Consider the following 72,089-nt stretch of genomic DNA (forward strand, 5'->3'; position numbering starts at 1 on the left):
TAAAGGTCATGGACCAGATTCAAATCCATAATGCTCCAGGACGGCCAGGTGCCGGTTAGAGCAAGACAGAACGTGTTCAGGTCGCTGGGCGCCACCTACGCCTCTTGTAACCAGCCGCCGGTTGGCAGATAGGTCATCTTTAGGTTGTCAGGTGACCTACGCTGCTGAAGTTGCATCTAATGAAAGTTATGTATATGCATCTTGCTCACTTGTGCTTAGCTCATATTCTCACAGATGGTTTATTAACTCTGATGATGAAATTCTCAGGTTGTACGGGGCAGTGTGCAACAAAGATGTTAAAAATACAGTTCAATAAATAGCTTTTCTATACAGTTAAATGGTTTGTGTGCATTTACAAACTGTACTTAGTCACATGTATGACAATGAGAAGGTATTATGGATGTGCTGTTGCAAATAATCTATAGTTAAAAAAACTGTGTGTGCGTGAAATGAATGAGTGATACAGGTTGGTGCATTGTAAAACCCTTTAATATGTTCTTGACTGTGATATGAAATTTGATGTATAACACATGTATATACATTTGTATATATTATTTCACAAATCTGTGGATAAATCGCTGATCAAATTAACTTAACTGCCATTTTCCAAACATTTTTAGATTCCAATTTGTCAGTAAAAGTTTTAATTCATCATTCAAAGAACAATTCGACGAACTTAAACCTTGATAGTCACAGTAACCCATCAGAACTCTTCCTGTTGTTTGTGTAATCTCTACTGTTTGAGACAGAGGCACTGTGTATTCATGTGGTATCAGGTCATTAAATCAATTCAAGACTTAACAGTAAGCAAAGTGTGTTGTGTGCAACTTTCTATAACTCCATAACTACATTGCTATACAGGGTTGGGCTATGATAACTTTCACATACTCATTAAATAACAGACTAAAAGACTAAATGGCCATTCAGATTGATCATTTAGTTCATCGCAAAGTTCAGGTTGAACTTCACTCGACAGTGGAAAACAATTCTGAAAGACCTGGTGCGGGTCTTTAAAGGGGTGTTTAAGCAATTTTATATTATCTTTCCAAAAAGTCGGGGGAATCACAAAAAAAGATAAAGTTGGAAATACATTTTTGAAGTTGATGCAGCTGATTCTGAGATATCCTGACATTTATTTCCTAGTTTCCAAAGTCTCTATTTTGGACCCTACCTGATTGCACCGAGGCAATCAAAATCTTCTCCTTTCCTGTTTGCAGGCTCTCTGATACTGAATAAATGAACAATCCCAAGATGAGGTAATGATGACATCATCAGGTTTATTTTCCTGGAAAGCTCCCTCAATGCCACAGATGACATCATGCATGTGCGTCATGGCTGACGTGCGCTCCCTCCTTGTGTAAACCTTTTAATGAACAAACCAATCGGAGTGTTTGGATTTGATCAGTTATAACAATAACATATCAATATATACATGTATACAACAATCTGTACTCCTTTGTTTTCTTGTAGTCTTGCTCTCACGTGTATGGCTAAGTGTGTGTGTGTGTGTGTGTGTTCTTGAGAGGGAAAGACAGAGAGAGAGAGAGAAAAAGAGAGAGAGAGAGAGAGAGAGAGATAGTGTGGTAAGAGGGAGTAAGGAGGTAGGCGTCAAGAATAGAGAGACTGACAGAATAGCGGAGTGGAAGACAACATGTAAGTCAGTGATAAAGAGTGTGTGTGTGTGTGTTTAAGGTTGTAGTGATTGCTGGCTGTGGAGATAAGTGGACGGAGTTTGCAGCCCAACAAACAGCAGCCATGAGAGGAGCGGAGAGGAGAGGCTCTTGGGTAAAGACGCGTGCTGCACTTAAGAGCCAATTACCCGCCATGTACACATCTCCTCCTCCTCCCCCCTCTTCCTCCACTATCTCTCCCTCTCTTCTATCCAACATGGCCCTCATCTTAGTTTAATGGCCCATGGGGACTCGAGCACACACATTCCTGCGTGCACACACACAAACATACAGGCATTTTGGCATGTGTGCAGTGTGAACGCGTACACAGAGATCCGCCTCATGATGTGTGTGTTTGCAGTGCTTTAATCTCTCCTTTAACTCTTGCTGTTCTGTTCGGACTACTATCTCTATCTACCCACACACACACAACGCTGCACACTCACACATAGACACACACTCATCTTATTTTAATGCGTCTGAAGGGGAGGCACTCAGCAGCACAGCAGGGGGGCTTCCTGGCAAGTCACGGAAGCACTGAAAACATACACTGCTGCTCACGCTACCACCATACACACATAGAAATACACACACACACACACATGCTTACACATGCAGTATAGGGATACATGCAAGCACATAGAATAGAACAGAAATACCACTCAGAATCCCAGTGAAGTAAGGCACACGTGCATGTCGCTGTTTAATGCAGGGGTCGTGCTCCATCACAGGATCGCAGTGGAGAGAAAAAAGTCGTTCAAATTCCGTGACTGGGAGGCTGAAAACACTTTTACCAGTCTACCAGCGCTAGACAGGAAACTCTGCCAGAGGCTGCCCTGATCTGACAAGGTATTTTGGTCTTTTCATCAAACCCACTGAATCACGAACACTTGCTTTCAGTCTGCACGGAAAGTTCTACAACAATAAAATTTGACTTGAAAAAAAAAGGCGAATGTCCCCAATGCTGGGTGATGGCAACATTAAAACAATTATCAAAGCAAATCACAAGGGCATCAATTAATTTACCCCACTTCTAGTCTTTCAGTTGAAATCCCTGCATGTCACTTTGACATCTTTACACTCTGTCTGCCCGGTGTGACTTCATTAACAGCCAACCTTTGATAAATCCGCCTGCTGAAGTGTGCATTCCCTGCTGGCATTTAGTCTTTTTTGATTTGATCGATAATTGCGAGTCCCGGAGAACACAGGGGATAAAAATAGCTCTGTCTGTTTTAGAAGTAAAACCTTCAGGCTACAGAAGGAGCAGAATAGTGATTGTTCAAGTGCCAAAAATGATCAGCAGGACGCCCAGCGCTGGTGGTTTCCCCCTCAAGAATTAGTATGAAAAGAAAGGAAAATAACATGCAGAAATATTTATTTATTTAAGGGGAAATATTCATTTTAAAGCCAAGATGAAAAACCTAGGAGTTTGAACAAAAAGTATATAATATACATATTAACCAAACATAAATATATATTTGTTCTTTCATCTCATTGACTGATGTTGCTGCTTCTGACACACAGGCCTCCATGTTGAGTCGACCATTAATCACTTGCCAAACTGCTGCCCGCTGCGGCCGTCACTGATGCTGAAGGCACGATTGTGTTGGCCTTTGAAGATGCATATGTGAAATGAAAAATACATTTTGTGGTTTTCATCATTCAAGTCTATTTGTTAGTTTATTTGTTTGTTTTCCCCATAGGGTTATGCAAAAAAACATTTTTCCATGAACCTTGGATCACACTTGTTAGCTACTGTTGATAGCTAGCAGAGTTAAATCATGGCAGGAGGTGTGCGTTTTGATTTCAGGCACCAGTAACTGCATTTACTAATAAAGAGAGGGGAGGTGTGGGAGGAGGTGAACATTCTACAGAGTAAGTCGGTGAACAGAAGAAAGCGTCTCACACAGACCACAGATTAGCGAAGCGGTAACATTTGACATCATAGGCTCATTTATGCTCAACGCTGGATATTTTTTCGGAAGTCAACTGAGCCATCTGTCTGTACTCTGCATCCATAACTGTGCACATCCTCTGAAATCTTACGGATACAGACAAACCGGACAAACCAGACAGTAACACTGGAAAATGCCTGTGGTTCAGGCTGACATTTAACCAAAGTTATTATTCCTTTCAGTTGGAGCAGTGGCCAGCAGAGGTGAAGCTCCAGCACCAACTATATCTGCACCTCTGCTCTAGCTACAGACCATAGCCCATTCACCATAGACCGTACAAACACAATAAGCCGAAACTATCATACAGCTCCATATTTCTCACCTTCTTCCCCGGATTTGATGTAAGTATTTGATCTTGTAACTAGACCTGGCCCTAGTGTCCAATTACGTTTAGAAATTGGTCACTGTACAGAAGCTGCAGATACTATTACTTCAATTTCTCATATGTGGTGTTTTTTTTAAAGTGGTGTAAAGTTGTGATACCAGCAGCATTTTCTATACTGTGAACAACTGCTGGTTGAGACAATTTACAACCAAACTTCTCACCTTCCTTTCAAACTCATTACTCAGTCAGTTATGAACACTTTCATTCTTCAAAGTGCTGCTGGTATCTTGGAGGTTGAATAAACATGAGTTTAGAAATGCTTAGAAATTATATAAAAGAGAAGAGAGTAATAATAACTAAAGATGTTGCCTCTTTATCATGACACATAGATGCTTAATTCAGTTTTAGAAAGATTCTGGTTAATTGGTCTCTGTACATTAGTGGTTACAGGCCAAACAGGAAGCAGCGAAGACACGATGAGATTTTAATGCTGCAAAGTTGCCAAAATTTATGGAAAACCGAAACCTGCGCTGATTGTTTCTATGGCAGTTGTTTACTTTCGTCAACATCATCCAAAGCTTGTTGGGAGCCCTGGGGCAAAAATCTCAGTCATAAATAATATAATTAATAATTAACAATAATGAATTCATATTTGATTCTTTGAGACATTTATCAAATAGCATTTTCCTGTAAACAAAAGGAAAGAAAGCAGACAAAACTCAGAGTCACAGATTCAACGGTTTGAAGGATACAAAACAGGTTTAATTACATAGTTTTGTCCAACCTGAGTTTTTATCTGTAAAACTTTGACCAAGGGCTCTATTTAGTCACAGAACTGATAACTGATAATTTAATTCCATAGTATCCCCTTAGATAGTCACATTTACATTTAATACTAGTGTCATATTATTTGGTTACCGTCGTTGCATGTGAGTGGGGGGAATTTTCCTGATACATCATAGAGAAAAATAATTCAAATCGTGTTTTTGCAGTTTGTTATAGAAATTTGATTGAAACAAAGCAACCAGAAAGGGATAAACAGTAACTTAAATATTCTGTTCTTAACATAGGCTCTATTATAAATACAGAAGTAAAGGGGGCCTCTGTGAGTTTACCAATAACCACATTGACTACAACGTTATATATGACAACTACCAAGCTATAGTAAAGCAAAATGATCCTTTAAATTGCAAATATTATTAAATGTTACATCGATGTCCCTTTTCCTCAAACATCAAAAATCGGTGAGTAGAAACCTCCTCCATTGTATGAGGCAGAAACCTCATTGCAGGTGTCCTGATGTTTCTCACACTGGCCAAATGCAGGGGGGGGGGGCTGACAGCCCCGTTTCAAATTGCGTTTCTGGGACAAAACCTGTTTTGTTCAGCCCCGTACGCGGACAGAGTCACAGCGCGGCCAGTGAGCCAAAAGTCTCACCGTCCGTAATCCTGATTTTACACTGTAAACAAACTGGCTGCATTCAGTTGAGATGTATGCCCGGTGCTGAAATATTAAGCTTATCAGCCGCGGGCAAAAACTACATCTGTGTATGTCTATATAGCAGACAGACTGGTTCAGCCCGTCTCCAGGAGAAACAAGCCATCCAAGTCCAGCAGACAGGGAAGATGAGCGTGGCCCCCGTCTTGCTATGTATTATGCAAAATCCTGCAGTCTCCTGAAAAAGATGTGTGAGGTTTGTAGAGCAGAACTGAACTGAGCAGAGCGGGACCCTGAGTTGTGCTGTTGGTGGCGGTGTGTGGCTCCGAGCAACAGTAACAGATGTTTTACCAAGAACACCCAGGATGCCTGATGGGATGTTTTAAAGGTCAGTTATTCTGTAATAAGAGGCTGTTCCCCAGAGCTCTGCCATACTGTGCCTGTCAGCAAATACCAGACCTGGGGCTGTTATCTGCTGAACAAAAGCAAGGTAGTACATGTATGTATGAAAAAAGCTTAAAACAGCAGTGTAATTAAGCCTTATACTGCAGGAAAAATACACTGGAAGCAGAACTCTCCTACAACAGCTCAATGTCAGAGTATGTGTGTGGTTTGGTTACTCTACACTAAACCATTGATACTATTGAACAGTACATAATCATTCTGTTCAATGTTCTATAATAGAAGAGAACACATTTTGAGGTAGGGTTATTTCTAAAAGTAATATCCAATATAAGCTATTGATGGTTACACCTCTCGGCTGCTAGGAAACATATTATATATCTGTGCATATTAACTCTGAACCCTTATGGAACCCTAAAGTATCCAATTATAAACTATAATACATTTGAACTAATTCTGTAATAATCATTAACATAAAATGTCTTTCGCTTGTAGATGAAACAATAATTTGTGAAACAATTCAGTAAATTATTTAACTGATTAAATTACCGATAATGACCATGTTATTTGACTAAGAGACGAATGCTGCTCCACCATGCTCCAACGCTGTGTGTGTTGATTTCTCTGGGACACTTTGTCTTTCCATCATGTATGTAGTTGTTGTAACTGTCAGTTTAACAGCCTATGTTATCTGAGAGGCAGCTGTTAGCACTTTGACTGTGTCGAGAGCTGGAGCCTGTTTGTGACAAGAGAGTGTGAGAACAGAAAATGAACAGCTCAGAGGGAATTATTTTACATTACACAGAAAGCAGTACCCATGTTAGTGGGTAGCTAATATATATCAGTTGGTCAGTTTTTGCTGCAATAAAAAAATATAATTTTAGTTTAATATAATATTTGACATAAAATACTGAATATAATTTATAAACAGAACATTTTCGTGCAGATGAAAAAGATCCTTATCAATAATTTTCCGACAAAAACTGCACAACCTTTCACATTTACTGTCTCTCCCACTGCGACAGTTGAAAATCAGCTGCAGATTAAAACATTTGAACTCTTTTTAATCAGTATGCAAAAGATGATATGACAATGAATCACAATATGGTTCCTTCTACATGGTATAGTGTGTGTTCAGCCTAACAGTCAAGAGATATTTATAATCAGCAAAAAATTTCAGTAATCTTAAAAAAAAGTTAGCTTTGAAAATGATTGATAATTGATTGATAATATAATTTAACAAGCACTTTGTTTAAACCATAGCCTGACAGACGAGGCAGGGGGAGTCAGTGAGACAGTTTTAACTTCCTAAACCTACCTCCCTAGTGGAGAACCTGCTGTGTAGCCAGTAGTAGCTTGTATATGTTTGGTATTAATCTTAAGACCAGAGAGACCACTTTCACAGATCCTGTGTGAAATAGCAGACACAAGCCATCCACCAATGAATGAACTCCTCTGTGTGTCCTGATTTGTGTGGGGATGTCCATTGTCCACATGCCGGCTGCATGGCTTCTGTATGATCAGCTGGTCCCTGGTGTAAACTACAGGTGAGTTTTACAAATTACCAAATAACCAGATCCAATTGCAAGTTGTTTTACACAAGAACAGGGCATCTGGATAAAAATGCACCAGGTTTACTGGATAAGCTTATTTGATAAATAACAATTCCATGATCTTACACCTCTGAGATGTTCTGGAGTTATTTAGCCAGTAAGTGGTCTATAAATAACAACTGTACAATCTGTTAATTATGATGATCACACGAAATAATGAAACAGCTTTTTTGTAATCGGAACAGATGTGAAATATTATCAAGGTCCCACTTTGTAGAAAGTGAGATTTCGTTTTGTAATTAGTAAGTGGGTCGAGGTGCAAAATAAATATTTGTATCAAGTCTCTGATAGTATAACAAAACTCAATTCACAGCCTGTATTCAGGAACTGTGCCTTAAAATGAGTCGTCAGGACTTTTCTGAGATTGTGATGTCATAACTATTTAGTCATATCCCCAGCACGGACCACCACACTGTCTCCTTTTATAAAACTTATTTTGTACAGTGATTTCAGGTCTCTTCAGTTTGTCTCTGCCGCCGCGTAGCCACAATGCAGTATGTGCCATATTTTTTTATTCGTGCATTATTTACCATTTTAATCTCAGCCTCAAAGGTCCAAAGTCAGCATGGGGAACGTTGTGTGCAGTTTGTAGAAAAAAATCTCATCCAAGTATACAGTATAAGTATCTGACCGAAATGGTTAATAATACTGTTTGCAGCTGGTTCATTCCTCATAAAATGTAAAGAAAAATGGCCATTAATCCCCTATTGGTGAAAATAATTTCTTTATAATCAACATGATTATTAATATGTTCAGGGGGCGTCCTAGCACCCTTACCAGTGACACATTTTTGAGGAATTTCTAACATTAGTCAATAACAGCATGTAAATTACACTTTATCACCAAGTTCTGTTAACGCTAATAAATGTGCTAATTCTGTAGACTTACTAACATTTTATCAGGGTTAAAGCATTGTGTCAGGGTTAAAGCAATTGTAACACTTCCAATAAATGTATAGAGACAAAAAATGAAGAAGTCAGCATCAGTTAATAGACAATCGTAAATTACTCTTTTATATTTCCCTTTTACCATAGCAGGATAAAAATAATTATTACAAGTATAAACATAAACCATGCTGAAATATAAATTTGGAAACGATACCACTGACCGTACATGCTATGAGGGTAGGTAGTACAATCCGTCACCTGCTGTTGGCCTGGCCGTGCATCACGGAGCAACACTCAGCCAATTAGAATGAGACACAAAATGCTCTGTTCTTGAATCATGAGAGAAGAGATGTAAAAGACGTTTTAAAACCACAAATGTATTGAGAAAGTGTAAAATATAGGAGCTTGAAATCATGTCCATGTCATCAAGTATTTTAGCTGGAAGGTTGTCCTGGAACTCGGTGCTATTTTAGTTAAATAAACCCCACAGAGGTCTAAGTGACCTCTCAGCTTAGCTCTGTGCTTGCGTGGAAAGCTTTTCTGCAATGTAGAGACAAACTTGCCACGGTTTCATCTTAGCAGGTAATTACTTTCTCAGCTGCGGGGTAAGTTTCAGATGAAATCCAGTTCGCTGTAATGCTGGAGTCAAAGTCATTTACCATTATTTAAACCAATCTCTCTTTTATCCAGAGTTATTCAAAGGGCCTGGGATAATATCTGGTGATAATCACTGTCACAGTACAAAAGTAGCGGCTCGCTGAATCGCAGGTTGAGGCGCGGGATCGGAGCAGACCGCTTTTAGACCCACATGCAAAAAAAATGGATAGCTCTGTTTCACAGTGTGCACTCCCTCATGTTGATTGATACACTGGAATAAGAACACACACATCTGACATTTTCTCCTTTTTTTAGCAGACATCTGCGGGGTGCAGAAACACATGAAACATACACTCACACATGCGCACACACTCATATCACCCAAGGCGCTTATATCACACACAAAAAGAAATAATTCAGCTTTGCACTCAGAATCACCTCCGATAGTCCCCAGCCATGAAATTTCTGCTTTGGCAAAGAGGCAGGCACAAAAAGGAGAGACAAAAACAAATCGCACAAACACATGCAGACACTCATATACCCTCCCACATACGCAGGCCTGCCAAATTCGGATTTGGCCAGGGATCTGTCTCCCTAAGTCGCGTTCTCTATCAGTGTAAAGAGAGCCTGGTGCTGGTGATTGGTGCCTGGTGGGCTCAGTGCCATGAAGGGGCAGATGTTAAACTCTGGTCCTCTCCACTCTTACATAAGTCCTGTTTTATCGGGCCAATTCCCTGCGGTGTAATGAGGCCAATAAAATCAGTGCCTCATTAGCATACTTATGTAAGCTGAACTAATGAACTAGGCCCACACCCTGAACCAGGATGAGAAGCATTGTGTGGTTAGGGTGTTTACAGCGGGGTCCGAATGTCTGAGACCACTTCTGTATGTGTATAAGTATTTCATCAATACTGTCTGAATTGGTAATGAGGTTTCATGTTCTTTTCTGTCTTTTGTCAGCCTGTGTTGTCAGGACTCAGCTCCACTTTGTGATCAAAAGCCATGGAAATGGTTTATGGCGCAGTCAACACATTCTCCCTTTAATCCGCTGAATACTTGTATTAGTGAGCAAAGACAGCGAGGCAGCGTAGCATAAGCCATCCTGAATGCTTTCCAGGGTGACAGTATGGGAGGGGAGGGAAATAAAAAAAGTGGAGAGGGTGAGGGACGGGTCGAGGAGCGGATGAAGGAGGAGGACCGGGCATGAGGAGGAGGCTCAAGAAGAAGACAGGGTTAAGCTGGGTGAGGCTGGGGCAGAGAAACAGCATGTCAAAGTGAGGAGAGGAGAACAGAGGGAGAGGAGGACGAAAGGCAGAGAAGGAGGGGCGGGTCAATAGGGGAGAGCGGGGGGTCGGGGCTCCTCCATGGGTGTTTGAGTCCAACCCTGCGGTTTCTTTTGCTGATTTTTAAAGCTTTATGTCTGGAACCTCACTTCATTTCTGTCATGACATCTTCTCCTGGAGTTGTCCATGCATTGGTGCCCTGCCCTCCTTCCACTGTCTGCTTCTTCTGCTGTCTCTGCAGAGTCATGGTGAGAACTGTAGGTGTAGGTGTGTGTCTGTCCGTGTGTTTGTCGGAGTGTATTGGTGTGTCTTAGCTGGAGTTCTAGATAACTCTCTCCTACCAGTGTGAGATCGACAGAGCTGAAGGCCGTCGGCTCAGATTAGGAGCACCCACCCTCTGGGCAGACCCTCTGGAAACAAGACACACACACAGAAGGAGAGAGAGAGAGAGAGAGAGAGAGAGAGAGAGAGAGAGAGAGAGAGAGAGAGAGAGAGAGAGAGAGAGAGAGAGAGAGAGAGAGAGAGAGAGAGAGAGAGAGAGAGAGATTTGTGGTGGAAAAAATAAGTATTTTAGATATTTTCCTGAGAGGTTTCTAGTTTGATTTTGATATATATTTATTTGTCAGTAATTGTGCTAAGCTGCTTTAAATCCTATTTATCAGATACATTTCATTTTTCACACGTTAACAATGAATCCTCCATTAATGCAAAAGATTGACATGGAGTTCCACAAGGTTCTGTGTCTGGTCAACTAGGATTAACTTTAGATAGTTTTCCTTTAGGCAACATTGTGTACAACCGGGGTATTTTGTTTGTGGGATCAGAAAAGGCCTGCAATAAAATGACAGCTATAATAAACTTTTGGCTAAAACCAGCTGTGAGCTTCATCATCATGTCGTCATAACTGCCATCTGATGTCAGCCCTTGCTTAAATGAAGCACTCGCAGCAATACAATATAATTGTTGTATTAATTTGGTATGGCCTGCGGAGGATGTGATCAAAACTGATATGGGTCTTGATTGGAATTTTTTTCCCCACCCTTGTCTTTCCACGGTAGCTTTGTAGCTTTTTTGAAAGGGTTTGATCTTCACTTGTTTTCTTGGATGGAGGTGCTTCAGATGATGAATTGAATTTGTGGTATAATCTGATTTCAAAGACTATCAGCAGAGTTAAGGCTGAAAATAGTAGTTATTGGTGTTAAGCAAACTCCACCATGGCATCTTTATTCGCTTTGGGAAGCACATTTACTTGATGTAGAAGTTACATCAGGAGAAGTTTTGCATTGTGAAAAGTATATATGTGCTGTAATGAAGTATTTATAAAGAAGCAATAGTAAAAGTTTTTATGTTGTATTTCTATGTTTACCCACTACCAGTGCACATGAAGCTCTTACGTGCCTACACACTCTCATACACATGCCAAATTTCTGTTTCTCTACAGAGGCTTGCAGATACACATAAAGGATATTTTAGTTTGCTCCAAATTTAATGTCTGACATCCTCAGTCCCTCCTTCCCTCTCTTCTGTCTGCAGTCTTTCCATTTGGGAAAGCAGCAAAGCCCAAGATTATAGTCATAGGAGGCCTGGTTTTATCTCTCTGTTTTAAAAGGAGAAGCAGAGGGAAGAGGAGGGACGCTGAGGAGGGGGGAGAGGCGGCTAATAATTGCAGCTGGCTTGTTTTAATTGTGCCCAGAGTCCCTGGTGTTTGCAGGGGCCAATAGAGGCACCGAGGCACTGTTGTGTTCATCAGCATGCTCTTTTCTGCTCCACACAATAACACACATAAACATTTAGCCACAATAATTCAGACACTCACTGTGTTATTTGACGGCAGCCAAGCTGTCAACATTCACAACAAGAGGGGTCATTGTGCGCAGGCATACAGCTGCCCCCCTTGTGGCTCATAGTGTGTGTGTGAGTTTGTGTACAGGATGTTTGTAAGTGTGTGTTCTTTGAATCTTCAGAACACTCCGTCTAAAGGCCCCTCTGCCAAGTGAAAGCCAACGGCCAGCAGGAATTCATGGGCCAAACACTGACTGCAGATTGACAGCAACGTATTCAACAAAAATCTGAAAAAAAAAGAAAATCTATTTAATTTAGTTGATTTGCATTAAGAAGGGGAACCTGTCTCTCGCTGGATTTTAAGTCTGAGGTCGCCTTTTACTAATCGCCGCCTTTGACAGCTGTGGAGTTGACCAAGGTTGTGATGTTCAAACTGCATCCTACCTGGCAGAGAGAAAACTCCCTTCCTCTTTAATCAGGAGGAAAGAAGCATGTCAAAGAAAAACTTGTCTGTCTCGCTGTTCTTCTCACTCGTCTTTTGTTTGATGTGCTCGTGAGAGACAAGCGAGTGAGTGTGTAAGAGGAGAGAAAGACAGAGGGTGTGAGTGTGTGAGTGTGTGTGTGTGTGTGTGTGAGGGAGAGATGCATTACTTGGATAATGAGTCCATCTGGGACAGTATGAGACAGTTCACTTCCCCTGTGGTCGTCTCCAGCATTCAGGGAGAGGACACTTTAACAGCTTGAAGCCAGAGGACAGCGAGCTGCGCCGCGGCCTCGTTAACATGCCTGCCGACGAACGCCGGCTCCGCCCAGAGTGAGTTTCGTTCAAGAGCATCATCCAGTGTGTCTCTTCGGGGGTTTCTCTTTATCTGCGGGGCTGTGTTGCTTTTGTCCTCTGGTTAAAGCATGCTCGGAGAATTCTCAGGGTTCTATTGTCAGCGTGGCCAGGCTGAAAACAGGAAGTGACAAATCCTGCTTTTCAGTAAAACCCGTGCATCTTCAAAATGGCAGCGTGACAAAAAGTTCCCCTTTCCTATAGTTTAGTGTGGAGCATGAAAACAGCCACATTATCAAGTTATTTTATATCGCCAGACACATTTTTGTGGGTTCTGTCAGTCAGAGTGGGTCAGGGATAATTTCATTGTGTTTAAAAAAAATAGTAGTTTTCTTTATGTTCACAGTTGCATTACAGCAGGGGAGGGGAACATCTGGCCTTCGAGCCATGAACGGCCCGCAAGATTGTTTGATCCGGCCTGCGAGGCAATTCATAAATACATAAAAACACTTACGCACATGCAACAACAAATCTGTGAAGTGCGAAAATGTTTTTCCTTGCTCTGCGCCTCATTTAACTGGTCTCTCTCTCATCTCCTCTGGGAGCGAGACGGAGTTTATGTTGTTCACTCACATGCACAGAGTCCTCGGACTGGCACCGCCCCCACTCACTCACAAAGAAGATGGAGATGATGGAGGAAAACTTGTTAACATGAACGAGCAGTTGGTTTCTACCGTGTCAGAGTCTCTTTCTGAATCTCCTCCCTCAACATTCCTGCTGACCTGCGCTCACTTTACACTTTAACAATGAACACCAACACTCATCACAAGTTACAGTATTAGGACCTGAGCGGTACTGATCTTTACTTTGTGTTTGTTTGATTCGTTCTAGAGTACACACACACACACGCACGCACACAATCTAAGCTAAATCCCTGGAATACTAATCTAATACAATAGAAACCTAAAAGCTCAACTAAATCATAACCATCCCATTCTGTTTACTGAGCTGGTAACATTGTCTGTGCCAAAAGTTTTATATTTATTCAAGAGCTATTTTGTTTACATAGCCAGAGAGTTCATTTTATGTATTTAAAATATTTGTTTATATTTTTAATTCAAATTTGAAAGCAAATTTAGTTAATTGCTCTTTTAAAGGGAGTAGGCTGTTGCATGATATGCTACTGCATTATCATTTCAATGGTTTCACACTATTTTCTGGGACAATATAACATGCAACAAAACATGTTATTGTGAAAGGCCTGTATACCTTAGTATTTTTAATAATGCACCACATTAGGTTTCCTTGCACATATCAGCAAAATTGGTATTCCAGAATGAAATATCCTGAACGGAATCAAAAGTGAATCGGATTGAGACATTGTGAATCGGAAATTCTATGTTTATGGGAACTGTGTAAATGGTGCATCTGAATGACAAAGTTCGGCGCATAAGTGCAACCAATGTAAAAAGTTATTCTGGAGCCCTGTGGAGATTCATGTTATAATGATTTAGTATGGCCCTAGAAAGATGTTATCAAAATGCAAATGGCTCTTGATAGAAAAAAGGTTCCTCACTCCTTCATTACAGCAATAAGACTTTTCCGTAACAAGTGAAAGACTATAATGTTTAATTGCTATAGACACTTAGTAATAATAATAATCCCGTAGTTGTATTAAATATTGATATCAGATTAGTTTATCGGACAAAGATAGAGAGAGAGAGAGAGAGAGAGAGAGAGAGAGAGATTTATTCCTTAAATAAATAAACAAAAATATACTCATGTAAAAGTACCACATTAAATTATATACTTAACATATTAAATAGTACTTGCCATGTGTATTCAATAAGGCAACCGTTTACTACACCTCTGAATGTTTTGATCAGTACAAAAGGTTGAGTCTCTGCCTCTTCCAAATTACTCCAAGGTGTTTTTCTTCACCAGTGATGCTGCTGCTGCAGGAGGTTGGGTCTAAAATACCTGCCCACTCTCATTTGATCAGTAGATACATTTTCCTCTCGTTATTGATTACACTCTTAAAAAATACCGTGCTCATAAATAATGCAATGCATTGTAAAAATGTAGTGGAGTAGCAAGTACAGACATGTGCTGAGATATGTAGAGCAAAAGTGAAAAGTACCTGAAAGTAAATACACATGGTAAATCTATTTTAGCACAGTAGTCACACGTTTGTGTGAGTGTGCGTGTATGTGTGTCAGTATTAGTATTACAAAGATCTGACTGATGATCAATTGTTAATTTATGGCACACATAGGCTTTTTCACAGTTGAGAATAACATTCAAAGAGATAGTTTATTCTAGGTCTACAGAGCTTGGATCTTTTCTGTAGGTTAGTGAGAATGTGAAACAAACTAGAAACTTCCTCCTTTAAACAAAACTTGTGTGAACGAGTGCTTGTGAACTTTCAGATGAAGTTAAACAAAGAGTTATTCTGGGTTCATGCAACGCTCTTTTTTCTCTTTTCTTTCGCGGCCCCATGTGGTGCGCTGCTCTGCTGTGCATCCCAATTGCTGGAATAAACCTTAAAGTATGGATTTTTTTCCATAGAGTTGAGCCGTCAATTTCCTACCCATGGCTGATGTGATTGACCCCAGCTTGGTTTGGTGCTTGCTTCCAGATGGGAGAATCAGAAACGTTAATCAATAGACTCTCTCCCTCTCTTCTGACTCCCCCCGTCTTTTTCACCTTAAAAGCAAGCAAAGAAAAGAGCAGCCCGCCCTCGTTTACAGAGTCAGGCGCGAAAACAACTTCGTGGCAAAAAGTCGAGTGGCCTGTAGTCTCTGAAGCAACCTTGGTGAATATGTCATGTTGTGTTGTGGCTCCACCTTTGTCTTTTCTCGAGTCATAGCGCCATGTCCGCCTCCTTTTACTCCTCCAGTCCTTTCCTCTCCTGAGCCAAAAAACATCAGGTTTGCTGGGCAAGCCCTGCAGGAGAGAAGGAAAGCTGCTACGAGTGAGCAAGGTCGGACATAAGTGAAGGTATTAACTCGTGGAATGAGACAGAAAGAGACCAACAGAAATGCACGTGCACGCCTGTCCGTGTGTGCACACAGCTCCATTGGAAGCTGCTCCTACAGTCCTACTGCACACAGGAAGCAGGCAGGGAAACTTCCCCTGTCATTAATCATGGTGACAGGCCTTTTGTTGTCACTTAGCAGCTGTGTGCTGGGAAACATTACTCTACTGTTTGGGATTTTACACACACACACACACACAAGCAGACGCACGCACACAAACAGAGTTGCATGTACATATGGGACCATATAGGTGCTGATGTTGGCCTTGATTGAACCTACAAAGATGATTGTTATTCTGCTGCACTAGTTCTGTGTCTGCTCAAATGTCTCATACAACTGAATATCAGAGCAACAACAACAGCGGAATTTAATTAAACATTGGTCAGAAACCCGCCATATATATATACAGTGCTGTGAAAAAGTATTTGCCCCCTTCCTGGTTTCTTATGTTTTTGCATATTTGTCACACTTGACAAATATGTTAATTTTTTTTTAATATTAGACAAAGATAACCAGAGTAAATATAAATTGCAGTTTTTAAATGATGATTTCATTTATTAAGGGAAAAAAGCTATCCAAACTTACCTGGCCCTATGTGAAAAAGTAATTGCCCCCTTGACCTAATAACTGGTTGTGCCACGCTTGGCGGCAACAACTGCAATCAAGCATTAGCGATAACTGGCAATGAGTCTTTCACATCGCTGTGGAGGAATTTTGGCCCACTCTTCTTTGCAAAATAGATTAATATTCAGCCACATCGTAGGTTTTTTTAGTATAAACGGCTTGCTTGAGGTCATGCCACAGCATCTCAATAGGATTTAAGTCCGGACTTTGACTAGGCCACTCCAAAACCTTAATTTTAGATTTGTTTTGCCATTCAGAGGTGGACATGCTGGTGTGTTTCGGATCATTGTCCTGCTGCATAACCCAAGTGCGCTTGAGCTTGAGGTCACAATCTGATGGCCGGACATTCTCTTTCAGGGTTTTCTGGTAGAGAGCAGAATTCATGGTTCTATCAATTATGGCATCCGGTCCTGAAGCTTCAAAGCAGCCCCAGACCATCACACTACCACCACCATGTTTGACTGTTGGTATGATGTTGTTTTTACGAAATGGTGTGTTGGTCAGCAGTTGCTTTCGCCTTGGAACTCTCCCATGGATGCCATTTTTGCCCCGTCTCTTTCTTATTGTTGAATCACGAACACTGACCGTAACTGAGGCAAGTGAGGCCTGGAGTTCCTTGGATGTTGTTCTGGGGTCTTTTATGAGCTCCTGGATGAGTCGTTGATGTGCTCTTGGAGTAATTTTGGTAGGCCGGCCACTCCTGGGAAGGTTCACCACTGTTCCAAGTCTTCTCCATATGTGGATAATGGCTCTCACCGTGGTTCACTGAAGTCCCAAAGCCTTAGAAATTGCTTCGTAACCCTTCCCAGATTGATACATGTCAATTACTTTGTGTCACATCTGTTTTTGAATTTCTTTAGATCACGGTATGATATGTGTTGCTTTTTGAGATCTTTTAGCCTACTTCACTTTATCAGACTGGTTATATATAAGTGATTTCTTTATTCAACAGGTCTGGCAGTAATCAGGCCTGGGTGTGGCTTGTGAAATTTAATTCAGCTTTCCAAAAAATGTTGTAAATAACAATTCATTCATGATTTATCATGGGGGGGCAATTAGTTTTTCACAAAGGGCCAGGTAGGTTTGGATAGCTTTTTTCCCTTAATACATGAAATCATCATAAAAAACTGCATTTTATATTTACTCTTTTACTCTACTGGTTATGTAGGGAGAGGTGGAGATGTCTTTCCAGTAAACAAATCAAATCCGGTCTTCCATGTGACAGGCGAAGATGCTTGCCACTATACTTATGAGGACTGCTGTAAGACAAAATTTGGCCATGTCAATGGAAAGGTGGCGCTGATCTGAATGTTATTGCACGCTCTCTACTGGGTAATGATAACCACTGCACTACAGAAACTCTCCTACCATCAGGGCAAAACACTGAAATCTATACCAATTCAAAGTGAGTCCAATAAGCATTTTTCATGGAGGAGCCAAATCCAAAGGAAGAATTTACTATAGAGTCCTTCGAGATATCAGACGAGAGATTCAAAACTGGATAAAGTCAAAAATAGAGAAAAAGCTAGAAGTTCACTGTGACCCAGTGGCTCGATCACTGTTGAAGTACATGCCTTTTGTGCGAGTTGAAATCAGTTGAGGTTTAATCCAAATGTGTGGGGATTTGACCGGTCTCAGAGAGAGCAGGCTGTTTGTATGTGAGTGTTATGAAATTGTTGTTATCGAGGAACCACTGTGATTATACCCATGGCTGAAGACTCTGTTGTTACAGGGGAAGGGAGCATTGTCCACCTCTGAGAGCAAAACCACTGTAGTGAAGAACCCCGGTCTTCCAAGTGACAGGGGAAGAATCTTGCCAGTATGCTTACAAGTACTGCTTCAATAACCAATTTGGGCATGCCAATTGAAAGGTGGCGCTGTTCTGAATGTTATTGCATTGTATGCTCTCTGTTGGAGAATGATGACAAACTCTCCTACCCTAACCCAAAAGGCTGCTCCATGATTCTCAAATCACCGAAGTAAGAAGGACACTCAGTACAAACGTATGCTAGCTTCAAATGTGTCACGTAACTAAAGGATCGACTTTGAACAGTGACAAATGAATACACATCAGCTGAATCAGAAGATGCATATGGACATTATCCTCATACACACACACACATTCTCTCAAACATAAATGGATTTACAGTGTCTTCTGTTCTTTGTCCCTCGGCTTTGTCTGTACTGTTGGCAAAAAACTGAATAGGCGACATTCAGGCAAGATAAGCTCATCAACTGTATGCTAGTGTATGTGTGTGAGTGTGTGTCTTTCTAAGCAAAAAGGGCACCATGGGCTTCATCCCCCAAAATGCTAAATTCTGGACTCCACTATGCTGTGTGTGCATGTGCGCACACATGCATGTGTGTGATAGTGAGTCTGGGTTCACTCACTTAGCGTTGAACTTTATTTGACCTTACCTCCCATGTTGCACCCCTCCTAGTAACAGCCCACGCCTTCCCATAATTCCTACCATCCCTTTTATTCACTCACACACACAAACACACACACACACACTTAGTGCAGAGATCCTGACACAAACCCACACCTTCGTCCTCGCTCTGCCAGAGCGGTTTTCTGTGACAAAGAGCACTTGGCTGGTTGGTGACAGTCTTTGTTTACCTCCCTTTACTCACTAAGTCTCCTCCTCTTCCTCCTCCCTCTGTTAATCTCCAGATTCCTTACTCATTTTTCTATAAACTGCCCCTCAAAGAGTTGGTCATAGATAAAGAGATCCTCAGTCTAGGATTGAGAGAGGATGACCGAGTTGTCTCTTCAGCTAGTGCCACAATACATGAAGATCTATTTCTTTACTTCTTTATGGTGTGTGTATGTGACTGTTTGTGTGAGTGTGTTTTCCGTCATGCCTCTGCAGTAATAGGTCACACACACAGCAGGGCCACAGTTTATCAGCTGCAAAATTTGTCCCTTATTGATTTAACACCTGAAATGAAAAGAGTAGCTGGCAATGTCATAAAAAAGCTGTGGAATTAATTGACATCACTGTTTCCAGCTTGTATAGTAAACCCTAGGGGGCACAGACAGATAGCTTCTTCTAATTATCCACACATTGAACTCACCGACACACAAAAAAAGTACTTCCTTATGACAGGCAGGTAGGCTTCCTTCAGAAGTGTATATGAATGAGGATATGTGTTTGGAGATGACAGGAGGAGGTGCCTGAAGTCCAAATCCAATGCTTTTATCTTCGTTGGAGTCAAAGCTCTTCTAACGTAATGTACCTCCTCAGTGAAAAGCATGCACTCTTACATCACACATGGTATACAGGTAATATATAAATTGCACTTTGAATATAGTCACTTATTTTCTACATTTTTCCTTGTTGATTACAAAATGTAATGTAGAAGTGCACCCTAGGGCAGTCTCTGCACAAGTATATGGGTGACAAATTATTCCTCAAGTGAAGCCTCAATGTTCTTTACATAGAACTCCACTGGTGGATGAACTTCACCATCATTGCTTCATCTGATGTTTTGATGATGATGGTGGAGAGTCCTGTTTATGTTTAAGAGAAAAACTGCTAAAAGTTAAATGTGTACAAATAATTTACCATTACTTCTACAAAAACAAAGAATGAAAACTATTCATCAAAATGCTCTTAAATGTCACAGTTGGTTAGGGGAGGTCATTGAAAACTTCAGAATAGAACAATATAGTAGCTGCTTATAAATTCTTTTGTTTTGGGTAACCATGATCTGGTTGACTGAGGATCCTCCCAGACACCTATTAAATGATTAGCTGTATTACGGTGCCCATATCATACATGTCATGTTTTTCTTATTGGTGGTATGTGATTGTGCTCAGCAAAGGCAGTCATTTTATCCCACAGAAAACAATTCACCTGAAGGGGCTGAAATGCCTTATTTGCATTCCTGGCGCTTTTTTACCTCAGCATACTGTTATTCTGTTATAACGAATGGTTAACTGAACCCAAGAGCAGGGAGAGTCTGTACTGACTAGTACTTGCTCAGTTTCCCAAGTGAGTGCTGCCACAATGGAGGATGAGGTTTTGATAGGATTCGGACCGGTAGTGGACTCTTCGGTAGGGATTGCAAGAGTCATGTCTAAACCAAAAAAGGGTGTTCAGGTCCTTCCAGCCATGGTCTCCGCTCTTCCAAAGCTAGTTTTACTGCCAGGAGTTTCCGGTCCCCCGTATGGTAGTTTCGCTTATACAGACAAAGTGATAAGAAAGCGCAGGGATGCAGTTTCTGAATGGAATCAATGAACTGTTTCGACGGGTTGGGTAAGACGAGAATGGGGGCTGAGATGAAGAGGGCTTTGACCCTCTTAAATGCCTCCTCAGACTTGAAGGATCAGGAGAAGGGGATGGAGGTCAGTCTGGGGAAAGGGGTGAAAACTCAACGGAGGTTCCTGATGAGGCGTCTGTAGAAATTGGAATAACCGAGGAACATCAGAAGCTCTTTCCAGGATATGGGTTAGGCCAACTGGCAACTGTGTAAATCTTCTCAGGGTCTGTCTTCACCTGCCCGCTCACGATTTAATAACCTTGGAAGCTGACTGAACTGTAATTAAAATCACATTTTTCCTCCTTTGACAAAGAGCTTGTTCTCAAGTAGGCAGTAGAGCACCTGCCGGACGTGGAAGACATGTTCTGCCTTGGATTTAGAAAAGATAAGGATGTCGTCCAGGTAAACAAAGACAAAGCGGTTCAGGAAATCCCTCAAAACTTGGTGACCATGGCTTGGAATACAGCTGGATCGTTAGTGAGGGTGCGAAGCATGACGAGATACTCAAAGTGACCTAGAGGGATCTTGAAGGCTGTCTTCTACTATTCTCCTTCCTTGAGCCGAAACAAGTGGTAGGCATTTTGGAGGTCAAGCTTTGAGAAAATGGTGGTGAGCCCTGTCTTTTGGAGAGGACACAAAGCCCCAAATTGTCCAGAATTACAACAGTAAATGCACTCACTCACCATGACCCTGCATGCTCGCTCCTCTGGGCTAAGCCAAGCTGCATGGGTTCCTCTTCAGACCTTGGAGAGGCCGTTCTGGTGTAAAAACTTGCTGGAGAGGTGGTACCTGCCCCAGCAGGCGTAGTAGGTGGAGAGTACGAGGGGACAGACTGCGAGGAGCCCCCCATGCCTTTCCAGGCGACGGACTGATGCTGTCACAGTAGAGCTCATTGACCAGAGTTGGCTTGGTCTGTGGGTGTTTCCGTGCTGGTGTCCATGCAGGCCAGATCATTCAATTTATACCATGGTAAAGTGGAACCAAGAGCAGACACAGGCTGATATCCATTGTAGTAAAGGAACGATCTGGCACTGAGTACACTGAAAAAAGGAGACGGACACCTGTTAGATTTTTCTAGGCATCTTTTGTGCATTTTACGTAATTATTTCATACTCTGAAGCAACATGTTATTGTGTAGAAGCTAAATATTATGCAAAGAGACTACATGAACTTGTTCAGCTCCTGTTGGGATAAAGTGAGTCAATAATGTATCAGTAAAAAAAATTGCGTGATATCGCATGATATGGCGTGATGTCACTTTGACCGGGAAATCGCACGCAATTGAGGGAGAAAACGGACTATCTCGCCGTCTTTCAGCTGAACTTGGTAGGTATCTATATCTTGAATACAATTGAGTCCTGGTTAAAGCGTGTCTGTGTGTTGTACAATCGTGCGAGTCTCCAACATAAGCTAATGAACTGGCACAACGTTATTTGTGGTGGCGTTGTATCCCCGTGACTGTCGTTTCCCCCTTGTCAGGTGCCATCATTGTTACATCGTTGTTACTACGGTGCCCAACTGAAACTTTTTCAGTGCATTTCTTTGCATTGGTAAGCCAACCTTGATAAGATGATACAGAATGATTATGTCTTCAATGTATTCATATATAGCGGTTACAGTGGCACGATTTCACTTCGTAGGTGTGTTGGTTACCTGTTGAATTGGCTTGTTTAAGCAGGGTTAGCTTCAGACAAGAGGGACTATGGGTGCTCTTTTCAGGCCATTTTACTGTCAGATAATTATTTTATTGGGCTTGCGTCATGTTTACGCGTTAAGGGGTAAGGGCATTGTTGGGAGGTACGCAACTCATACATGGCTGGTGTCTGGTATATTTCACCCGGCCCACACCAACCGGGCAGCAACACTTAGCGGGTACACTGCGTGTGTCTGCTGTTTACTCTGGTAAGGTCGGCTGCTCACACAATACGTAACTCTCTGGACCCACAGGCTGCGGTTGCGCCGCAGATCAGCCGTGTGTCAGTTGTATGTTGTTCACAAGCGCTCTGTGTCCGCTACTGGCGACGGAGCTACAAGAATATCTATTGCATTTGTGTTGAGATATCTATGTTTCTCTGTATCTTGTGATTATATTTTACCTATATCCTGTGAACAAATATTAGCTGTTTAATCCATATAATCAATAATGCTACAACTGTTTCTTATATTTGGAATGATGTATATCTTTTTGACTCAGACACAGGGTCAGGCCCAGAGCACGACCACAGAATGAGCAGGTGTCAATCTGAATGTCAATCTGACCCAAAATACAATTCGGAGAAAAGTGTGTGATGGAAATTCATTGTATCAGCCAGAACTAATACAATGAGGTGCTTCATGAAACATGGTGAGAAAAAGATATGAAATCCTCCTGAAATGTTTAATCTGCTGGGTCTCTCCACTGTAGCAAGCTCCCTGTTTGCCAAGGCCACAGTAGTGGGACACCTGGTCAGTTGAAAGTGATGTGCTTGCAAAAAACTGCACTTTGAGGAAACAGTGTACGTCTGGCCAATGGCTGAATTCCCTCAGGGAAAAGGAATCGCCTCTGTGCCCACCCTGTGTCTGATTATATATACTGTGGACTTAGGATTGAACTGGGCTTCTTCTCGACATGATCCAGTGAACCTGGTGACGTGTCCGGCAGAACCCCAGAGACTCTCTGTAAGTATTTCTTTATTTTCCAATAAATGTTCAATTTCCAGAAGTTCATGTATAAGTGTCTAATTATTCCTTCTCAAATCCTGGATCAACAAACACGTTTGTCAAATCGCCGGAGGCGAGGTCAAGTTTAGTGCCTGGCGACGACAATTTGTTTGAATACAAGTCGGATTCTGTACTTAACTAAATGTCAGGATTCTACGGTCTGAAGACCTGCATCTTCCAGTCTTACGATAACAATCAAAGTCCTGTTAGATCAATTGAATTGATTCAGAAAGTGAAACCCTGGAGAGCTTTTTCTTTGAAAGGGGTTCAGGAAGTATGGGAAATAAGTACGTTTGTGACAGACAGATACACATTGTGGTTCACAGCAGAATAAATAGAGAAAATTATCCGTCACCTGAGTTTGAATGTTTATCTGATGAATTTATGTCACAAACGTAAATGTTAGCAACACATTTCAAAATAATCGATTCAGGAAGAACACAATTGTGTGTCTGGAAAATTATTTTAAAATCAACCCTCAGTGATACTGGCAGCCAGTGTAAAGACGTTAAAACCGGAGTAATGTAATCTCTTTTCCTATTTCTCGCTAAAACCCTGGCTGCTATATATTGTACAAGATGGAGTCTATGGATGGATTTTAACGGTATTCCTGAATACAGTCCATTACAGTAGTCATTAGTCAGTAGTTTAAAAAAAGCATGAGTGAAGTTTAAGAGTCTTCTGATAATAATTGTGGCACTAAAAGAAGTAAATAAGTGGGTTATATCATGATTATAAATATGATTATATTATTATATTGGTTATTTGAGAAGTATTAGACAATAATTAATTCACTGAAATTTAAGTCAGATCACAGAGATCTAATAGTGTTGGATTTAAGTGGTATAATAGTTCGAATTGAATTGAAATAAGATTGAATTACGTTGAAATAAGATCAGTGTCCCTTCTCTTGGGCGATGCATCTGGGTGAATGTCTCTATTCATGTGTGGTGGATGTGTGGTGGATGTGTGGAACTGTCTGCGGTCGGTGGAGATGGATAACCCTCTTGATCAGGGCTTTTCAATTAGTTTGGAGCTGGGGCCGGTTCTTGAAACTGAGGCAAAGTCAGGGGCCGGAGGATATAAGTGATCACGGTAACAAGAAATTACAACAACATACTGAAGGAGTCAATATATTTTATTTTGTAAAAGCTTTACAACATATACCCAAGAGGACGCATAGGCCCAAGGATTCAAAAATCAAACCAGGTGAGCAATAACCAAGCCATATTAACAGACAATTGGAGAAATGCAATTAACTAACAAAAACATGCACTTCATTGTACATAGCTGTACCAACACAACTTTACTGTTCATTATCCTCAATACTTAAGATTAAACTGATTTGAGTGACAGGCAGAATCAAATGTATCTCCACCAACAACGTGCATTGCATGGAACTGAATAGAATTGCAACAACTTCAGGTGAACTGTATCAGTTGTTTAGAATTTACTTAGAACAACTTCCAAGTGCACCAACAAATACAAAATAAAACTGCATAGTAGGCCTCTGAATTGAATTACAACATAACAATGCATGACAATTAATGAGGTGAATAACATCATAATTAAATCATACTGTTACAAAAATGAACCTTAATTGCTTGCTTGACTAACATGCCTATTAACTTTCATGTAATTTGCCTACATTTGCCATCTAATGAGAGAAATGGCATCTTTTTGACTTGGCAAGAGCAGTGAAGTTAGGTTTATAAGTTGTCAGGGCAATGCGCATGCAGTCATGTACATGCTGGTCAGTAAGGGATATGCGATTGAGAGTTTTAATGGCATTCATTTGTGAGAATGGTGACTCACAAGTGTATGTTGAACCAAACATTGTCAGAACAAAAAGTGCAAGATCCCTTGAGTGTGGAAATTTCTCACAGCTGCCTGCTGCCATGACTGACGCAAGTCACCTGATGACTGAATGTCAATGGTTTCCAGTTGTAAAGACCCCTCATCCACAGAGGATAAAAGCTCCTTTCCTTTCAATGCAAAGTCAGATTGAACGTTCACAGACAAAGGATCCTTTACAAATGTCATAATGCCACTGGGGATGCTAAAATCATGAAACCTTGAGGCAAAGTTGTTTTTTAACGAGTCAATGAAGCATGACATCATTTCTGTTATTTGTAGGCCAGAACTCCTCAATGTGGGGAAGTGGAGCATCTTCCCAGGACAAAGATCAACAGAGAAAAGTGAGAGCTTCCTTTGAAAAGCATGAAGCTTCTCAACAAGCTCAGCGGCTGTTTTATCCCTGCCCTGAAACTCCAAGTTGAGTTGATTCAAATGGTGGAAAATGTCGCTCAAAAGGCAAACAGTGGCATTAAACTCATAATTTTCCATCAGAGACAGAAACTTGCCAGCTTTTTTCACCTTTGAAGACCGGAGAAACACCAGAATTTCCTCTTTTACCTCACAAAAACGTTTCAATGAGTTTCCTTTGCTAAGCCATCTAATGTCATTGTGAATAAGCAAATCTTTATGTTCAGCAGACATGTCAGCTAATGGCTTGCGGGAAAAAAAATTTCAAGCGCACAGAGGTTGCTTACCAGCAAGGCGTGCACGGGCGTCATCTTGTTAATTTGTTCAATAAATATATTGTGATTCGTTCGAATTATTAATACGTGGCCACGCAATAATTAATTCGAGGCTGCGTATTAACAATTTATTTAAAATTACAAATGAATTCCTTAATTTAAAAAAATTCAACCATTGTGGCAGATAAATACGACAAAATATAATGATATACGACTAGCATAAAAACTGGGGTATTTTCTAAATATAATAATAATAAATGTGAAACTGATGTGTATTCTTATGCAACTTTATTAGCAGCGTCCTCATAACATTGCACCAACAACACAACAGTGAGTAACAATGAATCAATCACAAATAAAAAACAACTATAAAGTGCATGAAAAATATAACTAACCACAACGCTGAATCAGTGGAAGCCCTGAGCCTGTTTCTCTGCAACAAGGCGGTCCCATCTAGGGCTAATAGTGACAATAGCACCCGAAGTGTGTTGCTGATGTCCAGTCTACTCCGTAATTTCGTTTTGGTTGCCGTCACAGCAGAAAACTCAGCTTCGCACAAATATGATGTCAGAAATGGCAACAGAGTTTTTAGTGCTCTTGTGGCGATCTCAGGGTATTCTGCCGTGACTTTAATCCAGAACACCGGTAGAGTTGTTTTCTCGAACATACTTTTAAGGCCGCCATCATTTGCGATCTCCATCAGGTGATCTTCTCCTTGCACAGACATGCTGGATTCACCTGGTTTGTTGACAAATGGGTCCGACACATACCGTCTGGGTTTGTGTTTCAGCGAAAACGTGAAGTGACCGAGACAAGCATCCTGACATGTGTAAAGCATGAGTCATAACGGAGAGGATCTGGTCATTTTTCAAAGTAAAACACCGTTCAGAATCAGATTATAAATAAAACGGAAATAATGTAAGTTGTTTATTCTTTCTGGGCGGCCTGGTAGCAAATGACCCACAGCAAAATAAAGCTAAACTACAAAGTGCTATGAGTAAGTGCCATTTAAGTGCTACTAAATTGTTAGTTTAAACATTTTTTGTATTTAAAAAAATAAAAATAAAAAAAATATTATATATGTTTTTTTTATTCAAGCACTTCTCGAGCACACTCCGGGGGCCAGTCCAAAGCAGCTCGGGGGCCGGATTTGGCCCGCGGGCCGCCTATTGAGGAGCCCTGGTCTAGATGGTTGTGGTCAGGATGAGGTGGGGTGGAGCTCCCCTGTTGGTGGCTTGTTGAATCTCCGATCTCAACTTCACCCACGCCGGGGTCCGTGGCCAGCAGGTCACTCAACATGTCGTTGAAGGAAAGGAGTTGGGCCATGTCTTCATCTTCCAGGGCGGTCAATTCTTCAGCTCTCATGTAATCAACTATCAGGTCATACAGTTTTGGTTCACTCAGCTCATCAACTCTGATAGTTGTATCGATGTAACTTACAACTCTCCGTAACTGACTTATACTCAAATCAGATAATCTCTTCTGGATCTCGAAGACCAGCGTCCGCCGGGGGGTGACAGTAGCCATGATGGCATTACACAGGTGGCCTCTGCTCTCTGGATGACGCACTTAACTGCAGCCTTCTCTGAAGAACTGGACACAGGTTCACGCTGTCCTGGCACTCACTTCATCAGGCGTGGTCGCTAGATCATCCCGGACGAGCCCCCAATTGTTACCGGCACCAGATCTAGGGGAATCTGGACCAGCAGCAAGGGTTACACAGGCTAGGGAGCACTGTGTAACCAATAGATACATAAATCTGTGGATCTGTGGATTTTAAGAAGGGAGACTAGTTACACGTCTTGCTCAAAACGAACTCAGATTTAATATAATATATCACAACTTATAAATCTTCACACATCATTCATCTCAATTCTCCATTCGATTTCACTAACTGGTTACAGTGCTTTCTGTTAACCTTTTACTCAAAAATAATACAAACATGAAATGACAGATACATAAATTATAATTAACAAGACTGAAACACATTCACTGGACATAAATTACTACACTGACTCATACACACGTAACTTAAACCAATTCCTGTTTTTAACACTTTCTTCCATCACACATATCGCCATTTTACACTCCGCACGCACACACTCCAACTCCTCAGCTGCCTCTCACAAAATGGCACGGACCGGCTGTGGCCGATAAAGTAAAGCTTGTGAACATATAACATTTCACAGGTAAACATACGACAAGAGCTGGCTACAAATACTTTTAAACCATTCACCAGAACAATGTCATCTTACAGAACCGCAATATTTGTGATACAGAATTATTACAACAGTGGTTAAAACTTAAATCCAAAAGAAAAAGTACGTGCACCCGCCGACGAAGCCCGTCAGGAGGACGAGTCACTAAACTATACATTCTTGTACTTTAACCACACTTTAATCAGCACTCATCTAACAACCAAAATAACATTCACTTTTGACCGACACTAAAATAGTTGTTAAAACTGAGTTTTGTCTTACCTGTGGATTTTAAGAAGGGAGACTAGTTACAGGTCTTGCTCAAAACGAATTCAGATTTAATATGAAGTGCGCACTTCCTGAGCCCGTTCATACAGACGCCCCTCAGATCCACCGCTGCACCACAGCGCCACCTACTGACGTGGAGTATAATTGTCATGACACCACCGCGCCACCTACTGACGTGGAGTATAATTGTCATGACAAACTGTTAAAATGATTCAGTTGCCTGCATGTCATTTTCAACCTATTACACTCTCCCCTGCTTTAAGAGATGTCTCCGGGCATCTAAAACCAAACTAATAAAAGTAAGGTGCACCTGTGAAAAGTCTAGAAAGTCTGATTGTCAATGGTCAGTCAGTCGCATTGTCACAATGTTAATTAAGTCAAAGTATGTCGTCACCTGACTAGTATGTCCATATTGGTACAGGGTAGTAACAGGGTTCAGTGATAGCTGGGAAACACGACATGGGGTAAGGAATGCAGGCAACCATCATGTTTACTCCTTGCCTCCAGGGCTGGTATGAAGGCTGTCCAAAATGGTTGTAGTTGAGCATCTCTCGAGGTTTAATTGTTCTAGTTGACCTCCTCAACGCTGGCATTTCCTCCACTGGCCGCTCTGTGACAGATTCACCATCTCCCTGGTCCTCCACCACTGTCTCCATTATCTCATCCCTCACTTGTCCCTCAGCTGGTGGTGTAGTGGCCGGTATTACCATCTGTACTGTCCCTGGCACTGAAACCGGATCAAGTTCATGTGGCTGTTGCATTTGGGCTGTCTCAGTCACTCGTCTCACTGGCTGAAATTCAGGAGCTACAGCTCATTCCCTAGTTCCGACCGGGCACTGACTTTTCTCTTTTCATACACAGGTATTGACCTTAGACAATAAGTATACTCCTCCTCATCATCTGAATGTTCAGTCTCCCTGTCCACTGTTTCGCTGGGATAACAATGACGTTTTTTTTAACTCTATACACCGGTCCATCTCCAATCTTTTCAATAACTTCATGAATTCTCTTTTCCCAGTAAGAGCAAAGTTTACCTGGCCCACCCCTCTCTGACAGATTTCTGACAAGCACCCTGTCTCCCGGCTGCAGCACAATGCCTTTCACATGCCGATCATAGTACTTCTTCCCTTTAGCTGAGCTCTTTCCACTGTTCTCTGAAGCGATCTTATATGCCTCTTGCATGCGAGATGCCTATTTCTGTCTATACTCCTGTCTAGACTGGGACTCTGGTTCAGGTTTTAAATCAAAGAGCAAATCAACAGGCAAGCGTGGTGTTCTGCCATACAATAGAAAAATGGTGAATAGCCCATTCCCTCATGTCTGGTACAGTTATACGCATGGACTATATGAGGTAGATGGTCTTTCCACTCAGACTTTTTCTCTTCCTCTACAATGACTAAAATGTACTCATCACCACCTTTACTCTTTTCAAGATGGAGATAGTCAATATAGATGAGCTCATAGGGGGCACTGGATGTGATTGAACCCATAGGTGCTCTCTCTGGAATGCCTGGCTGCTTCTGTTTAATACACTAGCACTGGCGAATGACGTAATCTTCGATTTCACACTGCATAAAAGGCCAATAAAACCTCTCCCTCATCCAGTGGATCACTTTATCTGCACCAACATGTCCCATATCATCATGGAGATGTTTTAGTACATTAGATTTAAGCTTATTGGGGAGAACCAACTGTTTCCTTTGCCCTATCTGCCTGTATAATATTTCCTTGTCAAGTGTAAGTCTGTTCCACTCGTGGACTAGCCTTTCGTATCTCTCTACACATTTGTCGCTTGTCTTTGTCGTTAGGATTTCATCCTCTTTTTTCAGGTTTATCACCTCACAGATGGGAGCATCTTCCTTCTGAGCAGCTTTGATGCTTTCAGGGGTGATAACTGGAATACCTTCAGAAGGTGGTTCATCCTCAACTGGCTTCATCTGCAGTGCGGCCACCCAGGGGACATCACTGTCTTCGGCAGCTTTGTCCCCCTGCCAGATGGCAGAGATTACCTCTGGGGGCATTGTCTCTAAGAACTCGTTAAGGAGGTCGTGAAGTGGCACTGGATATCTTGACAGGGTGTCAGCGTCTGCGTTTGACTTTCCTGGCCGATATCTAATGGTGAAATGGAAGTCGGCTAACTCACCCACCCAGCGGTGTCCCACAGCGTTCAACTTGGCGGTGCTCAGGTCATAAGTAAGGGGGTTATTATCCGTATATACAGTGAAGGTGGGGGCATAATAAAGATAATCTCTAAATTTATCGCAAATTGCCCACTTCAGCGCCAGGAACAAGAGCTTGCCTGAGTGAAAGTTATAGTTCTTTTTAGCCGGCGTGAGGGTCCTGGACCCTGTAAGCAATGACACAGAGTTTCTCTCCCTGTTGTTGATAGAGCACAGCTCCCAGACCTTCATTTGATGCGTCATCGAAGGAGCCTTCTACATAGAGCTGGATTCAAAAACACACCCACAACTCCAGCTTGATCCTGTAGAATAGAAAAAAGCCAAGCTGAGCCTTATGACCAAGTGAGGACAGAGAGGTGACAGAACAGCCACCTACGAGAGTCTCATCGACAGACGTCTGCAAGTAACCATGAGTGCAACAGCCCGCATGGGAGGCCAGCTGATCCTTGAAGAGGAATACGATGAGAATTATACACCTTCTGAACAAGAGATTCAAGAGTATGCAAGAGAGATAGGCATTGATCCTGGCAGTGAGCCGGAGCTCCTGTGGCTGGCCAGAGAAGGCGTCGTTGCACCATTGCCTCCAGAGTGGAAGCCTTGTCAGGACATGACAGGGGAAATCGACTATTTCAACTTGTCTTCAGGCCAATCCACCTGGGACCACCCCTGCGATAAGCACTACCGCCTCCTGGTGGCCCAGGAGCGTGAGCGCACCCAGCTCACTGCAGCTACAGGAGGCATGGGGGCAAAGAAGGACATGAAGAAAAAGAAAGAGGAGAAGGAGAAAAAAGAGAAAAAGAGTGTTTTAGGCAGCAGGCAGAAGGAGAGGGTCTCCCTTACTCTGCCCGATTTTGATGATGACGATGACAATAACGACGATAAACTCTCCGAAAATGAGCTGAGTCCTCGCGGTACAGACAGGCTGTTGAAAAATATTCACCTGGACCAGGATGCCCTGGGAGGAGGCCTTCATTATGAGGAGTCTGAGACGGATAAAAACGTTGAGGAGGATTCATCCTCCATTGATGTCAAGCTTATGGATATCGTGGACTTGTCTGGCGCTGTCAGTCCACTGGAAAAAGATGAGAGTCAGGGAACTAAAGAACTTGAGGAGGGGGCAGAGACGAAGATTTCAGAAGCTGCCAACAGGTTTATGCTGGCTAAAGATGGAGGAAGCTCTTTAGCCCATAAAGTTGACCGACTCGTCCTCCACCAGTCCAGCCCTTCCAGCTCCTTCTCCAGCCCCTCCAACTCAGAGCGAAGTGGAGTGGAGCTAAGTCCCAAAGCCTCTCTGGGGCTCCAGAGGCCTGGAACCGCTAGAGGTCGGACAATCCGCACTTCCAACACCAAACCTGGAAATGCTGAAACCCCGTTAAAAACCCTTGACATACCACTGGATGAAAAGCCAAGCTTGAGAATCAGGAAAGACAGAGAGAATAAAGAGAGAGAGGAAGACGATGATAAGGAGAGTGAGTGGGAGGAGAGTCTTAGAGAACAAAAAGAGAAGGAGGGGGAGAGGAGGAAGGCTGATCAGGAGGTAGAGGAGGAGAAAAAACAGTTGATGGGGGAGAAAGAGAAGAGGATGTGTCTCCTCCAGGAGGAGCTGCGTAGGGAGGAGGAGGAGGAGGAGAGGATTCTGAAGGAGGAGAGTGAGGAAAGACTGAGGGCTCTGCGGCAGCGTCTCCTGTTAAAGAGGAGAGAGGAGGAGGCCAGGCTCACTGAGGAGTCTGACAGGATGCTGGAGGAAACCAGAGAGTCTATCCAGAGGGAAAGAGAGACGCACAAGCACAAGCTCAGGGAGGAGAGCGAAGCCATCCTGAAAGATTTGCTAAAAACTCTAGAGGAAGAGCGAGCAGCGGAGCGAGACAGGCTGGAAGCCCAGAAGAGGCAGGATGTTGAACTCCTTAAGGCTGAGCAGGGAGAGGAGCTGGAAGCAGAGAAGAGGAGACTCCAAGGACAGCAAGAGGAGAAACTGAACTCTCTCAAACAGGAGGTCAAAAGCACAGATATGGGCAAGGAGCTGTTGATGAGTACACGATCTGAACAGCACCTGACCGACTACCAACGAGATCTCACTGGCCTGCTCCAGGAAGTGGAGGAGGAAGAGCAGCGGGATCACGAGAGGAAGCTGGAGAAGCTGAGGGAAGACCACAAGAGAGAAATGAACAACATCAGAGAGAAATACCTGGATGAGGAGACCATACAGAGAGAGTGCTTGCTGTCCACTCTGCAGGACGACAGAGGGCACCTCCAGGCCTCCCACGCTGTCCAGCTGGAGAAACTGAGGCTTCAGCTCAACACTCAGATACAAAAGACGCTGCTCACACACTCACGCAAGGAGTCCGAAATGCAGGATCTGGCAGATCAGTTGGAGCTGAAAGTCAAAGAGCTGAAGAGCCAGGAGAGCATGCTGCAGATCAAGGTAGTAGATCTGAAGAGAAGGAGGAAGAGGCTCATAGACGAAGGAGAGGAGGTGGACACAGAGATAGAAGCCTTACCCCGGCTGAACCAGGAGAGAGACCAGCTAAAGGACGAGCTGGAGAGGATGAGAGAGGAGAAACATCAAGCCCGAGAACTCATCCAGAGAGTCAGGGAGGAGCGGAGCGAGGCAATCAAGGAAAAGGAGAGGCTGAGAGGGGAGAGGGACAAAGCCAGAGACGAGAGCAGGAGAGTGAACAAGGACATGCACACCCTGGGCCACAGCTCCCTAGCCCCACCTCCCCCCTGAGGCCCTTGAACCCTTCGTGGAACTGGGCGACTGGGAGCTCTTCAGCCAACACCGTCTACAATGCCCCCATCAGCAGCGGGCTGAAGGCCTCTGAGGATCTCTTCAACAGCCGGTGGAGCCAGATTTTCCTGAAGCAGCTGTGGACCCAGTTGCGTCCAGCACCATGAGGACCAGCTCAGCCTACTCAGCTTACACTCCTGTTAGTGAACACAGTCCCAGCCTGCGGGATTTTACATGCAGGGCTTCACATGAGTCATGTGGCCTCTGTGATTCATTCCTTTTTAAATAATAAAAAAAAAAACTTACCTACTGGCTAATTTGGCTTGAATTGGTACACCAATCTTTATTTAAACTTCAAGCAGCACAGATTCCCCTTTCATTCCTTTATTCCACTGTTCAATGGTCACATCAAATATTATACATAATTTATTGGGATTATAAACTTCTAGATAGGTCTAGGTCAGCTTGAACGCCTGCTTGTTCGTGTGTGTTGGGGTTAAGGGTTAGACTCACTTGAGCCTGTATCAGCCGGTACTGTCTGCTCTTGCTTGCCTCACCTTGATCAACGTGAATAGAAATGTTAATTAATGGGTTAACTTTAGAGAGGATCTTCTCTTTTAGCAATGAAATACATTGCTCAATATGCATGTTGTTAAAGTCCAGTGGACGTGGAGGCTCACCATCAAAGGTGGTGGAGCAGATGTTGTGCAGCAGATCCATGTTGAGGTCCAGGTCCACCCACTCATCATCAAAGCTGTGCTGTAACAGTGTGAGCAGCCCCTGCTCTTCAGCACTCAGCTCTGCACAGCCACACGGCCCCAGATTGAACTCCTCCAGGCTGCGCACCTCTCCCAAAGGACGCCACAGGGACAGGAAATGACATGAATGGTATATGCCTATTTACATCTGGACAAGAATTTACCTTAAGTTGCATGCAGAATTTATTTGTTAAAGTTTGAATTTACCAATAATTAACAATCATTGTGTATGGCAGAAAAGGTAACTCAGTAAATCACAACAGGAGAGAATAATTCATCTCTACATTGAAAATTCAGGAGCTGCTGAATAAACACTGAAAAACACTGCCTAAGAACAAACTCCTTCTGGGGTCAAAATAACACTCATGGAGGATTTAAGTAAATCCACAGCATGTCTGCTGAAAGTCTGAAGCTGTCCTAAAATGAAATGAAAAACTAACTCACTGCATTCAAAGCACTCACATGTCCTGCAGCTTCAAAGAATATGGAAACAAGTAAATAAAAGACTGCATTCAAAGAACTAAGGATCAAATTACATATAATGCACACAGGAACAAATTATTAGATTAATTTACAGATGACAAGTCTGTGATCACCAAACGTGATCAGGCCATCAGCTATTTACTCCCATCATCATTACTGTGATCATTACAACTGTGATGTGAATAAGTCAGGATTATGATGGTAGATCATCTGACAAACAGGATTAGTTTTATTACTGCTACATTCACAATCGTCTGCCCTTCACCTTTTTTATCATATTCCTCACACATACATAGACATTTAAGCACTCATGTAAGTCTTCAAAAACCCATTTATTATAATCATTGTTCATATTTGTTTTTTTTGTTTGTGTTGTGTGTTTATATATGTATGGAAAGAAAAGGTGTGTTTGCAGATAGATGAGCAGCAATACTTCTTTCTAATACTGAAGTGACGCAGAAAATATCACATTAAAAAGTTATTATCATTAACTTGGAAATCAGAATGTTTTTTTTTTTTCTAAATTAAAAACACTGGGGATTCTTGCTTTTCTAATGCCTACCAGATAAGACTTCTGCGATGTTTTTATTTTTAGTTATTAAATCCAATTGAGTTCATCCATGAGGATGTAGATGGGTATGAGACAGGAGACTGTTTCCTGCACCTGTATAGCTCCTGAAGTGGTTTATAATGATATGATAGAAAGCTTTCGTCTGGTTGGTTTAACAGCAAATCAGGTGCCGCTATTTTTTTAAAGCAACAAACACATTATCATTACTGCTGCTTCTAGTCCACCCCTGAATACTAAATCAGTGGAGCAGTGGAGGAAGATTTGTATGCCACTACTACATCCCAACTGAAGTTCACTAGTCTCATTGTCCTTTTCATAAAACCAGCATTATCCTACCGGAGGTCACAATTAGAAAATGGTAAACTGTCCCTGAAGGGATGACCATGGTCAGCAACAACACTCATTATTGATTGGTATTAAGGTCAAAAGGTGAGACAAGGAAAGATTCCCCACACATTCACACCACCACCAGCAGCCTGGACGGTTGACACAGGGCAGGTTGGCTCGATGGATTCCTCCAGATTGTGACTCTACAATCTGCAGCCTCAGCAGAGATCCAGACTCATCAGACCAGGCCCCATTTTTCAATCTTCAACTGTCCTGTGTTTGGGAGTCTGCATCACTGCAGCCTCACATTTCTGTTCTTTGCTGACATTACATTATTAACCAATAACTAAAAAGGTAACCCAAAACGTTAACTCCAACTGAAGTTCCCCAATTGGAATGTTGCAAACAGTGCAAATTGTGAGGTAGAGGTGAAAAGTTTAACATAATTTAAAGGAACATTTTGAGGTTAGCTTTAAAATGCTTTTAGGAGTAACAAACAACTAAATCTCCAACAACCTTTCAGTTATACAATAATATTTTATTATATATAATATAATATAATATATATATATATATATATATATATATATATAATATTAATAGTATTTGTTATTGCTAATAAAAGACAATAACCAATACAGGCTTATTATTTAATAATATAATATACAATAATATAATCTAGTTTGTATTGCAAATAAAAGACAACCAATATAGGGTTATTAAAACTACAAATAAGTTCGTACGCATGGGTCTAAATTTGCTTAGAAATACGCACATTTTCCCGTCAAGTTCGCTTTTATAAATCCCAACTTTGGCGTGAGAGGTGGCGTATGCACGTTTCCGGCCCCGTTTTGTGCGTACGCATTGGTTATAAATCCGACCCTCTGGGAACTACGCACATTTTCCCGTCAATTTCATTTTTATAAATCCTAACTTTGACGTGAGAAGTGGCATACGCACGTTTCAGGCCCCGTTTGGTGCGTATGTAACGGTTATAAATCCGACCCCTGGCCAGCTTTGAAAGAGTGGGAAATCGCCCCTCATTTCCACTCCACCGTCTGAGAGGGTCTTCCTTTTTGGAAATGGTTGGCTCTGCAAAGTACATCCGAACTTCATTCTTCACCCTTTCAATCTGTTGGTCCTCCTGGGTTTCCTCTTCCACCTCACTTGGACTGTCTGTCAGATTGGAGGAGGCTATCCGGAACTGACTTTTCCTGTGGAACATTTACTTTCTTCTGCTGTTGCTCACAGCCATGTATGTCCTTTGCTTCTTTGACAGCAAGATATTCAATGGTCCCTTGCAACCTTGCGCCAGCCTCAGCTGCTAAAAACCTTTCTGAACCGTGGGTCCATGGCAGCTGCGAGAAGAAGAGGGTTGTCTCTCTCTTCTGAGATGGTGTTCAGACTCTCGGTTATCCCTTTTCCTGCACTGGTGAGAAAGGCTTTTCCTGGGCCTGTCTCAAAATAGCTTTGATGTAAGGACGTGGCATAAAGCTCTCTCTCTCTGCTTCTAACCAAGGTAGGCTATAGGCTAATGTTAAAACTACAGCATAGCTAACTTAAACTACGTACATAACATAAGCCATTGTAACACACGTGCCTACCATCTCAAACATCATTTAACGCGTATTTCAGTGACCGATTAAAAAGAACAGAAAAACTGCATTCTTTGGATGTTAATATGAATCAGAACCCACATTGAATTCTTTAAACAAATCTGGATGACGGTCTTTCAGGTGCTTTGCTAAATTGGAAGTATTACCCCCCTTGGTCTGAAGACCACAGTAGCATCGTTTGCTTAATGGCTTCTGTGGATTAATGATAAAGCCACAGTCATCTGCCTCAAACGCAAAATACCAACTGTGTTTTTGTTGTAGCATTCGCATGGCTGCCACCATATTGGAACCGTTGTCATGGACTACTGCTTTTATTTTGGGAGGCAAGATGTCAAATTTTTCTATAACCTCCTCCATCCATGTCATGATGTTTGCTGCAGTATGCTTCTCCTCAAGAGTCATGGTGGCAAGGTTAAAAGTTTTCATCGGCCAAACTTCAGTGATGAAATGGCAGGACACTCCAAGGTATGCATCGGTGGCACAGCTGGTCCACACATCACCTGTCAGAGGGAGCCGTTAACCTCTTTTATGCTCCCCTTAACCTATAAAGATGTCAGAGGGGATTTGTGTTAACATTTTGAAATGCAAAGACCCACACAGTGTATACAGTAAACATACACCATATCTGTTTAGATTCATTTATTTTTTTTACATGATTGTGGCTGTTTTAGGATTTAGTTTATATTAACTGATTAATATATGAATTGTTATATAAAGTATATTATTGCTTACATTGAATATATAATGGCTATTATGGGTCTGTGTATTGTGACAGAAAAGTTGTCTCGTATTTCTTTTCCATCAAGTGGGTGAAATGGGTTCTGGGTGGCAGGTTGTATTCGGGGTTGAACTGGCGTATCATATTTTTAAACCCTTCACCATCTACCATGGGAGTGGCCTCATATCAGTGACCAGCATTTCAAGGATTGACTCCGTGAGGGCAGTTGCCTGGTGCGGAGTACAAGTCTGATTCTTTTGCAGTAAGTTATCCAACATAGCTTTAGTCTTCTTTGGACTGCATAATTCTGATTTCAAAAATACGTTTGTCAAGCAAAAGGATAACATTACACTTTAAACTCTACATTCATAACATATTTTTGTAAAGGATTCTAGAATCCTGCACAGGTATTGAGGGAGTTGCCAAGAAATGTCCGCTATCTTACAGTGGCAAGTCCGCATCGTCTTCGTAACAATGTCCAACGTGCTCCCATGGAATGCTTGCTCCGCCTGACAAATATTCCAGGTCATTTTTTTCCGTCTAAGTTGAAGTTATCCCATACTTTGGACATTCGCGGACGCGATGTTGATGGAAGGGACACGGCATTGGTCTATATTTTCTCTCTACTGCGCATGCGCGACTTTCAGAGATAGAAAGGGAGCGAGATGGCTAACTCCTCAGCTTATTCCGACAGCACCTCAGGTAAAACGACGTTTAGTTCAGCTGTGCGGCACGAAAAGCCGTAACCAACGATTCATAGACGACTAAATTCGTCGGCGATTATTTTTGGCATCGATTTGTCGAAGACGTCGACTAATCATTGCACCCCTAATCACCAACTTCTGTATGAAGGAGAATGTATTGATTAGTTGCTGTGGATAATTTAAATGCAGTGCATAGAACAAGCCAAAACAAAGAACGAGCGCATCTGTCAACCTGGGGAGATCACCGACAAAAATGTCATCCTCCACCACAGCAGAAGTGTTCACTGCATTAAAGTGGAATGCAGCACTGACGTCTTCAGTGACGAGAGTAAGTAGTTCCCCTACAAAACCTACAGAAATGATATTTATCTTCCTGGATAGCTTATTCTGCAACAATGAAGTATAAAAAAATCTCTACATGTGATAATTGAGGGAAAGTACGCCAAACACTTTCTGCAGTGTGTGTGTGTCTGCCCGTCTGTGTCGCTCACAAAAATTATAATGTTAACAGTGTGCTCAACGGTTTTGTTTTGTTTATTAATTGAATAAGGACACCTGTGATTGTTGGTGGGGGTGTCTACCTGTGGTGTGTTTGGAGTGTTGAGTGAATAAATCTCCTTGAGTGAGCGCAGCTGCTGCTGTGTGTTCGAAGTTGGTCACGTCGTTGCGTCAACTCTGTCAACAGGTTATGGGCCCAGAGTAAGTCAAGATACACCGTGTTAGCATGCTGAAGAATAGCACCATGAGTAACGCTAGAAGATCAGCAGAACATAGCGGTCGTTGGTCGCGGCTTGTGTTTGACGGGGATGAAAAGAATTACGAACTCTGGGAGACTACGTTTTTGGGCCACCTCCGGCTGCAAGGGCTGAAAGGGATTATCGAGACTGAGCCCGAGGGTGTTGAGACAGAGGCGGAAGCGGCCTCAAATGCTGAGGCATATGCTGAATTGATTCAATTCTTGGATGATAAAAGTTTATCACTAGTGATGCGAGAGGAAGCCGATGATGGGCGCGCAGTGCTAAAGATTTTGAGAGACTATTATGCAGGTAAAGGAAAGACACGAGTAATAAGCCTGTATACTGAGCTGACCTCGCTTCAAAAATCAAGCAGCGAGAGTGTGACTGAATATGTTATTCGTGCGGAAACCGCTATCACGGCATTACGAAATGCTGGAGAGACTTTGAGTGACGGGCTGCTGGTAGCTATGGTCCTGAAGGGGCTTCCTGAGACTTTTAAACCTTTTTCCATCCATGTAACACAATCAGATGAGACAATGAGGTTTACCCAATTCAAAACGAAGCTTCGAAGCTACGATGTCATCGAAAAGATGCGTGCCCCAGCCGCTGAGGACAATGTAATGCGGGTGCGACAAAGGGCTGCGAGACCCGGCAGTGCAGGGCCAACTGAACGTGGATTAGAATGGGCTGCAGCGTACGTGGTGTGCTATTGGTGTGGCCTGAGACGACACATTGCCCGTGCTTGCCAGCGCAAACTGTGGTACAGCCACTGCAAAAGCAACACACACCACGACACAACCTGCAAAAGGAGACGGCAACATGGAGGGCCGCCGAGGAAGTGACAGAGGAGTACGTATTCCTGGTGACCGATGGGGCGGCAGGATTCCAGCTGAGCAGCCAGGGTGTCTACATGAGGGGCCTGATGGTCGACTGCGGGGCAACCTCGCATATCGTCACAGACATCGCCAAGTTCAAGAGGTTTGATGACGAGTTCCAGGCCGGGACACATTGCATGGAGCTGGCTGACGGCACAAGGTGCAATAGAGTGGCAGAGTGCCGAGGTGATGCAGAGGTCTGCTTGATGGACAGCCGAGGACACCACCTCAAAACAATGCTGAGACGGGCGCTGTACATTCCCTCTTACCCGCAGGAGATATTCTCGGTGCAAGCAGCGGCTGCCAGCGGGGCGACCGTGACTTTCAAGAGAGGCGAGGACATTCTGGTGCACAAAGACAGTACAAAATTTCCCATTTATGTACATGATAGACTATATTACTTGCATACAATACCTGATGGATGTGATGACCGCGTTAAGGGATGTTATGATTTAAAGACATGGCATGAGATACTTGGTCACTGTAATTTTGATGATGTTCAGAGGTTGGAAGGTGTTGTAGATGGCATAAAAATTGAAGATAAATAAACAAACCTCCATCATTTGAAGTGTGCACCCAAGGCAAGTTTACGCAGACCAGAAACAGAAAGCCTGATGTGAGGGCTAAAAGCCCTCTAGAGCTAGTGCACACAGATTTGGCAGGTCCAATTCACCCAGAGTCCAGAGAGGGGTACAAATATGTCCTGTCATTCACTGATGATTTTTCCAGTGCAGTGTTTGTATATGCCTTTAAGAATAAAAGTGACACACTGCAAGCAACAGAGAGGTTTCTTGCAGATACGGCCCCATACGGTAAAATTCAATGTCTTAGATCTGATAATGGCACTGAGTTTACAGGAAAGCATTACAAAACTCTGTTGGTTAAGAATGGTATTAGACACGAGACCTCTGCACCATATTCTCCACATCAAAATGGTACAGTGGAGCGAAATTGGCATACACTATTTGACATGGCGCGGTGCATGCTGATAGAGTGGGTTACCTAAAGGTTTGTGGCTGTCAAGTTACTCCCTTTCTTTGTGCAGTCTCCACTTGAAGGAGTTGGAAATCTACGCAGAGTTGCTGGGCTTCACTCAATAACCACACTTTTCTTTTCCTTTTTTATCTTCTTTTATTTTGTGATTTTAAGGTTTCAGGCAAGTAGGTCGTTTGCTAGTAAGCAGGTAGCAGTTAGGTGAAAAACCTTTTAAAACAATAAACAAGATAAAGGTTGTTTCTACAATGTTCTGGAAAATATACATTTCAACAATTATTGCCTTTTCCCTCTTAAATTAAACAAAGTGCAACCTAAATTCTCCCACTTTTATCATTATTAATGTATCTAGGGATTTTATTAAGTTACTATTACAGATTTTAAATAATTTACATTTACCTAATTTTTAAATGTCATCATAATAATATAATTTCATCATAATCATTTTAACTTATTAATCTGCAACATATAAGCTCACTCAACAATCATGTTCCTAATTTAAACAATCATGACATTATGAATGAGAATCAAACTTGACAAACACTGGCATTTACAGGGTTAACCACGGCACTGCCGGTTCGGCCCCGTGGCTAACACTAGCGGCTATCGAACGCACAAACATTTCATTTGGGGTCCGCAGTCTCTCCTGATGGGCTCGGTGTCTTACCGGCTGCCTCTCTGGCGTTTGTAGATTTGTTTGCACGGGATCAGATACTAAGCACGCTTCAGTTTGCGTCTTCTCTCTTCACTTCCTTATGTAGATGTTGTGCCGCCTCCTTTATAGTCCGTGCGGCAACCTCGGACTGCCGAAAGGTTCCATTCCAGCTTGCGATGTGAGTTTCTTAATTATCGCGTTAGTTTGACTTCACAGTGGCCTTACGCAGTGCAGACAGCAGCCATAACCAGGAACAGGTGTTTTAACAATCGCACCAAACAGACACCAGTTCAGATGTTAACAGGGAGATGGCCCAATCTATCCAGGATGCAAAGGTTTGGTTCAGAGTGTTTTGCTTATAAACAAGATAAAAGAAAGCTGGATCCAAGATGTGAAAAGGGTGTTTTTATTGGTTATGACAAAAGCAGTCCAGCATACATTATCTATTTCCCTGACAGCAGGAAAGTGCAAAAGCACAGGTTAGTCAAGTTTGTTTCTAAGACCTGTGTTGAGCAACAGACTCAGACCAGCATTGTTGATGATGATGATCTGGAGCAGAGGGCCAATAGAACTAGGCAGAATGTGAATGCAAGTCCAGTAAGTGACCAGGTTCCAGTCAAAGAGGAGGAACTGAGTAGCAGTCCTCAGACCCAGACAGTTGAAGCTATGCCTGAGCCTACAAGGTACCCTTCTAGAGTGAGCAGGAGGCCAGCCTATCTCCATGACTATGTTTCTCAACAGAAATCTGATGAGGAAACTGATCAGGCACAGATGAACATAGATTTATGTTATAGAGTGACATGTAACATACCTGTAACTTTCACAGAAGCTGTAACCTCAGATAGATCAAAAGAATGGGTTGATGCAATGGATGAGGAGATGCAGTCACTTAAGAGAAAATAACACATTTACCCTAGGTAGCTTGCCTGAGGGTAAAAAAGCAGTGGGGGGTAGATGGGTTTATGCAATCAAGATCAACATGGATGGATCTGAAAAGTGCAAAGCACGTTGTGGCAAAAGGATACAGTCAGATGAGAGGTGTAGATTATGAGGAGACATTTTCCCCTACAGCTAACTAGACGAGTATCCGAGTGGTCATACAAAAAGCAGCGCAAGAAAACCTGATTTTGCACCAAATGGATGTTAAAACTGCCTACCTGAACGCACCAATGGACCATGAAATTTACATGGAACAGCCAGAGGGCTATGAGGTGAAATCTGGCACAAATGAAAAATTGGTCTGTAAGTTGGAAAGATCATTGTATGGGCTAAAGCAATCTGGCAGAAACTGGAACAAGGTGCTACAGGTTAGTACCTAACCAAAAACCATTTTGAGCAGAATCGAGCTGACCACTGTGTTTACACATGGGAAACAGAAAATGCAAAAGTGATAATTGTAATATGGGTTGATGATTGCTGCAAGTGATAAATGTTCTCAGAGATGTGAAGGACATACTTACAGAAAGATTCAAAATGAAGGACTTGGGCAAACTAAGGAATTTTTTAGGTATTGATTTTAACTGTGTGAGAATGTCACAAACAAAATATGCGGGAAAAATATTGGACAGGTTTAACATGCAGGATTGCAAACCTAGAACGACACCCTGTGAACAAAAATTAGAATATACTAATGCTGCCGAAAAGATGAATGATGTGAAAAATATAGAGAGGCAGTGGGAAGCCTCATCTATCTGACCATCTGTACTAGGCCTGATATAAGTTTTGTGGTAAGCAAACTGGCACAGTATTTCACAGAGCCAACTGTTGAGCAATGGGCCACAGTTAAAAATCTACTGAGGTATCTTAAAAGGTACAATTGACAAAGAGCTGTATTACAGAAAATGTAATGAGACACTGGGAATAAAAGCATACACTGATGCAGATTGGGCGGCTAGTAATAGGACAGACGTAGTACAACTGGCTATTGTGTAAGTCTAACCAAATGTGGTGCTTTGATTTCATGGAAGACCAAGAAAGAGCCCACTGTCAACTTGTGAGGCAGAGTATATAGCCCTAGTCACTACCATACAAGAGTGTCTATCTTAAACAGCTGTTGGAAAATCTTGATAAATATCAGTACTCACCACCTAGGGTATATGAAGATAACCAAGGTACAATAGCCTTAGCAAAAAATCCCGTAAGCAGGCAAAACTGCAAACATGTAGACATAAAGTATCATTTTATTAGGTCTACTGTAAATAATGGTACAGTTATGTTAGAGTATTGTCCAACTAATGAGATGGTAGCAGATATATTGACAAAGCCTGCAACCAGGAATAAGTTGATTTAAGTTTGCTGTATTTATTTTTGGAAGATGATGTTGCATATATTAACAATGTGAGAGCAAGTGGGGGTGTTAAAAGTGTGCTCTCAACTTGTATTATGTTTTGGATTGGTTTTGTTTATTAATTGAATACAGACACCTGTGATTGTTGGTGTGGGTGTGTACCTGTGGTGTGATTGGAGTGTTGAGTGAATAAATCTCCTTGAGTGAGCGCAGCTGTTGCTGTGTGTTCAAAGTCAGTCATGTCGTTGCGTCAACAGATAACCACATGAATTTAGTTATTAATCTATAGCGTCAGTCAGATCTTGATCGTTCTGGTCACTTTAACCCTGATGTCCGAATCAAAACGAATCAAACACAAAGTACACGTTAGTACTGTTAAACTTACCTGGCAGTCATAAACCCTGAGGAAATCCTGCAGTGCTTCTGCCATCTTGCCTGTCTTGGATGCCTTCTCCCAAGTTTCATTTGCTCCAAACTGGCCTGGTTTTCTCCGCGGAGAAAGTTGGGTAGGAAGTTCACTTCAGCTCTTGTGGCTTGTTTGATGCTGCAAGGGGGTGGTTGGCTTAAAGCAGTGGTTCTCAAACTTTTTCTTTCATGCCGCACTTATGAGCGAGAATATTTTTCTTGCCCCACCCACTCCCCTGACCCAACAAAATTATGACAAAATAGGCCAAGTTTAACTTGTGTATTTAAATAACCTATACATTAACTTCACATCACTTTCAGGAATTTCTGATAAGCATTTAAAACAACTTTTTGTGACATTTGGCACTACTTTGCTACATCAGTCTGTGTGCTTCTTACAAAAAATAGTGCAATAACTTTGCCAACTTAAGTTGTTTACTTAAATAACACGTACATTAACTTCACATCACTTTCAGGAATTTCTGATGAGCAATTAAAACAACTTTTGTGTCATTCGTCACTACATAACTCCATCAGTCTGTACTATTTCTAAAATAGAGAAAAAATAAATTAAATTGTAATCACTTTATTTCAAAGATCATAAAGTTCAACCAAAGATAACACATGCAGAAACTTGGCAAGAAAGATGGGCAAGTCACTATGTGAGAACTTAAGTCTTGTCAACTGTATTAGTGGCTGCAATGAGACTGTTTTACGCTGCAAATCTTTTCAAAACAGGGTTGTAGGCTTGATAATGCCACTCTTAAGTCATTTTCAATATTGAGCCTAGATCTGTACTTTGATTTTAGTGAGGCAACAGCAGAAAAGCCCATCTCACAGAGATAGGATGTGGCAAAGGGAAGCAGAATCCTCACAGCCCTCTGCCCTATGAGTGCAGAGAACAGCCGTGCTTTCAGTGGTCTTGTTTTTATGAAATTAACCACGTTAACATCAGCCAAAACCTTGTTTAGTTCAGGACTAAGCTGCTTTGACGCTAGAGCTTCGCAGTTCACCGATGTAGCTTTGACAAAGCTTTGTTCCTGCTGACGATATTCCTCAAGTTTTCTCTGAAAAAAGTTGAGTGGCTTATTGATGTGACTTGGCTGGAACGTTTCTAAGTGTCTTCTTAATTTGTAGGGTCTCATACTGTCCGCCGCCAGAGTTTTTCAGACACAAAATACACACGGGTCTCTCCTCATCTCCTACCGCATTCACTGTGAACCCAAGAGCAAGATAGGCTTCATCATACTTTCTCCTCAACTTAGATTTTGAACCCTGTGTCTTGTTTGTCTCGGAATCATCGCTGGTTTTCCTTTTCGTCCCTGTCAAATATCTGTCCATTTCATCCGCTTTGCTGACTTTTAAAGAGATTCCGAAGTAAAAACATTAGTTCCGATACATTAGTTCTGCATCATGGCAGGTTCACACCGAACGTGGAAGGGCTGCGCCAGCGCCAAGAACCGCCGGGCGCCTCCTTTCAGCCCCCCTGTTACTCAATTGTGCCGTTCACATTGGCTGCACCGATGATTTCGGCATCAAGTCTACCGGCACGGAGAAATGCTTGTCCAGTGTGACCAGCCAGGCGGCTGTGCGCCAGAGAACTACGCTGAGCGGCGCTGAGCTGCGCCAGAGAACTGTGCTGAGCGGCTTCCATGTATGGTTGGAACCCGGCATCACATTTCCCCCTCCCGGTCACGCGCCCCACCTGTTATGCCTCCACGCCCCACCCAGTTTGAGAATCACTGGCTTAAAGGGTTGGTTTGGCTCTTCCTGCCTGTATTTACCAGCACCTCTGCACACCCAGATCTGGCAAGCTTGGTACTATAATTCCCCATCTTGAATTTCAAGGAGAACTTCCATCCATAACATCCAGTCTGACTTGCGATTTCTCTGAGACATGGATGTGCTGTAATCAGAGCTTCAGCTGCCTTAACTATTCCTTGTCATGTGGGTATGGTTTGAAGCTATGCATCTGTTCAGCCATGTTTTCAAGGATGTTGTGCGTTTGGGACCTCGAAAGCTTCTGTGTTTTCCCAGATCTATCAAAGACAGCATTTCCTTCTTCGAGTATGTGCTCCACTTTATAAGAACTAGTAGACACCGTGAAATAATCAGGCCAAGACTTCTGACGCTGTGTTAAAGGAACATTTTCCAGAATGTCAGTATGTGTGAACAATATCTGGATCATCTCAAGAATGGGAATGTGCACTGCTGCATATGTCTTGGCGCTAGCACATACTGTACAGGAATTACCACAGGGAAGTTTTTCTCCCTGTGGTAATCTCCTTCTCTTGCATGAAGATAATTGCCCCCCTTTAGCTGTGCCACTGATGAAAATGTTACTGTCCATAACAACACTGGCTAGTGCATCCAGAGTGTATTCACTAGCGGATATGTCATGACGTTGTAAGACCTCTCTAATGGTCTTCTTGAGAAGAGGTTGGGACATATGAGTCACTATTTCCTGAGAAGAATTGTTTGCATTTTTAGGAAAAATTATGCCAAGTTATGGTGTAACTGGGCTCCTAAACTGTCACTGTCACATTGACTCTCAACCTCAAAAAGATCTAATGCAGGGATGCCACGAAGAAATTGGACAGGGGGACAGAATTTTTTTTCAAGCAAGACCTCAGGGGGCCGGATTACACTTTTGGACTGAAAAGGCCAAACACTGACTCAACACATGGATAGGTAGGCTATTTGAAATTATTCATGAAGGTCTACACATCAATACGAAATTGCATTGGCACCAAAATAGCCTACAATTACATAGCCTAAAGCAGGAGACAGTTACCCTCTAAAAACGTAACATTTTCCTATCCATGCAAGCAGCCTACATTTATAAATTAGAAATGCAACAAAATAGACTAGGTGCCAACAAAACACATAACACAAGTGTTAACTGTTAATTACTTTTATTGAAGGCTTGTACATGAAAACACGTCAATGCATAATTAGGCCAATTAAAAGAAGGCCAGGCTAAGTAGGCCTAAACGAGTCACAGAAAGTAAGCGCCAACATCACCAGTCAACCCCAACCCATATTTCCACACACCCATATGCCTATATGGCACTAGCCTGGTTATCAGTCAACCTCTTTTATTCCCTCCCACCCATATCACACTGGATTATGATAAATGGGGAGACCAGCCTACTCAAATACTTGTCGAAGCCAGACACCTTTTAGGTGTTTCTGGGCAGTGGCTATTTTCATAACATAATTTAGATGTCCGTGCGTCGTCTCTTCACTCGTCTTCTCCCTCCACTTCCTCATTCACCCCTGACCCGCCAACAAACCAGCCAATGAAAGCCTGTCATCCCACACAACCCCACAGTCATTGGTCAAGAACTTTCACATGTCCCACCCTGACCTTTTCACTGACCTTCAGGACATCTCAGTACTTATTCAACACAGTGTACTTAGCTAGTAACGACATCTCGATCAGCACTACTGGCGCTGCTGCAGCTGAGGCGGGCAGCAGCAACAGACCAACTGATGGATTCCACCGATTTTTTTTTTTTATAGAAAATAAAATAAAAATATATATTCTCCCCTTGTCATCCGCGGGCCTGATGTGACGTACAGTCAGTAGCCCTGGCATCCCTGATCTAATGCATCTGTACTCTCACACTGACTAGGTCCCTCGCCTGCACATTCAGCTGTAGCCATGTCTGGGGAATTGTTATTTTCTGATGAAAAAACATTATCATAAAAGTTTGAGCTACCATAAGGTTTTCTACTTTGGTGTGCATTAAATTATGAATTTCCATTCAGATTATGGAACATACAGTCTCACAGTAAACCCTCTCTTTAACACAGGGAATTACATTTACCATTCAGATAATGGAACATATATTTTCAGAGTTAACCTTCTCTTTGACACAATTCAATTTCAGTATACATTTGAATTTATTATCACCAAACAGCGGCTAACCAATTATTACCTCAACACATGTCATTTAAGTGCACTGCACCACGGTGGGCATGAAGTCCAGATACCGCAATGGAACTGTCCATAAAGTTCGTGCCGCTCACTTCGTTCTGTAAAGTCAGTCAATAGTGTCCATTTCACTCATCGTAAAAGTCAGTCGACAGTGTCCATTTCACTAATCATACACCCGGTAGAAGAGATGTTTTGTCGTAGCTGTAGCAGTAGCTAATTCCAAGCCCAGTACTACCGTAGAGAATGTCAAGGGGCAGGATACTCACGGGAGGAGACACGAGGGGAGGGGGAGGGAGAGCGTTGAGAGACCAAAACACTTGAACCTGCCGTGCGAATCACCATTCGCCGTGGACTCCGACGCCGTTTTCTCGCTAAAGGCCGGCGCATGCTTCTGCGACTGCGGCTTTTCATGCAGTTGTGTCAAAGGACTCGTTTAAATTTATGGTTCTTCAAGGGTTGCGCATGTTGTAAAGCAATTCACAGCCAGAACACTAGGCAGAGTAACGCTTTTTCGAAGACGACCTTGGAGACTTCTTTGTGTGTGACAGTTGTCGTCGACTGTTTATTTACATCGCCACTGCTGCTCCTCTTAGCCTTTTTCTGGCAGACAAATTTGTCCCTGATCTTCTTCCTCTGCTTCGTACACTCTTCGACCTTCAAACCGACGTTAGCAGAGATCTCCTTCCAGGAATTGCAGGCCATCTGCGCGTCCTTGTATTCCGCCATGACAGGTTAAAATGTTAACAAAAAGACAAAAGCAGGAGAAAAAAGGGTAAAAGAAAATGGCTTCTCCCTCCTACAGGGCTACCACACACAGTTTTCTCCTTTCATACATTTACAACAAGCTCAGACGGTGGATTGTTCTATATTACGCAACAAAACAATACTTCAGCCAGACACTGGTCCCAGTTGGATGTGGGTGAATTGGTGGAGAGGAAGACTGCAGTCAGTCAGTGCTTCAAGTAGGCTCCTCTCTTCACTCTGGCCAATCCTGGAGCAGCCATCAGCCGGCTCACGCCAATCAGCAGGTCCAACCTGCTATCAATCAGGCACACACACGCTCACACTCTAGGAGGAGGAACAGAACAGTATCACATATACACACCAAGGGTCATAACAGCTTGTCTAAATCAGCAGGAGGATCCCGTGCCGCCAGCTCATCCTTGATGACGTCAGAGAGACAGTTGTGGAAAGCGTCCCTCAGCGAGAAGGAATTCCAATCGCTCTCGATCACCAGACAATACCTGAGAAATGGCTTTGGCCTGTTCAAGTACTCTGGCAATCATCATTTCTTTAGATCCCTATCTTGTTGAGCACTCAGTTATGAGGTTGTGCTCAGGGAGTTTGAGATCTCTCTGTGCCTCTGTCAGTGCTGCCTTCTTCTTCCAATAGTGGGAAAAGTGCCCCACCAGCTTCCTGCACAGTTCTGTTGCCCTCAACACGCTGCCATCTTTGAGTGCATTTTCTGAAAGAATTAAAACATATTACAAACAATTTGAGTTTTGTGATACAAAGCTATCACCATTACACACTCACATTCTCTGTCATTCTGAAATGCACACATCCACACCCCTGTCCTCTCTCTATCTCACACACACACAACACATTAACAGTTTGTGTGTGTGTGTTTATTTCGAACATAAATTAATATATAAAATGAAAATAAATGCAGGTGGGCATTCCACCACAGACAGACATATAAGCACATAAAATCAAAACATATAATATTTCAATTTACATATTCATATTTCTTTCATCCCACCCACTTTCCACAACTCAACATAATTTATTGTATATTCCGCTTCCTGATTACTAATCAACACGTTTGACTTTTATACTATAGGCCTACACTGATTTCTGTAAATTGGTGAATCTCTCTTGCACGCATACGACATGATAACTTACCAATGGCAAGATGTTATCTGTGCCCAAAACACTGGAGCCTCGTCCATTCATTAAGCCGCGCAGCCAGCACCATATTTGACGCGTTGTCCGTCGTGATGCAGACGTGTTTCTCCTCGTGGAGATCCCAGCTTGCAAGCCCCTCTCTCAGGCCGGCTGCAATATTTTCCCCTGTGTGGTCGTCTGGGAAGTAGGCAGCTTGCAGCAAGCTTTGAGGTTTAAATCTTCATCAATAAAATGGACTGTAAGACTCTGGTAAGGCTCAGATGTGTGGCTTGACCACATATCCGTAGTAGTAGCAAAAAAATCCACAGTTTTAAGTTCCGCTGCGACTTTCTCTTTGCACTTTTTGTACAGCGCTGGTATGGCAGTCTGACTGAAGTATGTACGGGAGGGTATACTGTACTGTTTATCAAGTGTATTTATCAATGCCGTGAACCCAGGCTTGGTCACCGTAATGAGAGGCACCATATCTTTAGCTATGAACTCGGTTATTGCCTGAGTGATTTCCCCGTACCGTATTGAATTGCGGTCATATGGAGTGACAGGATCAAACATTTCGGTCAGTGATCCCTGTCTTGAGGTATTTGGCTTGTCTGGCACACTGGTGCTTGGCTTTTGGCCATACAACTGTCGTACATTGTTTTATGGTATTTTTAGTACTGGAACAAGTTTGTAATGTATCCCCCGTGAAGTAGCAACGGTTGCACAGCATGCTCTGCACACCACCTGACTCTGTGCAGCATCATCTTTTTTGAAGCCAAAATAATTCCACACCACCGTGACTAAAGTCTCAGTTTCTGACAGTTTTTTTGAGCCAGAGGCCATTGGTTAAAGGGCAGCATGAAATGTTGATGCAGCCCAGTGCCCTGATCTCTTTCGCACGTTGTAATCCCTTACGTTGCGGTTAGAAAATCTTTTTATTATATTGCGATTTTATCGCAAATAAAATATATTGTTCAGCCCTACTTACAGCTTTACAGTTCGTTTCATACACGTCAAACAAGCTCCCACACTGCGCTGCCATCTCCTCTTTGCAACCTTCGTCTGCCGGAAATCTCGCCCCCCTCATGCTCTCCATACGTGTTGTCTCTTCCCATTGGTCCAGGTCGGTCAGTCATGGGCTCGTCACATTTGCCCGAGTGTTTAGGGATACAGAACACAACTTACGCTTCAATTCCATTGAATCACTGGAAACCTGTCAAGTCTCGTCCGGTCCGATAAGTTGTTTCACCTGGGTGGTCATGATTTATGTTCTGTGTTGTGTGTCCCTACTCATCTCTCCTCTCGTTTCAGACTCCTCACTCCCTCCCTCGTGTGTGTGTTCCACCCTGGTGATTGTCAGCTCCTCCCCGATTGGTTGCACCTGTTCCTAATCACCCGGTGTATTTAGTCTCTGTGTTCCTGTGTCGCGTTGCCAGTTCGTGTTTGTATCTTCATGTTCTTAGCGTCCCAGCATTTCTCTCTGATAGCTCTCTTGTTGCCGACCACTGCCTGTTTAACGTTTCTCGTCTCTGCCTTTTCCCTGCCGGATACTCTGCACCTTCGCCGACTGCCTGCCCGTGTACCGACCTTGGACCTTAACGATTACCAACTCTGCTTCTGCCTGCTCCCTATTGGATTTACGTTCTCGTGTTTGGACTGCCTTTACGTGTACCATATACAAGAAGTAAAGTTTGTTAACTGCTCCTACCTGTGCCTCCGTGTTCTGCTATTGGATCCTCACACCATACTGCATCCCTCACAGTACGAACTGGCCACAGAGAGTGGATGGAATGAGGAGGCTCTGTTCGACGCGTTCATGCGGGGATTAGCGGAGTCCATCAGAGACCATCTGACAGCCCTCGAGCTCCCTAACGATGTGGATTCTCTCATCGCTCTCATTATTAAGATAGATAAACGCATCCAGTTACGAGAGGCAGAGAGATCCGGGCGGCACGTCATTCCTCCGCCCCCGAGGGGTCTCCTTCCCTGGCGATCCTCTGCTCGATTCAATCCGGTGGCCGCCTCACCAGCACCCCCTGCGGACTCGGAGGAACCCATGCAGCTGGGACGAACCAGGCTGACGGCAGAGGAGCGACAACGTCGTTTGCGTGAGGGCAGATGCATCTACTGCGGGCAGATGGGTCACTTCATATCTGGATGCCCATTAAAGAGCCAGGCTTTTGTGAGAAACCCCTTGGTAAGCCATACTACATTCTCTTCACTTCGACCTGTGATTCAAGCACAACTGATCACACCTTCTCAGACTGTCACTCATCCTGTGTTAGTAGACTCTGGGGCTGATGAGAGTTTTATGGATGGGAGATTAGCTATGAGACTAGGACTTGAATTAATTCCTCTCCCCAAACCTTTAGAAGCCCACGCTCTGGATGGACGCCTACTGTGTAGGGTGACTCACCGCACCTGTCCTATCCAATTTACGATTTCTAAGGATCACACAGAGGCTCTGAGTTTTCATCTCAACTCTCCATCACACCCCCTCATTTTGGGGTTCCCATGGCTTTCGAAGCATAATCCTCACATTAACTGGTCCACAGGGAGAATATTGGGCTGGGGAGGGAATTGTTCTGTCACCTGTGTCCCTTCGGGCTCTACCTCAGAGGTTTCCCACACTTCAGAAGGGTCCTCCCCGATTAGTCTCAGACTCACTGTGGTTCCGCGCAGCTCAGGTACTAAAACTCTACCAGCATCCCTGGACTCAGACTTCCCGGATCTTTCCAAGGTTCCTCCGTGTTACCGCGATTTCAAGGAGGTTTTTAATAAGACCCGGGCCTCCGCCCTTCCTCCTCACCGACCTTATGACTGTGCTATTGATTTATTACCAGGCACTTCGCCCCCTAGGGGGCGCCTCTATTCCCTGTCTGCACCAGAGGTAGAGACTATGAGGAAATATATCGACTCTTCTCTGTCTACGGGACTTATTCGTCCATCCTCTTCTCCTGCCGGTGCAGGATTTTTTTTTTTGTTGATACGAAGGATAAAACACTTCGTCCCTGCATTGACTACAGAGGTCTTAATGACATTACCATCAAGAATCGTTATCCCCTCCCTCTGATGTCCTCCGCTTTTGAATTGTTGAGAAACGCCAAGATCTTCACCAAGCTAGATCTAAGAAATGCTTACCATCTGGTTAGGATAAGGGAGGAGGACGAATGGAAGACGGCCTTCAACACCCCTAGTGGGCACTATGAATATCTTGTTATGCCTTTTGGTTTAACCAATGCCCCAGCGGTTTTCCAGGCTTTAGTCAATGATGTCCTCCGGGACATGCTGGATCGTTATGTTTTTGTCTACCTGGACGACATCCTCATCTTCTCACCGGATGAGACGACGCACGTTCAGCATGTTCGGGAGGTTCTTCAACGCCTCCTCGCTAACCAGCTTTTTGTGAAGGCGGAAAAATGTGAGTTTCATGTTCCCTCTGTCTCTTTCTTAGGATTCATAGTTTCTAAGGATAATATTGAAATGGATCCTTCTAAGGTCAGTGCAGTGAAAGAATGGACTACTCCATCCACTCGTAAGCAGCTACAACGCTTCCTGGGTTTTGCTAATTTTTATAGACGTTTCATAAGGAATTACAGTTCTGTTGCAGCCCCCCTGCATTCTCTGACCTCTTCCAACATCAAGTTTCAGTGGTCCCCCGCTGCGGAACGAGCCTTCCAGAAGCTGAAGGAGAGATTTACTTCCGCCCCTGTCCTCACTCTTCCTGATCCCAAGCTACAGTTTGTGGTGGAGGTAGATGCTTCCGATGTCGGAGTTGGAGGGATCCTCTCCCAGCGTTCATCCGAGGACAACAAGCTCCACCCCTGCGCCTTCCTCTCCCGAAAACTTTCTCCTGCTGAGAGAAATTATGATGTGGGGAATAGGGAGTTGTTGGCCATCAAGGTGGCTCTGGAGGAGTGGCGTCACTGGTTGGAGGGAGCGGAGATCCCTTTCCTGGTGTGGACCGACCACAAGAATTTAGAATATATTCGGTCTGCTAAACGACTAAATTCTAGACAGGCCAGGTGGACTCTGTTTTTTACTAGGTTTAGATTCACGCTGTCTTATCGCCCTGGCTCAAAGAATGTTAAGCCTGATGCACTGTCCCGTCTGTTTGACTCTAGCTCTGATCCCAGATCTCCCTCCAACATCCTACCTCCATCTTGCATGATAGGGGCAGTCACGTGGGGGATCGAGGAAAAAGTCAGACAAGCAAATGTTAACATCCATGTGCCGGAGGGTTGCCCCCCCAACCGGTTGTTTGTGCCTGTTCCGCTTCGTTCCCAGGTCATCCACTGGGCTCACACCTCCCTGGTTTCCTGCCACCCTGGGGTACGACGAACCCTCTTCGTCGCTAGGCAACGGTTCTGGTGGTCATCCATGGAGAAGGAAGTCTGGGAATATGTGGCGGCCTGCTCGGTGTGTGCCCGGAACAAGGTTTCTCACCGTCCTCCTTCTGGTCTCCTTCAGCCGCTCCCGGTGCCTCTCCGTCCTTGGTCTGACATCTCTTTAGATTTTGTTACTGGGTTACCATCCTCCAAGGGTAATACCACAGTATTAACAGTTGTAGATAGATTTTCTAAGATGGTGCATTTTATTCCCTTGCCTAAACTGCCTTCTGCTAAAGGGACTGCGGAGGCAGTACTGTCCCATGTGGTCCGAATACATGGTTTCCCTAGGGATGTGGTGTCAGACCGCGGACCGCAGTTCGTTTCCCAATTCTGGAGGGCCTTCTGTGCTCTCCTCGGCGCCACAGTAAGCCTCTCTTCTGGTTACCATCCCCAGTCTAACGGACAAGCGGAGCGGCTGAACCAGGAACTGGAGACCGGCCTACGATGTCTAGTCTCCCAGAATCCGACCACTTGGAGCAAACATCTCATTTGGGTTGAGTACGCACACAATACGCTACCCAGTGCTTCCTCTGGCCTGTCTCCTTTTCAGTGTGCTTATGGTTACCAGCCATCACTGTTCCCCGACCTGGAGACGGAAGTCAGCGTCCCCTCTGCTCAGAAGTTCATCCATCGATGTCGCCGCATTTGGAGAGGAGCCCGGGATATGCTCCTGAGAAGCGCGGCCCAGGCGAAGAGGATGGCTGATCGACGACGGACCCCCGCCCCCGCTTACCAGCCTGGACATAAGGTTTGGCTGTCCACACGTGACCTTCCCCTGCGGGTGGAATCCCGTAAGTTGGCTCCCCGGTTTGTGGGACCATTTCCAGTATCAAGAGTCATTAACCCGGTTGCGGTTCGCCTCAAGCTTCCCAGATCTATGAGAGTTCACCCCACTTTCCACGTGTCCCGGAACAAACCGGTTAAGGAGAGTCCTTTGGTCCCCCCCGCTAAGCCCCCTCCCCCTCCCAGGATTATCGATGGAGGTCCGGTCTTCACAGTGAAACGCCTGCTGTCAGTTCGGCGCCGGGGTCGTGGACGGCAGTATCTGGTTGACTGGAAGGGTTACGGTCCTGAGGAGAGGTCATGGGTGGCCACAAGTAATATCATGGATCCTTCCCTCATCCAGGATTTCCATCGTCTCCACCCTGACCAACCTGGAACGTCAGGTGCCGTCCCTAGAGGGGGGGGTACTGTCAAGTCTCGTCCGGTCCGATAAGTTGTTTCACCTGGGTGGTCATGATTTATGTTCTGTGTTGTGTGTCCCTACTCATCTCTCCTCTCGTTTCAGACTCCTCACTCCCTCCCTCGTGTGTGTGTTCCACCCTGGTGATTGTCAGCTCCTCCCCGATTGGTTGCACCTGTTCCTAATCACCCGGTGTATTTAGTCTCTGTGTTCCTGTGTCGCGTTGCCAGTTCGTGTTTGTATCTTCATGTTTTTAGCGTCCCAGCATTTCTCTCTGATAGCTCTCTTGTTGCCGACCACTGCCTGTTTAACGTTTCTCGTCTCTGCCTTTTCCCTGCCGGATACTCTGCACCTTCGCCGACTGCCTGCCCGTGTACCGACCTTGGACCTTAACGATTACCAACTCTGCTTCTGCCTGCTCCCTATTGGATATACGTTCTCGTGTTTGGACTGCCTTTACGTGTACCATATACAAGAAGTAAAGTTTGTTAACTGCTCCTACCTGTGCCTCCGTGTTCTGCTATTGGATCCTCACACCATACTGCATCCCTCACAAAACCTGGTTATCAGTGAGGAAGAGAGATTTACTTTGAGGAAAACCTTATGATGCTTGTAAAGATCCTTAACATGCAAGATATGCAAATAGAAAACAAACCTTATATTGCAGTAGAAAGAACAGTCTCACCCTCAATGTGTTTTAAAAATAATATGAAATAAGTCACCTTAGTCCAGTCATGGACATCATAATCAAATTTAAAACAGAATCGACAATTAAAGTCACCCACAAAATATTGGCTTCCTGGTGATTCTGATGAAATGCCTTCACCAGCAGTATCTATAACCGTTAATAAGCATAAAATACAAATTAATGGTCAGGTAAAAAATATTTCTTCACATAAAATGGGGACAATTTGTAAATTATTAAATGTGACTTCAAGATCATAGAAATGCATTGTATATTCATCATAAAAACAGGGGACTAAAACATTGGACTTTGGGCAGAGGACTTACAGTTTAAACTGCTTTCATTTAGCTTATGGGTGTAGTATTTACTCAATTATTGCACTCAATTCAAAGTACAATTTTAGGAGACCTATACTTGACTGTTTAACATTTTATGGATACTTAAAAAAGGTTTATTGGACATTTTATGTATATTGCTTTCTTCCCACATTTTGTTCTTATTCAATCTTTGGACTATGCTAAATTTGAACTGCCTGCTATTCCAATTGAATAGAGGATTTAAAAATATCCCAGATTGAGGACATTCCTTTTTTTAGTTAAATGAAAAACATCTCTACCGGTCCTCATTTATCGAACAGGTGCTGTTTATGACGGAAGTTAACAAGCTAACTTCAAACAGCAAAGTTAGCATGTGCGCTACGTCACAGCGCCTGACAACGGATATTTGATTAAAAAAAAAAAAATGACTCACCAGACCAGACAGATTATAATGAAGAACGGCAACACACGTATTGCCGTTGACGACTCAAAAGGTTTCAATGAATGAAATCCGGCTTATTTCGCGAATTTTCTCGGTGACTCTACTCCTCTCTCTTGCATCAGGGTAGCCATGTTGAATTTTTGGAAAACCGAGCCTGAATGCCATTACTTCATGACGTCAGACTTTACGTTGACGATGTCAGACGCTAAGTTCCTCCGTTTACTCATACGTTTTAATTTATATCTGGATGTTCACTCAGAAACTTTGATCCATTGGAAATTAAAACAGCATCAATAGTTAACAGAACTCAGAAGTTTATTGTTGGGTTTACTCGATAGTTGTTTTTGAGTGCTCTAATCATAATACTTATGAGCTCGTAGTACTGTTCGGATTTACAGTGCACATGGCTGGCAGGCACCCTTTTTATATACATGCTTCACTCATCCGAACTGACAAGATACTAGAATCATGCACAACTTTTATGGACTCTTCACTTGTACCAGTAAAAAAGTCAAAACCATAATTATTCTCAAAGCTATACATATTTTATTCAGTCTCTGTCAGCTTGAAGTTTAGAAAACTTTTCTTTTCAAATGTTAGAGAACTAGGGTGATGGCATGTTAATCAAAATCCTCACGTCTGTCTGGTAAAGGTAATTATTCAGTTGCTAAAAATGCACCCAAACTCCTTGAAAATGAACTTGCAGAAAACTGCAAAAGTAACTGGACACCGTCCAGATGCTGTAGCGTACCCTTATGAGTGATTTCTGCTTTTCTCCCCTCAGTCTCATCCAGATCCTTGCTCTGTATACTTAGAGTACACACACACACACACACACACACACGGGATTGGCATTGATCTTCCTATACCACTTGGGAAAGAAAGCAAATTAATGTTTTCCTTTAATGGTTCGAAATATCTGAGTAAAGAAAACACCAAGGTCTATAAATACCATGTGAATTTGGATTCCCATTGGAGAGATTTCATAACTTTCCCCATCATACTTTGTCCTGATTAAACTCACTGGACAAATTCCGACAGTTAATTTGAGCCAATGGTCTTTAATCATTTCTGTCTCTTTATCATTTTTATTATTGATTTAAGATGCAACACACCACATGTCACACATCAGGCTCTTTCTAGTTCTAACTAGCGCACACACAGAAGGCAAGAAAGACACACACACACACACACACACACAGTGTCCGACCGGGTCTCAGTGGAGCAGTCCCTGTCACTTTGTCAACTCTCTGGGTTTTCAAACAAGTCAAGACAAGCTTTCTTGGAGAGAAGATACAAGACAACTCATCACTCTTGGCTGTTTGTCTTTTGGGATGTGAGTCATGTGCTGAAATATCATGTTCATGAAGAACATAAAACAGTGGGGGGGGAAAGCAGCAGCAAAGCCTATGGGGTCATCGTGTTGTAGTTCCAGGGCTTATTCTTGTTTTCGTGGAAATTGATTGGTAGGAAGTGTTGTGTGTTGTGAGAGGACACTTGAGGCTTAGAGGCAGCCTGCTAATTAGGACTAAACTGTATTAATACTACAACAACACTGACCCTGCAAAGCTCAAAGCTCTCTCTCTCTCACACACAGACACACACACATGCATTCATACAGTTTCCACATGCACACTCTAAAGTGTGACCTCATTATTGATATTGTTCTTGGTTAAGACCCTCTCACGGTCCCTGCTGCTCTTGGCTCCACTGGGGAGGGGGAAAAAACAGACTCACTGCGAACCATTCAACACCATATTATTTGTATTCATTTCGAAGACCTGGCTAATCATGGACTGGTCTTCACCTGATTTTCATTTATTGATACCTTCCACTGATTTGAAACATTAAATTGTTGATTCAGATTCAGTCAGAAATTAGTAAACGTTTTAATTATTTACTTCAGCTGCAGAGAGAACTAAATCATGCATCTGCTCCCACCACGTTTTACTTTCACCCTATTTTCTGATCTTTTTATATTTTAGTTTTCTGTTGATGCTGTTTGTTGTTTGTACAAACTCTTCCACCATGCTCAAATTTTTGTCTTGATAAATTCAGGGTATTGTACAGAACATTCGACAGCATTATTAACAGTCACATCCTACTCACAGAGTAACCCTGTTTGGGACTTTCTACACAGGCTCAGGGAAACTACTACACTTTTAGCTCCATTCTCATTATTTTTTATCCTGGAAGCCTTCGTCATATCCATGAAATCTACCCCTACTTTAGTGTGAACATCACCTTTGTGAAACTTCATTAATGTGGTATGGTCTGTTGCATCTACCTCTGTTTTTACATCCAGTTGTGTAATGATAATGTGCTGTGGTTTTGAGATTACTATTGGCTGTGTATAGCACTTTTTTTTCTCATGTTTATTACTAAGTTTGCATGAGATTTGCCATCAAAGGTGTCTATAGTATATTCAAGGTTGTTGACACCCTCACCTTTACCTGAGGACCATTTCCCAAGATTGTAAGCCCATGCAGAATGATATGACTCAGAGCAAGATGACAGTGTATATTTTTATTATTGTTTTTTTATAATTCTGTGCCTTTCTTGCCTTTGTAAAAAGCAACAAAACTGTAAATGTCTTCCATGAAGTGGATACTGGATGAACCCAACACCTTTAGCACAGATCCCATTTCCACAAACTAAAAATAAATCCTCCTGCCTCCTGGTAGGATTTTAATGGGAATTTTCAGCAGGAAGTTTTGAGTTTCACAGACTGAATAATAACAAGGCACAAACGAACAGAAAAGTACAGAGAAGTGGAATTAAATCCATTGATTAAAACTCATATTTTAATTTATTTATTGTCTTTTGGGGGAAACTGTTTCTGCAACCATTACACCGTGACACTCTACTGCTCATGCCGTGCCACAACCAAGGGGCAACATCCTGGGCTGAGCGATGAGGCAGATATGTAAGTGTAAAAGGCTGCAGTTCACTGGGTGACCAGAGAGGGCCGGCTCCAAGAAACAGAAAGTCCCATTGACTCCCATGTCTTTACTACGTTACACAGATTCTTATTCTGCAGAGCCAGATTTATTGTGATCAACTGAAACCTGAGTATTTAAAGTCATATCTGTATTGTAAGAGCAGCTGTTTAATTTAGCATTAGGTCTCCTAAAGCTCTTTATTCAGAGTAATGGTGTTGATGTGTTTTAACGTGTTACAGTGAGAACAAAACTTGTCTGCTACCTTCTGTTTTTACATCGTTAATCAGACTTCACTGAATTGTGTTAAATATATATAAATTATAGGAAGTGTAACTTTACTAGAATAGACACATAGAGATCCTGAGGCTGATGGCCACCACCTATTTCCTAAGCTGAAATGACTATGATCTGATGAACTTTTAAGTAATAAACTTTTATTTTGACCATGTAAAAGTCTGTTAAGGAGTTAACCTGGCACATGTATGACTTTACATATCTGTGTATGTGTTTAATGTTCCTCTACGATGTCCAACATGAGACACAGCTGGAATCAAACCAGACTGAACACTGATTCATCACTTCAACACTGACTCCAGGTACAGACCTGCTTTCATTACTCACAAACAATCAAAGCAAAGTATTGTACATAATGGATTAAATAATATATGCAATACTTTTAATGTGGAAGAACTCCATACTGTACATTCATTGTTTTGGTAGTGCACAGTTTAATCCAAAAGCATATTCAAATACATAGTTGAATATCCACAGAAAATAAGGATTTAAACTTTGTTCATAAGTAACACTTCCTCTACAATAATGCCATACTTTATGTTTCCTATCATTTTATTAGGGACGGACGAGCCTGACGGACACAGCTGTGATGACCATGTTCTGTCTCTTATGGCAAAGAAGAAAAATAAAACACTGGGTTCTTATCAAAAGTGTATCAAATCAGAAAGCAAAAGATAAACATTGTTCTAAACAGTTGCAGGCCATCTTTAGTTAAGGGAGGAAAACATGAAGCTGGTGCAGTCGTCCTCGTGTTGACCAGCCTGAAGCTGCCGATCTCCACCATGTTGCTGCGGAGGACATCAGGGGCTGCAGTTCTTCATCTAATGAAAAGAAGAAACTCATTGTTAAAGAATGTTTTGAGTTGTGTATGAAGCTCCACAGATTTCTGGGTTTGTACCCTCATGATTAAATGCACATATTGTAAGTCACTTTGTATAAAAGTACTAAAGAAATAAAACATTGTACAAATAGATAATATGTCTTTCTACCTCATCTGTAATATTCAAGGTGATAATCACCCTCAGAGCTGTTGATAACAGTCCACATCAGGTCTCTCCACTTCTCTCTTTGAAATATGTTAAAGTTGGACCTGAAAAACCAGACGTTGTGTCTGTCTCTACGGTTACCTTACACTTTGAGGACTTACCACAATTACAAATGTTAAGTCAGCATACCAAATAAAAGTGAGAGCTTTTTGATGTATTTAAATAGCATTATATCGGAGCGTTAGCCCACAGCCTTTAATTCGGTCATGCCGGTATTAGTGCGCTGGTTAGTAATTAGGACTTTGGAACATTCTGATTACAGGCTTTTATTTGATTACACCGTGAAGATAAAATCTTAGCTTGCACTCCTCTCTACACGTGCAAGGATAGTAGATAGATGAGTCAACTATTTATTCATGAATTCACCTGTGCGGTCTTCAGTCTAACGCTGGGTTCACACCGGACGCGGATGCGACGCCAAAGCGTGGCGTAAGCGCAGCGCCAAGCCTTAAAAAACAGCTGGCTACCATCCACTCCCATGTTAAACCTTTGTGCTGGTCACACCGCAGGCTGAAGCGCCGCGCTGCGCCAAGGCTGCCTGGCGCTGTGCAGCGATCGTTTCGGCGTCGAGTCTATTTTTTTCGCTTGACGCGAGCGTATCACGACAGGAAACAAACTGTAAAATGATTTTAAACGATATTGATTAAATAGTTTATATGATATTAATTATCAAATATGCATCACATACTTTGTATTCACCTCCTGTTATCCAGGACTTTTAATTTTACCAACCACTTTATTAAATGTCCCCCTCTGCCCATCCACTACAGCCACACAAGCTGTCATGAAGATAAAAAGAGAGCGAGGGGGGGGCTACGTATTCTCCACATAGGCTTGAGTGGAGTATACGTAATTTACCCTCGACACCCGATATTTAACGGAGCAAACAGCGGAGAAGTTCTTCAACATGGATGACATTAAATTAATAATTGAAGCGGAGAAGTACAGTGAGTTTTATGATCCTCGGAACATGTTGTATAAAGATAACACTAAAAAAGACAAATGTTGGGACGCTGTTGCTTAATGTTGGAGCAACAGGTAAGTATATGCTTTTATACTACTGGATCAACGGGTGATATTATTAGCGCTGCCCGGCGGTTCAGCGTCGCGTCCGGTGTGAACCCGGCGTAAATTGTTCAAATTAAGGATTTACTGGTGATGCTGTTGTCAGATTTTCTTCAGCTATTTTATGAGTCACAAACGATCTGAATTTCAGCTCCACCCATGTACTGAAGCAACAAAGGCCAACGCCTTAAAACATAAGAGGTCACTGTGCCACTTTTTAACAATGAGCCTACTTTTTAGAACCTTTAGTTTTATCACCACGGTCATAGATCAGTACTGCCTGTTTTGATCAAATGTCTTACTAGACACATCATAGATTGTATAGAAAGATACACAAAGGGCCAGTTTCGGAGACAAGGCTTAAGCCTAGTCCCAGACTAAAATGCTGTTTGAGCTGGCTTAACTGAAATTCACTTGCACAGACGTAGCTTAAAATAGTCGTGGATTAAGCCTGTTCTGGATTAAACAAAGCCGATTGCAAAATTGAGCATTAGAGCTACTCCAGGACTAAATTGGACTGAATTGAAGCTTAAACTAATCTGCCAAGGAGGCAGGTTTAACTCCCGCTTAGTAGGCTAGGCTACTGTTTGTGAAACTGAGCTTGGATTGTTTGGGAGCATGGACTATTTGGAATATCTAAATGAGGACCAACATGCACGACAAAGGCCAGCCAGACGAATACTGCTGGATAGGAGTGATCCATTGAATCAGTTTGATGAAATAACTTTTCGAGACCGCTTTCGTATGCACAAGGAAAATGCATTGGAGATAATTACTTTGCTTGAGCCTAGACTTTCCTCTCTGTCTCAAAGAGGAAGGCCTGTGTCCAATCAACTGCAAGTTCTGATCACTTTGAGGTTCTTGGCATGTGGAATCTTTCATCGTGAAACTGGTGATTTGTGTGGTGTCAGTGAACCAACTGTATGTAGAATAGTTCACAAAGTCTGCAGTGCCATTTGTGAACTGAGGAGTCTTTACATCAAGTTCCCTGATGCTGCTGGGCAAGCCAACTATAAAGTGCAATTCTATGAATATGGGCACTTCCCAGGAGTGATTGGCTGTATAGACGGATGTCATGTTCCCATCAAGTGTCCATCAACTCCTGATGCAGAGGAATACAGGAATCGTAAGAACTGTTTTTCAATCAATGTTCAGGGTGCATGCACTCCTAATTTGGAGTTTTCAAACATTGTTGCCCGTTGGAAAGGTGCAACCCATGATTCAAGGATTTTTCTCAACTCTTCATTGTGTGCACAATTTGAGAGAGGACAACATAGTGGACTACTACTTGGTGATAGTGGATATGGTCAGAGTAACTATTTATTCACACCACATCTAAATCCCACAACAGCTGAGCAGCAAAGGTACAACAGAGCTCATATCCGTACTAGAGGGATGATCGAGCGTATGTTTGGAGTATGGAAAACTCGATTCCAGTGCTTACGAAATACGCTTCGTTTCAAGCCAAGAAGATGCTGCAAAGTGATCATTGCTACAGCTGTGCTGCACAACTACCTGAAGCAGCATGGCTGTCCTGATCTGCCAATGGAAGATCAGGATGATGCAGATGTGCCCATGGTGGCAGAGGCAGCCAATGACCAGCGAGGACTTGCACACAGAGCTGCTTTCACAGTGCAGCACTTCAGCATTTAAATATGGAATGTATTCATTGTGGTATAGTTTTGCTTGCATACTGTTTCTGTACAAAATTACAATAATGTAGCAAAATTAAACGAGTGAACCAAGGCTGGTTAAAATGTAGTTTGTGATGATTAATACTCACTCACACTCACATGCCAAATGACAATACATTTATTTTTATTTTTCACAATTCCTCATATTCACCATGGCTACTGGTATGCAGAATTCTTTTTTGGAGCATAGCCCTCTCTCCCAATTTCATATCCAGTTCAACCTCTAGAATTCTCATTTTCATTTCATTTTCATCTTCTTTTAAATATTCAATTTTACGCTCATGAAATTCTCTGGCTAACTTTTCATGCATAGTTATCTTTTTTGGTCTCTGTTGGATGGTAGCAGCTTCATCTCCCAGGGGTGCCATAGCAGATGTGGAGGGTTCAGGCTCGTTGTGAACTGGCTCTTGATTGGTTTCCTCTGGAAAAAAAGACCACTGTTCCAAACTCAAATCAACTAATATGGTCCTGTAACCAATTTACTTCCTAAGGTATATTTACCATTTGTGTTCAGTTCTCCATGTTCACTGTCCAAATGGTCATTGTCTGGTATACCATCCAGAGGTTGCTGGTGCTCTATTATACCAGACAGCAAGTCACCCAATTCATCACATGTGTCCTTTATTGGTGGTCCACCACCTGTAATAAATCGCTCTCTTCTGCTTGCTGCATTCTCTTTTTTTAATCCCAGTTTAATGTTCTTCCATATAACCTATGAAGGCAGATATCATTCATTAGTTTTCTTTTTTGATGTCACAAAAATAGTAATATGGGAAATCTGAAATACTGGTACTGATAAGGCATAATAAAAATAAGTTTGTCTCCTGATAATTTAGGTCATGGTGGAGAAATGATTTTATTTTATATTTCTTTCCCCCTCACATATAGGTATGGATTTTCCTTTGTGCAACATATCTTACTCTACCACCATGTTTAACATGCATATGCCCCTTTAAAATAGGTTACTATCCTTTTAAACAGGATATTCATTCAATGTGAATGCTACAAGCAGCAGGAGTATTGTATTTGGGTAGGCCATAAATAAGCAGGGTATAGGCAACAGGAAACAAACACATATTTTTGTGCCTAATAATGAAGATTAACTCACCTGCAGTTGTTGTACTGTTCTTGTGGTGACATCTTCATTTGCATTGAATTCATTGCCAATTGCAGTCCAAGCACTTCTTTTCTTCTGTTCAATAGCAGCAGTATGGATTTTGCTTTCAATGACTGGATGGTTCGATACAATTAGTTTTAGTAGTGTTTTTTCATGCTCACTATAATTTTTGGAGCGAATTCTCTTTGCCTCTGCCATTGTGTTGTCTCAAAATTCACTGCAACAATGGTGTTTCATACTCCATTTCAGGTTTTCATGAGCACAATTGGACCAACAGCCTGTGCTTCCACTTATTTTAATGAGGCTTGAACCAGGTGTTCTCATTAAGCTTACTCCAGGACTCCATAGTCTCAGACTAACTAAGCCAAATTTATGCCATGTTCATGCAAGCCACTTAAATAGCCAGGATTAACTAGTCTGATTTAGGCCTACTCCAGTCTTGATTTAAGCCCTGACTCCGAAACCGGCCGAAAATGTCTCCCCAAAAGTAAAGCCAAAGCATTGTGATCCCCCCCTAGTGGCTAGCTGTAGTATGTTTAATAAACCTTAATCCTCCATGTTAGAGGATGGGACAGGGACCAAACTAAAAAGCCGAAATACACATCAAATAAATTTATCTCAAAGATGTTTTTTGTCATTTTAGGTACGTATAAGTGCTCTTTTCTGTGAGCACTTATACTTTCTGTGTTATCAGTGTACATATGCAGGTAAATCAGACTGAATAATCAATGCTCTTTGCTCAAAGCAAAACACACTAATCAGGCTGTGAGTCGTGTCTAAGGGAACAGATTACATGACTTTGTATAAATATACTTGAGCTGTGTGTCAAACATGGTGAGAAAAGGAGCGCTGACAGATTACTGTTCAGTCCTTGCTGCTCAGAGGAAGCATGGCAGATCAGCAGCAGGCGACGGCAGAAAACTTTCAGATGAAACGAAGGCTCATTAAATCCAGTTGACCTGAATGCTCTCAGAGATGTCGTGGGGTTACATGGTCAGGTTGAAGTCGTGCCCCACGAAAAGATTTGCTCAAGGGAAGAACCTTTTGAAGAAATTATTCAAATCCCACTGATTATGATGCTTAGCATTAACATTCATGAAAGCTGGTGAAAAGCAGAAAATACATAAAATCCAGAGAGCTGACGGTTTCCACACCGGTGTTTCTGAAGTGTGCAGGGATTGCAGTTTACGTTCCTGGTGGTTCTGTGTTCTCTGGTCGAAACCGCCATTTATCCTTTATTTATATAAATAATCATGATAATATCACATTATGGTAGGGTCTTCAATGTCTGACATTGTGCAAAATGTGTCGAAAGCTAACATTTCAAGAACACATTCATTAAATTTAAAAAGTTGCTGAATGTAATCCAGAGTTTTGTAAAAAATTTAAAAATTAATTGTCACATGTTTTTGACTGGCAAGAGGAATGTTGAACTTGAAGGCGCAATGGGCAGTACTGTCTTAACACAATGCATGCTGGTTAGAATTATTGTCCAATTTTTTCAAGCTCTGCAAAATGTCCACAGATCACGTGACCTTAAAACATCCATACAGTTGCTTTTTACTTTTACTTTAAAGTGTCATGTGTGGTCTCCAGTTATGTCCTTCCTTTGAGCCAGGTCGTGACAACCGGCATATGTTGGTGAGGCACATCAAAATAATAGAGATGAGCCGGATACTCGGCTGAAACGAGTATCCGGTACGGATAAAGCACTTTTGCCGAGCACGAGTATTATACGAGTAATACGAGTCAATATCTGTGCTCGGACTGAATGAAAATCCTCACACAGCGTCACAGCGCTCCTCCCCTTCACACACCGCTCTGCTCACTCACTCAAAGAACAGCTCTCTGTCTCTCAGTCACTCAGGTTCACGGGTCTTTTCCGTTAACGTTTAGGGTTTCTTCAGCTTGAAGTTTGTTTTTATTTCAGTTTGTACTTACTTATTAACCAGTAGAGTTCTGTTAAACGTGGGTTCGTTCAGACGTGGTGCTGGTAGAAAGCGACTCGCGTTGCGTCTCTGCCTGTCGGAGATTTTTTTTTTTTTTTTTTTTTAAACAGTTTTTTTTTTTTTACTTTAACGGTTTAAACTTTTTTTAAACCGTCAGTTGGCTCTAACCAGTTTTATTTTACTTCACGCACTGAGTGTCTGACAAGTTCTAGGTAGTAGTGGTATAAAAAATATTACAAATTAAGCTACACACACACACACACACTCCCCCTCTCTGTCTCTCTCTTACTCACTTACACACACACACACACACACACACACACACACACACACACACACACACACACACACACACACACACACACACACACACACACACACACACACACACACACACACACACACACACACACACACACACACACACACACACACACACACCTGGTGTGGAAATAAATTTTAAAAAATTCAAAGTTAAAAAAGAAAGTTATGTTGAGTATGAAAAGACTTGTTATTACATTTCACTTCATAATTGCAACAGCATGTGTTGTATTCATTGTTACAAAACTTGTTCTGTAAATAGTTCGTTTGCTATTGTGATCAAAATCATTGATCTGAAGCTCAATGCTGATGCTGTCCTGTAATAGTTTTCTAATCAGCAATAAATATAACAATTTCTGATCAACCCATATCAATTGCATGCTTAAAATAACATACTGGTTAAAGCCCCGCCCATTTCAAGACAACCCGGCCCACTTCCGGGTTAAATCACACCCACTTCCGGGTTAGGCCCCGCCCACTCCGAGTACGGATACGGATACAGATAATTGATATGGTTAACAGATACAGATACAGATACAGATAATGCTGTACTCGCTCATTCCTACAAAATAAGTTTCTATGCAAGGTCCCATAAAGCCCTGTTTAGACCTGGTATTAACATCCGTCCTGAGAGATCTGATCACAAGTGGCCACTTTTAAGTTCACACCTGACATTAAAATGTGTCCTGAATGTGTTTTCTGTAACCTCATGGGATCAGATCTCACCTCGCTGCCATATCTAGCTGCTTTCAGAGATGCACTGAACTGGGGGCCTGTATGTGAGAACGCAAGTGTCCAAAGGAGAGGCCTCAGGTGTTCTCCAAATAAAAGGGTAACAGCAGGAGATCCTCTGCAGGATTAACCGCGAGCAAGTGGGTGTGTTGGTGACGTTTCAAAAACGTGACAGACACAAAACTGAAAAAAGAATACACATGTATATCAGGATTAGAAAGCGTAGCCACATTCGTAGAAGACACAGAAGAAGATGTAAAGAGAGCTTTTGCTGATAAGTGCCGACACCAGTGTCCAGAAAATCAACATATGGACACTGAGAGGCATAAAAATACTTTTGATTCATTGTGAAACTATAGTGGGTCAGAGGTTGTCTGTTGAGTTGGTGGTCCTCCGATGTGGCCTCATGAGTCCTGGCCAGACCCTCTCTGAATGTGGTTTGACAGAACGAAATGCAATGAGGACGCATCTGGGTAGGGCTATGCAGTTAATCGAATTTTTAGCGTGATTCCGATTTTTGGGTCAAACGATCTCCAAACTAATATAATCGAGTTGAAACAATTTTTTTTGGCATTTATTCATTGTACAGTAGGCCTAGAGATTTCCTGAAAGAGACGCGCAATGCGCAATTCAGTCCTTCCCCCAAAGCATTCAACACGGCCCTGCTGTCTGGCACTCACTGTCAAGCAGCTGTAAAGTGAAGGAGGCGAGTTGTGCGTGTGGTGACCGGTGGTATTTAAAAAACAGCGCGAGTGGAAAATGGCATAGGGAGGGCAGCCCCGTTTGGGGTAGAAAAAGTTATTTTGTATGGGAACACTTCGGATTCAAAGAATCCGACGAGGAGCAGCACCACACAATGTTCAAGATTTGCTACAAGGTGATATCTGCGCCACTTGGCAACACAACAAATCTATTCAAACATCTGAAACTAAAGCACAAAGTTCCTCACAACAAATTAATAAAGAAACAAAAAGACAAGGCCACTACCCCCACGACATCAACGCAGAGACAGACATCGATCTCAGCCACACTGTATAATGCGACTCCTTATCCGTCAAATTCGGATAGGCACAAGAAAATAACAGCTGCCATTGGATAATTTTAAGCTACAGATATGCACCCTATCAGTACAGTCGAGGGCAGGGGTTTCAAGAAGCTAATCCATAATTTGGACAAACGGTATGTGTTGCCATCTCTGCACCATTTCAACAGAGTTGTTCTGCCAAATATCTAACAATAATGTTGAGAAGAAGTTGCAAAAGAAGTGTCTAAAGCAGACAACTTTGCGGCAACGACAGATCTTCTGTCCAGCCGCACAATTGAGCATTAGCCTGACCCTCCACTTCATCGACACAGACTTCAGTTTGGAGGTGAGGGGGCTGTTAGCTGATTGTTCCTAACACTTTAAAAGGCAGCGTCTTCGCTCTTAAGGCGACTCAAAGGCTAGAGTCCTGAGAGGAGCCGGACGAAGCTGAAAAGCTTGTCACTTTGTGTGTTATAAGTTTATGTTTAGTCACGTGTGTGGTGTATTAATAAATAATGTTAAGAATGACTAAATCTGTCTCTGGCTGTGTCTGGGAGAGCCCTGTGGCAAGCACCACTGCCACAGAGAGTAAGAAGTCTCCAAACGGCGTTCATGCCTGAAGACCATACTGGACAAAACATCGCCCATGGACTGAGTGTCACGGATATGGTGAGGACCCAAAAGCAGCACAGGCAGACGAAATACCAGTCGGTAATGACCTTTATTGTTCACTGCAGCTTTTAACAGTTCAAACAGTGGCAGGGTGAAAAGTCTTTGCTCACAGTGATCATCTGCGAGATCTTAGCAGGAGCAAGCCTGGTGTCGCTGACTGAAGGTTAAGTCAACAGCTGATGGGTTACCTAGCTGGCAGACAGGTCCAGTGGTGAGCTGTGTAGCCACAGAGCCCAGCAGGAGCGTAACCAGGAGGGAATAGGCGAAACTCATGGTCGAAGACAGAAGGCTGAGGTAATATCCAGGGCAGAGACGAGGCAGGCAGGTCGGGGATCGACGGGGTGGGCAAAAGGTGATCAGTCCAGGGAAAACACGCTGGAAGTCAGGCATAACACAAGACAATCTGGCACTGAAGCAGAGACAGGAGCAGGCTTAAATGCAGCCAGGGCTGTCACAGGTGTGGAGAGTTTGCCTGATGAGGAGGTGTGGCTGACTGGCAGAGTGGAGCAGAGACAGGTGAGTGGAAAAATACCAGCAGAAAGGAGATGAGCAGACTGTGACAGAACCCCCCCCTCAAGGGACGGCTCTCAACGTCCCAAGACGAATGGACCAAACTGGGTGGGAGGCGGGGGCCCGGAAGAGGGCTAATACTCGTCCGAGAGTCCAGCTCCACGGTCCCGGGGAGAGTGCCGTCGTCCTCCTCAGAGTAGGAGGGACCCGCCCTGTCCTCGGCGTCGTCGCTGTCGTTCGGGGACTCCGTCGGAGGATGTGGTCTGGGAGGTGGCCTGGTTCTGGACGTCTGGGTGAGGTTGCGTCGATGGAAGTCCCTGATGAGGGTGTGGTCCACGATTTTCCTCCCGGGGACTCAGGACCCTTCTTCAGGGCCGTAACTGTTGAGATATCTATGTTTCTCTGTATCTTGTGATTATATTTTACCTATATCCTGTGAACAAATATTAGCTGTATAATCCATATAATCAATAATGCTACAACAGTTACTTTTAGTTAGAATGATGTATAATCTTTTTGACTCAGACGCAGGTTCAGGCCCAGAGCACGACCACAGAAAGAGCAGGTGTCAACCTGAATGTCAATCTGACCCAAAATACAATTCGGAGAAAAGTGTGTGATGGAAATTCATCTTGAGATTTGAAATAATGAAAGCACGGATGCTCAGAAAAGAGAGAGGACGTGCCAGAACTAATACAATAAGGTGCTTCATGAAATATGGTGAGAAAAAGATATGAAATCCTCCGGAAAAGTATAATCTGCTGGGTCTCTCCACTGTGGCAGGCTCCCTGTTTGCCAAGGCCACAGTGGTGGGACACCTGGTCAGTTGAAAGTGATGTGCTTGCAAAAAACTGCACTTTGAGGAAACAGTATACATCTGGCCAATAACTGGCCAGATGAATTCCCTCAAAGAAAAAGAACCGCCTCTGTGCCCACCCTGTGTCTGATTATATATACTGTGGACTTAGGATTGAACGGGGATCTTCTCGACATGATCCAGTGAACCTGGTGACGTGTCCGGCAGAACCCCAGAGACTCTCTGTAAGTATTTCAGTGAATACAATAAATGTTCAATTTCCAGAACTTCATGTATTAGTGTCTAATTATTCCTTCTCAAATCCTGGATCAACAAACACGCTTGTCCAATCGCCGGAGGCGAGTTCAAGTTTAAAAGCCTGGCGACGACATAACCCTCCCAGTCCACCAAGTAGTGGAATCCCCTCCCACGCCGGCGAAACTGCAGGATGCGATGGACAGTGTAGGAGGGACCTCCATCGATGAGGCGAGGAGGTGGTGGAGGCGGCGCGGCAGGGACCAGGGCGCTTTCTCGGACCTCTTTAACCTTGGAAACGTGAAACGTTGGATGAACCCGCATGGATGTAGGGAGTTTGAGCCTCACTGCCACCGGGTTGACGATCTCCTGGATCTCGAACGGGCCGATGAAGCGAGGAGCCAGTT

The 72,089-nt window shown here is 42.8% G+C and overlaps 1 protein-coding gene and 1 long non-coding RNA gene across 2 annotated transcripts in view; one reads left to right on the forward strand and one right to left on the reverse strand.

Moving 5' to 3' along the window:
* Nucleotides 1–30,969: 30,969 nt before the first annotated feature.
* Nucleotides 30,970–33,288, forward strand: LOC128446482 (centrosomal protein of 164 kDa-like). The gene has a single exon (XM_053429556.1). It carries the CDS (start codon nucleotides 30,970–30,972, stop codon nucleotides 33,286–33,288), a length of 2,319 nt encoding a protein of 772 aa, XP_053285531.1.
* A 31,233-nt stretch (nucleotides 33,289–64,521) lies between these two features.
* The window catches only part of LOC128457219 (uncharacterized), a 14,019-nt gene continuing 6,451 nt past the window's right edge, over nucleotides 64,522–72,089 (reverse strand). Inside the window, exons 2-4 of the long non-coding RNA XR_008341914.1 lie at nucleotides 65,415–65,498; nucleotides 64,808–65,018; nucleotides 64,522–64,727 (exon numbers count right to left, since the gene is read on the reverse strand). This is a non-coding gene — a long non-coding RNA (uncharacterized LOC128457219). The remainder of the gene's footprint in view (nucleotides 64,728–64,807; nucleotides 65,019–65,414; nucleotides 65,499–72,089) is intronic.

This window comes from Pleuronectes platessa, chromosome 2 (genome assembly GCF_947347685.1).
Source record: "Pleuronectes platessa chromosome 2, fPlePla1.1, whole genome shotgun sequence".
NCBI lineage: Eukaryota > Metazoa > Chordata > Actinopteri > Pleuronectiformes > Pleuronectidae > Pleuronectes > Pleuronectes platessa.

Bases quoted from the DNA above. Each gene is read 5' to 3' on its own strand.
- LOC128446482 (XM_053429556.1), top strand. From the start codon at position 30,970: ATGAGTGCAACAGCCCGCATGGGAGGCCAGCTGATCCTTGAAGAGGAA.